This window comes from Tinamus guttatus, unplaced genomic scaffold (assembly GCF_059628265.1).
Source record: "Tinamus guttatus ecotype Peru unplaced genomic scaffold, ASM5962826v1 Tinamus_guttatus_pri_ptg000383l, whole genome shotgun sequence".
NCBI classification, from domain to species: Eukaryota; Metazoa; Chordata; class Aves; order Tinamiformes; family Tinamidae; genus Tinamus; species Tinamus guttatus.
In genome coordinates this window covers 7019964-7092052 of record NW_028288917.1, presented here as the reverse complement: position 1 = coordinate 7092052, position 72089 = coordinate 7019964, and the positions used below count along the sequence as shown (strand labels likewise).

General features: G+C 38.2%; 1 protein-coding gene across 1 annotated transcript; it reads right to left on the bottom strand.

The window, feature by feature from the left end:
- Positions 1–16596: 16596 nt before the first annotated feature.
- On the bottom strand, positions 16597–58630 carry SACK1B (scaffolding CK1 anchoring protein B). The gene is made up of 4 exons (XM_010222407.2): positions 58179–58630; positions 28910–29074; positions 22163–22287; positions 16597–18958 (listed from the first exon to the last, which is right to left on the bottom strand). Exons 1-4 carry the CDS (start codon positions 58620–58622, stop codon positions 16597–16599), a joined length of 3096 nt encoding a protein of 1031 aa, XP_010220709.2. The 5' UTR covers positions 58623–58630.
- Between the last annotated feature and the right edge of the window lie 13459 nt (positions 58631–72089).

The window sequence follows — 72089 nt, the reverse complement described above, 5'->3', positions numbered from 1 at the left end:
GCTTAGAAATTTTAATTGCCGAAATTAGTACTTGAATTGGCTGGAATTCCAATAAGATGTGGAAAACATTTCAGAGCATCTAAGTCTAAATGTAAATTAATCTCTTTTAACTGAAGTGTCAATAACTTGTTTAATTAAAGACCCATGTACTATCTGAGAGGGGAAAAGGATTATCTTGGGTAGTGCTGGCACAATGGTTTTCATTTCCAACAAACAATAGCAGTGTAAACTTCAAATATCCAGTTATTGTTTGATTATCCTCATTTTGTTTCCTTTGTGATTGACTATATGAGTTTTTTGGGTGGGAGAAGGAGTCTGCAACTATTTTGTGAGCATCTTTGATATTCTGTGGAGCAACAGTAGTTCACAGATCTCAGGCTAAATAACACTGAAAAACAGAATCTATTAAAATAAGGTACCTGCACAAAATTTATACTCACAGAGATGCCTTACACAGAAGTGTTCTGCAGAAGATAAAAGTAATAAAATATACACTGAAGCTTGCACATTAAACCCAATGGTCACCATAAATAAATAGCATGCTTTCTGTCAGTATTCTGTCTTGGAAAGACAGATTGCCATGTGAGATGGATAGTGAAAGTTTCACAATCACCAGTAGATACCACCCTGGGCTTCACGCAGGTATGGAAGGTTTCCCGCTCTCCTACTCTGTAGAGGCCGTTATGCTACTGGTGTCACATGCTGTGGACATGCCTGAATTCAGGGTTGCAAGGAGGAGGTCAGGTTCACTAGACTGGGCTGCTGCACTTCCAGCTTCAGCAGATACCAGGCTGCTGGAGTGCCACGTGGCAGATATAGTCACAGTGCCCCTTGGCACAGTGAAAACAGAGATACGGTGGCAGAAGACAGGCCCAAGCTCAGGCAAGAAGGTGGGAAGGGAGCTCCTTTAGCCCTCTTGATAAATTAGGACCACATGATACCTGGTGTGAGGGGACTTCATGAGGTTCCTCATGCTCAGGACAGGGTCAGTTATGGGGTCAGACCAGATTGCTCAGGACTTCCTGGCAGGTCCTGAAAACCATCAAGGATGGGGCAACCTGCTCCACTGCTTGGCCACCCTCAAGGGAATTTTCCTTATGTCCAATCAGAACCACTCTGATTTCAGTTTATCATCCTTGTCTCTTGTCTTCATAAATTCACACATATTGCTGCACACATACCAATTAACTACTGCAATGTAAAATAGAGCTGGTTTGGTACTAACAATCAGTTTACATCTTTCTGCTTCATTCAGGATGCAATATATCCCTAATCTGTCCCACAGAGTAACTATATGTGAGCTGGGAAAGAAACATATTTTCCTCTTCTGATTACTTTTTGAGATTAAGAAGAAAAAAGAATCAGTTCAAAATTAATGAGGAAAAGAGAAATATTTGTAGTAAAATAAAATTCAAAATAATATCTGAGAAGTCATTTAGGTCGATTAACATTTAGGTAAAACCACAGTCAATGTTCGAGAGTCAATGTTTGACTGTCGTTTACATTTTCAGTTTTGTGGATGTGCTCTTATCTGAAAAGAAATATTCTTTTTGAAAAGGATGAGCTGGAATTTCTACTTCTGGGATGACCAACTGAAGTAGTCAGCAGGTTTTGGAATATTTTTCTCTGAACCTTCTCATGTTGAATAAATTGTGAAATATTTTGCCCTAGAAAAAGGAAAAAGCTTTCATTTCAGGGCACTGGTATTTCCTTTCATAAATTTTTCAGCTAAAAATTCTGAAAAACTACAGTTTGTACAGTGCACATTCAGTCCAGTTATCTTAAGAAGCACTTATGCGAGAATGTCGTAGTAAATATATAGCTGCTTACACTTTCAGAGAGGGAGCTGCATAAGGTAGATTGTTGGACAAATAAATGATGAAAACAGCCAAAACAAAAAAAAAAAAAGGGGAGCGGGGGGAGGAGGGCAAAACCAGGCTGATTCAGAGTATTTCGGGTCCTATATGGTAAAAGTACTTCAAAGAGTATTATTATCAGAGAGGTGCTCAGCACTTCATGAAAATCTCTCTCTCTTAAAAGTGTTTTTCACTGTTGCCTTAAAATATTTCCCAAAAGTTTTGTTGTTTTGGAGAACCTTGAGTATAATACATTGGTTGGATCTACAACCAAAAAAAAAAAATGTAAGTAAGAATAATAAGGAAATAAAGAAATAAGCTTCAGATTTCTGAGCGTGGAACCCTTGGTCACACTTTTCCTTGCTAACTCAGCTCTTGGCGAGGGTACATCCTTGCACAGGCAAACTTAGCCTCTGGCTCAGAGCAGGTATTTCAATTGCTTGTTCAGTGACTGCAGACACTCCCTTAGCAGGGCTAAACAAAACCCTCCCTAAAACAGTTAAGGTTTGGCAGCTTTGGGCAGAGTCTCAGTATATATTTTACCTTTCTCATGCAGCTGCCAATGGGGAGACAATCTGCTGCTTTCAGGGGGCTGGGCATTTCCAGGCTCTATCGAGTTTGGGCCTACCTGAGAGCTGTTTGATAGAAGAATATCCCACTATCTGGGACCAGTGAAAAAATATGAGACTGACTCATACAGAGTCATAAAGAAGGCAAAATCCTTCCCTGAAAACCTGGTCTGCAAGAAGTGGATGTATCTTTCACCATCCTTTCTGGATGAGTTGTCCAGGAGCCCCTCCTCATCCTGCTTACTTCCATGGGAAGCATGAGCAATCTGCCTTCTTTCTGCACTATTGCATTTGCTGTGCTCTTTTCGTGCTATCAGGAGATACATGTCCCTCTAACATTTGTCACTCTGTTTTTCAGTCTTGCAAGAAAATTAATTAAAAAAAAATCAAACACCAGACTGGAACTAATCCTACAAGTATTAAGCAGAGTTACATAAAAATAAACAAACAAAAATTATCTCCTTTATTGCTATGATAAATTACTTAAAGCAAAACTAAACATGCTAATTCAAGAGCACTGTTGAAACTAATACAAGGATCATTGAATGAGTCATGTAGAAAACTTCTTAGTAGAAACTTCAGAAAGCCAAAGTTGTTCATAGCTGTACTGCTGCAAGTGCAATTAAGAGAACTCTACATGGCACAGTCATTCCCTTCTTCTTCACAAGCCTGTAAAGTTAGACCCATTCTATTGAAATAAACTTCTTGTAAGTTATGGAAATTGTAAAGACAAATATTTAAGCTGGATTTGCTTCTCTCTTGAAGGTCATAATGCCTATAACTAAGAAAATATAAAAGTAGATCATTAAAGGGAAATAAAGACTTCTTACCAGATAGACTGCAAGAAATAAAACTGCAGCAGTTTGTTGTAAAAAGAGCTCAGAAAACATATTGTAACTTGCTTAGGCCAAAATGCAGAAAGGTACATGAAAGTTGGATTTTTATGGCTGTTGTTTAATTCTTCTTCGCTTTCTTATGCAGTAGGATTTCTGTGCACAGGGAAGAGCAAAATGGACCAGAAACTTGATAATAGAAGTCCCACCCATTTTATTCATGTTACTCTGTATTAACATATGAGTTTCAAGGCTCAAATCCCATCTTGGTTTCTATCTGACTGGGAAGACACCAGAGTGGAGTCAGCTGACAGTATTATAGTTTCTGAGCACTTAAATTCTGTCCTTGGTCACTGCTACAGGGACCCAAAGCTGACCACCAGAGAACAAGTTGTACCTTCTCTCAACATGATGCCCTCCAAGCATCTCAGTCAGACGTTCCTGTGGTCTCTATGTGCTCTCATGCATTCCCACAGGATAAAGGCTTGCCGAAGTCGAGGGGAACTGGCAGCCCCCACTGACACTGAGTAGTCGTGTAGCAAAGGATTCACCAGATAAGGAGAAGATAGACAAACCTGTGCTCTGGTCTTTACAACCAGTTCTGCTTCTTTATTTTAGCCTAAATGGCACTTGGGAGATGGAGAAGTGCAGTTGCAAGACTTGTTTAGAAACCAGGTCTCCACTGGTTGCATAAGAAACCTGTGGAAGAACTGCTGAATCTTAATTTTCCATGTGCTCGTCCAGTCCTTCATTTTAAAACACTGCCCATCCAGAAAATCAGGACTTGGAACTGCCCTCTTTTGAGTATAAATCAGCATGGAAATTGCCTCAGTGTTATTTAGATGTAGCAGCTGTATGCTCTAGTATTAGCTGTAGGTAATGAATACATCAGTAACAGGGCTTTACAGGAGGCAGAATCCATTCACTCACACTACTTTTATTTTATGAATCATCTGTAGTTTTTAATCTATAAAAGGAATATGCATCATGTCCATGGAAAAAAAGATGTTTGAAAGAGCATGTCATGAGGTTCATATTTTCTATACCCTTTCTTCTGATTATCTTCCTTTTATGCTGACATCATTGTCATACTGAAAGTAAATTAATTATATGTTTCTTCATATAATTGATTACTAGCTAAAGTAAACCTCAAAGAAAGCTCTGTTCTTAATTTTGGAGGTCAGTAAAGAAACATCCAAAAAGAGATGCTTATTAATGTGCTTTTAATTCTTACTACCTGTCAGGTCTAATATATAAATATTAGTATTTATTATTTATATAATGGGTATTTGAAGTATAAGTTGAAGTATAAATATATGTAAATAGCATTATACATAGATAATTAGTTATCTTCTGAAGCCTACTATCAAGCCAACCATCAGAACCAAATTTTAGAAACCGTGGCTGGCCTACACGCCAGCCTTGTCACCTCTTCTATGGTTGGGTCTCTACTGCCAACAGAAAGGAAGAGCCTGAACAAGCATTGGACTATTTCACTTTAGATATTACAGCAATCTCATTATTAATGGCAAAGTTGAGTACATCTTGACTATTTCTCTGACATACCATTATGATTCTTGGTGGTCACTCTGGTGATGTGCCATTCCCATAAATGGATGGGTAGCAGTGTGGTGAGAGGGAATTTCTTTCAGCAAATGAGGCAAAACTGAAGATTTGGTCATTTATCTTGACTGTGTGCATGAAATTTTCATCAGAGCGCGCAACACTGTGAATGAGCCTTGTTTGAGACTTCCCAGAGGTCTTTGCATGAATGGAGCTAATAAATTACTCTACTGATAAGTCCAGATTCCGATTTTTTATGGTCACGTGTTGCTTTGAGTTGCCAATTGGTAGAGTGACAAATGGCACCCTCCTTCCCAACTCCTCTCCTTCCCTCAACAGTCTGCTCTGGTGCAAAAGGAACTTCAAAAATAGAATTGACTAGGTGAAAGACTATAGGCCTATGCACATAAAAAAATAAAAGGAGCAATTAGGGGAGGATATTGAGTTTTGAGGAGAAGACCTGCCCAAAGACCATTTGGCCAGGAACAACCCGTCCAGCTGTGGAGAAGCACAAAAAATGCCAACTGACCTTTTCCTCTGACACTGCTCATTGGGTAGGTTGAGCATCATCCAGCACCGCACCTGCCTTACCCGAGTGGAGTTCTGCAGAGCCACACTCAGCTGTTTGCCTGCATAAGCACCAGATGATTGAAGCTTTTTAAGTTTTCTGAGATTTGAGTTTTAAGACTAATGAAGCAGGTAATCATGGTGCTCAGAATGAAATTCTGGCCTATACTTTGCAGTGTTTTTAGTTGTCAACTTATTTGGCTTCTTCAAAGCGTTGCAGATTTGGTTTGCTGCTGACAGTGAGTTAAAATATGCCAATGAACACTTGGATGCCTCGGGCGGAAGAGTAGACTAATATCTCTTTTCTATCCTCCGATTTTTTTTCCCTTTTAATTAAGAGATTAATAGATGTGTGTTTGAGTATTATGATATAAATACTTTGACTCATATTTTTTCTCACATCAAAACATTTCTAAACAGTTCAAGGGCGGAATTGTTCTTGTTTCCGAGGTAATAGGAAAAAAAGTATTTAATTACTTGTTAAAGAACACAGTAACATATGCTGCATGAAATCCTTGTTGATATGTGAGCTAGCTAAAGTTGCAAGGTCAGGTCTTTTGTGTTTCTTTCTTATAAGTTTGGAGCCCAAGGCAATTGTGTCAATTAAGGGAGTTATTTAAAATTTGGGGGAAGAGGATTTATTCCTTAATAAAAGCTGTTTCATCTTAGGGGAAAAGTGAGATTTATTTAGAAAAAAAAAAAAAGAAAGAAAGAAAAGAAAAGAAACTAATGGATTATTCCAATTCTAATTTGATCTATAGCTAATTAATTTACTAGCCAGATATTCTAGGATTTGTCATCTGGAGAGCTCAGATGTGCTGTTCTTTTGAAAATAAACTCTATAAATAGTCAGTGGTGTGGCCAAAATCTGCTATTTGTGATTCTTGAGGGAGCAGCCCACTCTGAAGTACAGGCAGCAGGACTCCAGCATGCAACCCGGGAAATTTGCTCAAAGAGGGAATCTCTTCCAAAAACCATACAAGTAATTTTCAGACTTCACAGGTTTTTAAACTATTTATCTATCTTCCTTAAAAATCATTAAGAGTTAAGTATGTTGAACCTTTTCAAAATGTCATGCTTGCTTGCAAAAAAAGAAGGATCCAAGATCCCATTTTTTTCTGCTCATACAAGCAGATCTGTGCCACTCTACATAAGTGGATACCCCAATGAAATGTTCACTTTTTCTTGATGAGGTAGTGCTTGCTCAAAGAAATGCAAATAAAGTAAATGTTTAGTAAATTTACAACAATCAACTTAGTTAACTGTTAATCTCTCACAATTAATATTGTTATAAATAATTAATCTGAGAATAATTCCAATGAATTATTGGATTGTGAACTGAATAAAATTTTGCTTGTTTACCTAAAAAATAAATATTTTCCCTACGGAGAAATTTCTCTCTTTAAACTGTAGAACACTTCTGAACATGAGTGTTGTCTCTGGAGCTTATCAACCTCAAAAAAAAAAATAGTATATATATGTGTGTATGTGAGAGAGAAAGACATTGAAATTGATGCAAACATAGCCTATGTGTTGAATATTAGCTCAGTAGTAGGTGATATTCCTCACAAAAATATATGAATGAAATGAATATATTCATATATGAATATATATGACAAATGGGGGAGTTAAACACAAGTCTCTGGGAAGTGAACAAGATGACCAGTGTAATAAGTGTAACCTGAACACGTAAGTTTTCAACAGAGAAGTTAAACTAACATACAGCCCAGAGGCCCCCGCAGGAGAAGTCATGTGAGCACTGAAGGAGCCACAAAAGTGCCCCCTTTTTACTTTTGTAAAATTTTCACTGATTTTCGCTCCCTTGTCATGCCTGTCGATCTCCTGAAGACTCAATATTAGCATGTTCAGTTCTTCATTTTGGAAGTTTTGTTGCTTCAAGTCTGCACCACACATATGATAAAATGGTAAGGAAAAATAAGTTTAGAGACCTGGATTGCAAAACGTGCATTATTGAAATCTGTCAAGGGAGGCACTCATTTCTTTTTATATTTTATTTCTAAGATTCATGAATTGTGATACTTTCTCTGCACGGTCATTTAAAGCATCAAAGCACAATTGCCTTGTCCTTTGGACAATGACAGAGATGCTTCACTAGGAGTTATTTGACACCCCCAAAAGTATGTGTTCAGTCATATTTCTCCAGAATATTCCCCCAACCACCAGAAATTTGCAGAAATCATGTGATTCAGAGTTAAGTTTAGTGAAACAATTATAAAACTGAGGTTTACTTATTTGTCAAATAATCAATGGCAAATGTCCTCCTAAAGCCTGTTTATGTGAGGTGTGAAAACCAAATCTGCTAGCCAAATCCAACCAAATGAGCTTTCTGATCTTCTCACTTTTTTTTTTTCACTCGAACTCTTTGTGTTTTTCCCCAGTTTCTTTGCCCTGCGGAGAATAGGAGGGAGCAAGGTTGTTTGTGTGATAAGCTCAGGACGTATTGTGGAAGAAGTGTTTGTGGAAGAATTGTTTGAAAGTAGGAACTGAGAGGAAAACTAGGGCCTAACAGAAGTTTTGGCATTACAGAGGCCTGCTTGGGGTGATACACAGTTGCCACTTCCAGGATGGCTGGTACACACGGACTCTGCTCCTCCATGCTTCCCTGGGCAGCACAACCTGCCCTCCTCGCAGCTGCAAAGGGGAGTAATGGAGGATGGAGCGGAGTGAAGACACCACGGCCAAATTCTGTTGCACTCCCTGTACTGGGCCGCTGATAAGCCACACAGTGGCTGTCTAATGGGAGATATACGATAACAAGTCCGGTGCTGAGCCAGCAAAGGTGGCAAATCACTCCTTTCAGATGAACTTTGCTTGAACTTTGCTCATTATAATGTGAAAACCACACCTCCATCCCAAAAGTTACCCACCCCTCACCGAGCATCCGCTCTAGATTTTCGGTTGACTGTACCTTTAAATGAAAGCGAGAAACTTTTTCACCAATCAATAACACTAACAATCAGTAACATTGACTCTAGTCACTCAAGCTCCACCTGAATGTAAAGGAAAGTATAAAAGGTGAACCAAGGATGAAAAGGTGGGGGGAAGAAACCATCGTAACTCCTGGGTCAGTTGACAGCCTGAGCCCCCTTCCCTCCCCTCGCGCTGGGATGCTGCCTGAGGAGACTAAGGAGTGAGAGGGAAGAATCCATCATAAATTCTGGATCAGTCGATGGGCTAATCCCCCTTTCCTCCCCTTGTGTCGGGATGCCGCCTGAGGAGACTCGAGACTGAGAGCCCTCTCCCATCTTCTGAGATGAGTGGCGATTGCACATTTGTACATCAGAGCTAGCTAAAAACCCCACGCTCTAGTAGAGAATTTCCTGTACTGACACCCGAAACCTGCTTCGTGAATGTTGCATTTGAATAAATCATACTGTTTGTGAACTCAGCTACTTGTTTGGGGGGAGGCAATCGGACCTACAGTTGACGGACTGTTCGTGAATCCGATACTGCCAGAGTCGAGCTTATAGTTGATCACACTATTTGGGAACTCAATTCGCTCCTAGGAAGGCGATTGGACCTACAGTCCACGGACTGTTAGTGAATCCGATACTGCCAGGGTCGAGCTTATAGTTGATCACACTATTTGGGAACTCGATTCGCTCCTAGGAAGGCGATCGGACCTACGGTCCACAAATTGTTTGTGAATCCAGTATTGATTTGATATCTCCTTCCCCTCCACCACCACCACTAGGTTTTCAAACCGCAACATTTCACAAAACGGACATATCTGCCTCTCCAGAGCTTATATTGATTGCTGTATGGCTTTTAATTAGGGAAAACCTTCAGGAGGAGCTTGAATGCAGCCAAACTCCAGGCCTCGGGAACCTTGGTGACTCCCCCTTTCAGAGTCCTTGGTGTTGTGTGAATGAAGACCTCATCAAGGCCAACTCATAGCAGCTCATCTCACGGTGGCAGTTCCCAGGATATTTTTTGGTTTTGAAATATTAACTACCTACTGACATTGATGACACAATATCCTAAATGTCACTAGTTTGGGATAAAACAGCTGTGTGTCACAAACATAGTGTTAAAGCTTGTCATTTCTGATACAAATAGGAAATCTATTTATTATATACAGAGATCTGCACTATCAAAACTAGCAATTTTAGAGGCATTTAAGCAAGATTTTCAGGTAGTGCCTGCTTGCTCTTCTGCTGAACAAGATCAGGGAATAGGCTCACTCAGTGCAGCAGTGTTGCCTTGGGCTCGCAGCAGGGAGATGGAGCACCAGATTGGCATCCTGGAGATCCAGGTAGCTCCACAAAAAATGTAATTCTAATTACTCTGATTTTCAACAACACATTTAGTCAAAAATTGACACATTTTTGGTACAGAATGGTATGCAAGTGCTTCACCCTCAGAAATTCCCAGCTAATGTGGTCACCAGTCTGTCTTCATTTGACTATGGGCCTGGCTTCCAGTTCAGCTGATATTCCTAGAAGATTGAAGTGTTGGGGTTTTCTAGTTTGGGCTGTGGTTGAGGTTTTCTAGTGCTTACTTAGCGAAGCTCAAAATGCTGCAGACAAAGTTGCTGGCAGGGGAAATTTAGGTTGGACATAAATGAAAGCAATTGAGGAAGGCAAGGAGAAGAGATGGGAATTATCATGTATTCTTTTATGTGGTAGCCAAGAAAAGGCTTGAGGTCAATTAACTGAGGTGAATTTTACTTATATTTCTATATGAGTGGCAGCTTCTACATAAGAGTTTCAGGACCATGCATTGAGGTATATGCATGTGTGTCTGCATAAACACCTTCATAACCCCAGCCATCAAAGTCTTCATTTGTGGCAGCAGAAAAGCTGCCTCATTGTTTCATAATCTTGTCCTGCTCTTTTTTCCCCTCCTATTGTACTCTCAACTTTCTTGAACATGAATATGTCTAAATATAGACCGTAAGCTGTTCAGGAAAGATTCCTGTGTTTCCTACTTGCTTTTTAAAAGAACTGACCACATTCTTGGGATTCAAAATCAATTCCTCAGTAGCTGTTCAGTAATAATACACACTCGCACACAGAGTAGTTGCTAGTTATCTGAAGCCAGTTCCTGTAAACCCTGTGCTGGAAGTAATTTTTTTCAGGAGCACTTAAAAGGCTCAGATTTGCTCTGTAGGCAAACATTTTTGTTTCATATAAATGAGAAGCAGAAAATGAAGGTGCAGATTGACGTGGTCTTGTTGATACCTGTGCTTTTTTCCAGAAATTTTACATTAAAGTGATGTCAGCTCTGCTCCTTTATCTGTTGGTTGGATGGTTTCTTGATACTGTGCATGGCACAGTTAAAGATGTTACAGGTCTTCAAAGAATGATGCATCCACTTGCATACATGTGACCTAAACTAACAAAATGCTACTCAACAGAGTTGATGCCAGCATTTTTTAAAACATATTCCACACTTTGAAATGCAGAATGTTACTAATAATGCAAGGTAGTGAAAGCAAGAACACAGAAATGAGCTGAGCTTTAAAAGAAATATTTTATTTGGTAAAAAATAGAATAAATTATTTGAAGGCAATTTTTGGTTTGTGTTTGTACATACGCAGTACATCCATGACATAGCTACTATGTAAACCAGGAATTCCATCTGAGAAAACGATTTATATATTAGGTAACAATTTTAAATGAAGTCTGAGCAGTCTTATACATCTGTCAGTATCAAAACCAACTTAATAGATATCCTTTCTCTTTTTTTCTCCAGCAGTTTTAAAATTCCAATTTTTTTTCTCCTTTGGAGACAGTAATACCTATTCTGACTCTTGTGTGTTTGTAACATGCCTTGTGTTTCTTTTGCATTAACTGGATTACTGTTTCTCAGGTGTTTTTAACCAAAGACGATATACTCTATATTTTATTTTATTTTATTTTATTTTATGTTTTGTTATTTTATTTTATTTTATTTTTTCAAATTGGGGTCCACTTCTGCAGTGTTGGCTTTATCTTCTGATTTTTCTTTCTTCCTTCGCTGTATATGGAAATGGGTGCAAATGTTTTGCTATTTTGTCTAGCTGATTTTTTTCTTTTCAGTTATCTGAACTCACTGTCATTCTGAACTCACTTTTATGCCACCTTCTGAAATCTGATGGATAGACAGGAACCTGGCACTGAGGGTCTAGACCCTAAAATCAGAACGATATTTTTACACCAGCTTCGGAAAGATTTGGATGAAATTGTCTGCTACACTGCGTCAAAATCAAACATGGTCCAAAGATGACAACAATATCATATATTTAACACTTTCCCAAAAGATGCCTGTTGGTTCTTGCAAGACTTGCTGAGATTTTTTTTTCTTCTTTTTACACCAAAACCTAACAGAGCACATAAATGTATGCATGGCATTATGCATTAACTTCGTTCTGGGACTGCCTCGTTTAAAGGTGTGTGTTTAATGCTTCACTGGATCAGTTGTTCAGGGCTTAAGTGAAGACCCAGCAAGCTGCAGATGATCACTCTGAATTCTGAGCACATTCGTTGCTAAATGAGACAAGAGCAGACACTGTACATCAGCCACGTGGGAGTCCTGTGCACGAATGTTAGTAAATGAGTTACATTCATTCCTTAAGCACAATAAAATCTTTCCACTGGTGCTTAGTGTTTAAGATATTTCTACTTGGACTGTCATAAATTCTGCGAGCTTCAGAAGCACAAGAATAATTTTTTCATCTATATTTGCATCCTACCAAAATAAATAACACTGCCAAAATAAAAATGTATCATGGGCCTCTTATCAGGAATGTTCATTGTTCCTCTGAAAATCTTTTGCATGTATCCATCGCATTTTAGCTGTGCCAACACACAGCTGTGGGAGAAAATACATCGTCTTCACAGCTTCTCCCAGTCATTTCCAGTCATTCCTATTAAGCTAGATACTCTTCCAGGAATACGCGAAAATATCTTCAAAGTATGTGAAGAACTGATTTTGTGATATAGAACCCTAAATCCTACTGGCTTCTCAGAAATAAGACTTGGCCATGTATTCAAGTGTGGCAATACATTAAAATTGTTTCTAAATACTGACTTTGCGGGGACAGCTCCAATGAAAGAAGTGATTGGGCAAAACTTAACTAGTCAAATACTTAACTAGTCAATGTCACTGAAGGAGAAATCCTGGCAAGCAGCTTTGATTAGAGCAAATCCCCTCCATTATATACTAGCCAAGAGTGAAGTTTTTCTTCCATCTTATTTCTTGAAATGGGATTCAGGTCTGAAAACATGACTCTTTGGGGTCATGCCAAGATGTGAAGAACTTATGTGAAGGCTCAACTGCAACCCTTAGCTTTGAGTTAAAAACTGAAAAAAAAAATCACTCTTTTGAAAGGTACAAATCTGTAAGTACCTGTATGAAATAGAGGATGAAATGGCAATACGGCCTTTTGTCCAGCGCCGCCTGCTCTCTTCTCATGGGGGTGCTAATGGGAGATGTGCTTGTGCACAGGAAGGCAAAATCTGAGCAACAACCAGTGAGTGACTACAGCTTTTTGTTGTTCTTGTCATTGGGGAATACATTACAGTAAGTAATGGTCTCTGAAGATTACTTGCAAAGCTGCAAAGCTACATGTTAGTTGTACAGTTTATTCCAGGTAAGGGCAAGGAAAAAGAATGCTATGGACGAACACAGATAGAATTTATCATATAGCCTCATGGAGCTGTTTAAAAATTTATTTTTACGTAGTCTCACAACAGATTTTGATATTATTTTTCATGTGACACCTTTTATAAGTGATGATATTTCCTGATACATTTTAGAAAGCTTAAAAATGGTAGAACATTTTTTTTCTTTTTTCTGAGCAATTTTACCTCTTCAGCTATTAATGGACAAATGTCTATCTCTTGATAAGATTAGTCTTATTTTTTTTGCTCTCAAGATTTGTAACAAATAATAACATCCTCATGTATTTGCTGGAAGTTTAATTCATCTTAATTTTTGATCTCTCTTTACATCCAGTTCATATTTGTTAACATGAATAAAGAGTGCAGTTCTTTAGGCAATTTCATTAAACAAGGATAATAACATTTTGCAATCTAGAGAGATGGTAAAACCTTTATTATAAGGCAGGAGCAGTGAAGCAATTTTTTTACTGGGCGTTAGGATTGTACATGGGATGGTTTGTTTACAGTGTGACTGCAATGCATGCCGTATGAGGGGTCTGCATCTACTGAGGCTGCCAGCAAGCATGGATGTCTGATCTATTACAGTGCTACTAGAGCTCTCTTTAATGTGGAAATTACACACAATTTTTTATGAATTTCGCAAGTTGCAAACCATTTGGCCAAATGACTGCCATGCACAGTAACAGCTCTTGCTTCACAGCCTTACAAAACTGGGAGTTGCACTGGGCGTGCCTGGACCAAAACTAACGTGCAATGCATAAAGCACGCTTATATGGCTAATGAAACAAAATGCATCTCCTTAGGAAAAGGAGGGCCATTGAGAAAAGCCTTGGGAAAAGGCAATGCAAAAACCAGAAATTATATTTTTTCCTTCAAAAATTTGCATATCCATTTCTTGTTCAAGGTGAAAATACAGGCATCTATTCATTTTTCTATTTCTCCTTTTTGCCCTGTTAAATAACTGAATTCTCCATACAGATATGAGGCAAGTCAGACATGAATGGAAAAACTTTTTACCCACCATTGACAAAAAAATCTGAAGGAAATGTGGTACAGCTGCCCTGTGGAGCTCCCTGCTATGCTCCCTGCCTCTGCAGAAGTATCTGTAGTCCTACACATATTCCCTGGAATTGGAGCCTCACGCTCCTTGGGCAGCATCCAGCCTTGCAACATTCCTAAAATAGTAGTGCCAGTACATTAGGGGCCTGATCCAACTTGAATTGAGGTCAGTGGAGGTCTTTTGTATTCTTTTTAGTTAATGTTGGATCAGTCCTTAATGCAGCAAGATGCTTATGCGGAGTCTCTGAGGAAATAATCTGAAAAAAAAAACCCTTCAGTTCTAGTGTAATTAATATTTTATATTATTCATCTATTATTTATATTTATATTACTCAGTCTATAAGTGGGCTCTTCACTGAAGCCTCTTCATCTTCAGGGTATAAATAGAAAATAAGACTACACAATCTATAAACACATGAGGCTTTGTAAATTAAATAATTTGTTTTCTCAGGACTCTCTAAGTAGAAATAAGTTGATCAAAAATAGTAAAATACTTCCAGACTGTATCCAGATGGATTTCTTAACTTTACTACAAAATTAAAAGAACTGTCACTTCAAAATTTGCCAGGAGGCTCTTGTCTTCCCCTTCTCATTTTCTTCTCAAACATAGTACTACCTGCAAGTCTCTATCAGAGCTCCTATAACTATGAGGGAAATCTAAACATCCTCCTAAACTTATCTATCTACACCATTTTTAGCACCATTTTTAGCACCATTTTTTTTTTTTGCATTTTTAGCATCTTATCTTCCTCTGTTGTTCTGTTAATTCTTGAAGAATTGCTTGATTCTTGACGAAGTGCTTGAAAAATAAAGCCAGGACCTTTACGTGGGGACTCCACCACAGAAGGCTGTAGGACCTTTCAGATCAAAGACTAAAGTGTAATCTTAGAACATGCTCCTGGAAAAACTTTAGCTTTATAAGCTTTCTGCAAGCAAGTTCCCCCAATTTCTGTATTTCTTGTGCTGAAAAATTCACAGTGCTGCCTAAGTCCTAGTGATGGTGAGCTGCCTGGTGCCTGCTGCAGGTGTAACCCCCAATCAGTTTTACTAACAAGGCACTTTTCACTCCCTCATTTGAGGGGCTTAATTCTTAGTGTTTGCTCACAACGCATGCCTAACTACCTATAAAAGGTATGAGCCAGAGTTTCTCGAATCTCAGCTGGATGTCTTGGCTAATTACTACTGACGAACAGTTGCAGCCACGCTGCCGTCAAAACACATCACTCTGGCTGTACTTTTCCGTAAGAACTAAGCTGGCATACACTTAGTATCAGGGGAATTTCTGTGACTGGAAGGCTTGGATGAACACAGATGGATCCCTTTGGACAGCAATTAGGTGTCCAAAAACCTTTGCTAAAATTGTACACTTGCTCTTGCCTTTCACGGATACTTTCTGTGGCCTAGGAGAGGTGTCTCGCTGTTGGATGTGGTGAGTTTTATGAATCTCATAGATAGCTAATTGCTCCTGGCTTTGCAGCTACTATCTTGACGCAAGGCACCAGGAAACAAGCAATTCAAACATTGCAGCGTTGAGCTGACATTCCCATGCTATGCCTAGGCTTAAGCGCTTGCAAGCTTTATAAAAAAATTACATTATTGAAGTCAGTTACAAATATATCTGCCAACATTTAAAAAAGGCCGTAAAAACTTACCTGAGAAATGGAAGTCCATAGACATTTTTTTTTTGCAAACACCAAATTGAAAATTGTAACAGAAGATATTTTCTAGAGCATATTACAGAATATTGACATGTTATACAAATGTAATTAACCAGTTGAAATCTAAACTAGTTGTAGCTTCTTTTTAAGGCATCTTTTTTATTTTTTTTAACTTCCATCCTGGTTTAAAATCATAAAAAAGTCTGTGAAAGCTCAGATTAAGGTCACTTTAAGATCTGTTTTACCAAACACTTCAGAAAAATACCAAATTATGTGGAAAAACTAATAAAGTATGTGAGATTCATCTGTGGCCCAAGTAATTTGATAGATGCTCTTCAGTAACAAGATATTTGTAACAAGATAAAGCCTAAAATAAGCTTTTCAAGATGAGTTTAAAGGCTAAATGGCAAGTAATGCATTAACATTTGCATTTATCATTTTAAAGAATACATAAATGCTGAAAAGATACAAGCTTCTATTCCTAGTGCTATCCTAATTTCATAGGGAAAATCTTTGGAAAAGTATTATTTGAACTTTAAAAACATGCTTCATCTTCGTTTTACACTTAATCTTACAATACACTAGTACATAGTTTCTTCACAAGGCAAATGTATAAAATTAATCTTACAGTATAAACATTATAAACAACTCCCATATCTTATGGACAAAGAACTTCTGTTATGACTTAAGTATAATAATTCTAGAATAATTATGTAAAAATATATACATTCATTCCAATGTCCCAGCCCCTGAAGAAACCTAAGTAAACTCTACAAAAGTTGCCCCTCAGTCTTATCCAGTTAGGAATGCACAGCTTTGCTACTCTTGCTGAATTTCAGACAGTCCCCAAACAAGAAAAAAAATTACTTATTTTTGTGTAGAAAGTTCCCAAATTTTTGCATAAAACCTCTGAGTTTATTTTCATTAGGTTGCAGTGGATGGTAAGTAGTTGAGTTGTAGGCGACCATGTGATTACTCCTGCCATAATTGTTCCCTAATGGTTTGCCTTTGATATCTGAGAGATGTGAACTGCTATTTACTGCATTTCCAGCAGATGGGCTGGCACTTTCAATTTTGCAGAATGGCTCAAAGCGACTATAAACACGCCTTTCACTCAAACGAGGTCTTAGCTCCTCTTGGCGTTTTGAGCTTGCCAGCTGAGGTGTCACTGAACTTGCTCTTTGTAGACTAGGAAGGGGCGGTGCAGTCTCAGGAGGAGAATTCATTGCAGTTTCCTTTACATCCTGATACTGAATTTGTTCTGTGTTAAATCTCGGGGTAGATGCATCTCCTGCAGTTTCTATGAACTTACTTTCAAGGGGGCACAGGACAGGACACTTTTTGTTGCATTCGTCAGATGGAGGTTTTGGTGGTTTTGGTGACTTCAGAGACTTTGGAGATTTTGTTGGGCTACTCGTGACATCTTCTTTACTTCTGTGCAAGCTACCTTGAGAATTTGATGATGTATTTCTCTTTCTCCTTGGGGAAGAATCTGTCTTATTCTCCGAAATCTTTGGCTTTTGATTCTCCCCTTCAGATACCAAAGTGTCAGAACTACTGCACATTTTGTAAAAGGCCGGGGCTTTGTTTTTTGACAAATTTTCCTTCTTATCCGGTGTGAGATTAAGAAGTGACCGCAATTTCTGGGACCCTTTCTTTAGAAAACTTGGGGAATTCTTAGTTTCTTTCTTTGATGTGCAGTCCTTGCTTGCCTCCTCTTTGCTGGTTTCAGCTAGAGCAGCCATAGAAATTGCCTTGGTAGCAGTTGGATTCTTCAGCTCTTCTCTGGGATGCTTCTCCTCCTGTGGCAAGTGGTTGGTCACACTGTGAAAACTTTTAGAGCTCTTCAGTAAGTCTTCTGGAAGTTTTGGACTAATTGGTTGTTTAAGCCTTTGCCTATTCAGTGTGCTGTAAACATAACTGGATGACTGTTTGTTGGTACCTGGGTCTAATATAGACTTTGAATTAAACATGGGAAAACTTCTTCTTTTCAGTATATTTTCATTTTGAAAGTTCTTCAAATTTTCTGCATGTTTGTCTGAACACAGTGTTGTGTACAAGTAGACAGGCGAGTCCCCTGTTGCATTTGAATTTACACTAGGTTTTGTGCTATCCTCAGCATGAATTCTGTGATTTACTGGTGCATCTGATTTAAGCGGGACATTTGAGCTAAGCTCTTCTAAAATACTACCTGTTCCATTTTCCACACTTGGGGCATGATTCGATGTCCCTTTAGGTGTTGCACTTCCTTCTGAGCCAATTATAGTTGAATTTGAAGAGCTTGCACAGCTGCTTACTTCCTGCTGTTCGGGTAGAGTTGGCTGAAATACCAGTGATGATCTTAATCGAGAATGAGAATAAAGGGCATGAGCTTTAATATTTTCAGCTGTGTCATAGCCCTCGTATCTGTCACCCAAAGCTGAGCCATTGGACTCTGCTGGATAATCTGATTGATCATTTAAGTATGACTTAATTCGCCAGTTACGTAGGAATGATTTTGTCGTGTGCTCAAGGGTCGGCATCCTCTGCTGCAGATGGCGGATATGATTATCTGTTCCATTAAAAGATCTCCGTACAATTGAATTCCTTTCTGCAAGATTTATCTTTGGTCGTGAAAACTGATCAGCAAAACTTTGCTGCGGTGCATTGTAGTTATTTGCATATCCTCCTCGTAATGAAGATACAATACTAAGGCTATCAGATGGCATTTTCCAAGTATTTGACAGATTATTGCCTCTATTCATAGCTCTGTTGAGCAATAGGTAAGGAGTTCTTTCTGGCTTCTCTCCAGCATAGCTATGTCTCTTCCAGTGCTCATTTTTTTCACTAGGTTGATACTGCTGGATTGGATTTTGCACATTAAAACCTGGATGAAATGACTGTTTATTATAAGCTTGATTTCTCAAGCCATATTTATCAATTTCATTTATTGCATATCTTACACGAGTTTTCAAGTAAACAGGATCCAGCTTGTGAACCTGGTCTTGCCTGCCAAAAAGGTTCCTTTGGCTAGAAACTGAAGCCAAGGAAGACACTGAGTGCTGGTATGTGTCATTATCCCAAAGTGTCCTACGACTGTTTACCCGCACTATTTCAGGGGCAAATGCACTAGGAACAGAAGAACGGGCATACAGTGTCCTGAACTCTTCATCAAAGGACTCAACCAGCTGTCCTGTGATAACTTGAACCATGCTGAGGTTGGTTTTTTCAAATGACCACATAAAGCTGAAAAAAAGAATAAATCACCATTAGAAACAGTTCTTCTGAACTCATGCATTATACTGTTTCCTCTTGATAAGAAACCTTTCCCCTCAAACTTGGATTTTGCAGACATACTTTTTAAATAAATAAATAACTCTGGGTATGATTCATGCAACTTGTATTTGGGAGGTCTAATCTAATGCCACTTGAACTCAGTAGGCGGCTTTCCACTGACTTCAGTGAGAGCAGGAATGGGTGTGCAACTACATAATTGCCCTTATAAGCACTAGATATTGCAAAAAGTATTCACAAATGTGGAACACTGGATTACAACTGCCAAAGGTAAAAAATTATCTCTAGAATGAGAGAAACCAGATTAGAAACATTAGATTAGACCTACTGCATTCAAACCTGAGTCAGAGAATGCTATTGTGTGGTTATGTAGAATGTATTTGGAATAATATGCAGAATTGTTTCCCCAGTTGTGAATAAAATTATTTTAAAATATATTTTCAAAAAGATGTAACCTAGAAATGTGATAAAAAGACCACATTTTCTACTATGCACACCAGACTGGGCATTAACGTTTCTTTTAAGAGTAATGTGCAATGTTCGGATGAACTAGGTTTTCCTCTTTTCTACTGTACCCAGAATAGCTGAAGACATGCAAAAAAAGTGAAGAAAATCCTCAGTGGAGAAAGCAGTTTTATAGCTACTTCACAGCTGTAAAAAGAGATAAAATACACTAACATGTACATTAAGAAAGTCTCAACAAGCCTGAAGTCATGGTGCTACAAACATGTAATCTGTAAAGCAGTTTTGTTATACTGCTTTCATGTCAAAAAATAGGTGGAAGAAAAATTAAAATTTACTTTATTTGCCTTTACCTTCAGGATGTTCTGTTTTGTTGTATTCATGTATAAATACTACCAATTTTGTTCTCTTAATTTTGTATCTTTCAAGAAGTAAAAGTATACTGAGATTAAATTAAATCATTACACACAAGTTTTTTTCTGTTTATTTTCATTACATTACTTATTAGGAATAGTATGTTTTGTAGTATTTTTCATTAAAAAATCTTAACTTTAAATAGAATTCTGAGAGCAAGAATTCAGAAAGACTCACCTTCCTGATAAAAATCACTAGATTCTTTTACCAATCAATCAAGCTTAATTTCTGCAGAAATTGATAATCGCAGCCCACACAACACAAGGTCTTGATGAAGTGTTATTTTTCAGAATGAAATGAGAAAAACAATCACATTCTCTCAAACTCTAACACTGTCTGTGGATGTCAAAGCTTTCAGACTCTCTCTGGACTCTTTTACAATGATTCATTTATAAACTTGTCACCTACCCCACTACACATTAGTCTGAATTTGGGGCTGGCTGCATCTCAGAGAAAATAAACAACTAGATTGTTAAAAGCATACAGTACTGGAAATCTGTGAAAGTCAATGGCTATGGATCTGACACCCAGGCACCAGGCTGGTGAAAATAATTCAGTCATCAAAGAAGAGAGAGGTAGCTTGAGAAGAAGGAAAATATCTAATAATGTGTGAAACAAAATTGTGCCTGCTTTAACTCATTTTCATCTCCAACTCTGCAAAGCTCTGCAGCCTATGCTCTGCATACATATACTGCAAAAGAAGGTGGAGAACATAATAAGGGAATTTAGCCAATTACAAATACAGGTTACTTCAACTTGGACAATTTGAGTTTGAAAATGATATATGACAGGGCGCCATATAATCACGCAGAACCACAGAATGGTTGAGGTTGGAAGGGACCTTTAGAGATCATCTAGTCCAACCCTCCTGCTCAAGCAGGGACACCTAGAGCACGTGGCAAAGGGTGGTATCCAGGTGGGTTTGGATGATCTCCAGAGCAGGAGACTCCACAGCCTCTCTGGGCAGCCTGTTCCAGGGCTCTGGCATCCTCACATTAAAAAAATTCTTCCTCATATGGAAATGAAACTTCCTGTGTTTCAGCTTGTACCCATTACCCCTTGTCCTATCACTGACACCACTGAGATAAGTTTGACCCATCGTCTTTACATTCTCCCCTCAGGTATTTGTACATGTTGGTAAATCCCTTCCTCTTTTCTCTAGGCTAAAAGGCCCAGCTTGCTTAGTCTTTCCTCATAAGATAGATGCTCCAGTCCCTTATTCATCTTTGTCACTCTATGCTGGACCCTCTCTAGAAGCTCAATGTACATGTACTGGGCAGCCCAGAACTGCACCCAATGCTCCAGGTGTGGCCTCACCAGCGCTGGGTAGAGGAGCAGGATCACCTCCCTCAAACTGCTGGCAACACTCCTCCTGATGCAGGCCAGGATCCCTTTAGCCTCTTGGCCATGAGGACACATTGCTGACTCATGGTTAACTTGTTGTCCACCAGGACTCCCAAATCCCTCTCTGCAGAGCTGCTTTCCAGCAGGTCAATCCCTCATCTGTACTGGTGCCTGGGGTTATTCCTCCCCAGGTGCAGGACCCTGCCCTTGTCCTTGTTGAACCTCATGAGGTTCCTCTCTGCCCAACTCTCCAGCCTGTCTAGGTCTCTCTGAATGGCAGCACAGCCCTCGGGAGTGTCGGCCACTCCTCCCAGTTTGGTATTGTCCGCAAATTTGCTCAGGGTGCACTCTGTGCCCTCGTCCAAGATGAACAAGTTGAACAACACTGAGCCAGGTACTGACCCCTGTGGGACACCACTGGCCACAGGCCTCCAACTAGACTTCTGAGCTCTACCATTCAGTCAGTTTTCAATCCACCATACTGTCCAAATCCACCTCACTGTTCAAAGTGACATATAGAAAACATACAATGTTAGTGTTAGAAGATTATTGCAAGGAGGAATTATCAAAGAGAGCTTATGAAATATTTTTGTTAGCCTTTTTTTGAATGGATGTTAAACAAAATTATTTCAAACATTGCAGGACAAATAAGATTTTTTTTCTCTTTATCTTTATTTATCAAGTCTTCAGCTGAAGTAAAAGCTATATCCTTTAGTTCTCATGTGTGAAAAACTGAGAGGACCTCAAATTTTGGCTTTGTGTGAGATTAGCTATCAGAAATATTCATGACAATACTTATTAAATTAAGAAAAAAAAACAAATTTGCTGAGAGCTTACCAGAAGAAGTTTTAGAAACAGAAAAAAAACACTTTGCAATAAGCAGACATATACTGAGATGACCGGTGTTATATTGTGCAACTCTGTACTTGATCTTACCTGTAAGAACCATATATGACTTTCTTACAGTCAACAAGAAGAAATTTTTGTTCCATTTTTCCATGGAATTTTGCTCCTGATTTAGAATAGTAATCCTGTCCTTTTACTGTACGCACCCTCATATTCTGAAAAAGACAATTGAAATACTTTAATTGGTATACTATATTCTACATTTAGTATTGTAGGGTTTAAAAGTCTATATGTACGGTAGGAGAAGAGGTATATTATTGCATATAAGTAAATTGTGCTGAGCAGTAAACTCTGATCAAACTTGCCCCCTTGGGCAAAAAGTCAAGCCCTTGCTTTGTCCTTGAGTGTGCAAGACTGACCATTCCTAGAAATGAGGTTCTGGCACAAAAGAGAGAGAGGCCACTCAGAGCCTCTATTGCTGAAGGAAATTCTCATGCACTTACCTAAAACATAAGAAATTCTAAAGAGAAGCTGTAGAATTTGTAATGATAACTGTATCATTACACTGGTCCATTACAATTTAGTGAACTGTATTTGATTCCAAAAAGGAAATTCAAAATATTAGAAAAAAACTCCATAAAATGAAAGCATCATTCCAAATAATACATACTTTCAAAATCACTATATAGCCTATGGTTTTGATCTCTATCTTGAAACAAACCTTAAAACAAAGAACCTTATAACTTCCCCGGAGATAATTTGCAATGACTAGAGTTACCTATAAGAGGTGCTCAGCTGGCAAATTATGATCTGACTCAGTCTATTTAAGCTCCTTACATTTGCTGCATTAGATGAGTTTTTACCTAGCGCTTTTGTCAAGCAGAGTTTGAACAAAAAATGCAATTTAATTAAAATGTATGAAGACAGCATTTAAAATTTATTGTTAACCATCATTCTTTTTATTATTAAAATTGTTTAAAATATTTCTGTTAGTGATTTCAATGTCTTATAAATATGCTAGAAACATTAGATAGAAAGTTTGCTATTCTTAGTTTTGCATAACAAATTCATTAAATAAAATAAACACTATCTATTAGAGCTATCAGGTTTTAAAAAGTATGTGGGCTCAGAAAAAGTGCAGGTGGGTAGTCAGATGTGTTTTAGAAAAAAAAGAAGAAAGAGCAGAATAAAACAACCCATTTTGCATTATTGCATGGAAAGTCAATATTAGGTAGGTATCAGTTTGCATCTTTAACTGCTAACCACCCTTGGCAATCTACTAGTGTGCCCTTTAGGTTTTCTCCATTTGTTTTTTTTTTTAATTTTGGACCTTGAAAACGAAAGAAATTTTTCTTACTTTTCCAAGTGCTGTTTTTCTTGAACTTTGAATGAATTAGTCCTGCAAAGAAAATTTGTTTCTCTACCAGCTAACTGCAAATAAAGTAATTACATGAAGAACTTTTCTTTAAAACTGTAAATAGTGTGGAAAAGAAGCAATTACTTTTTAAAAAATACACTGGAATTTACCCCATTCTAAAGATTATTGACATATTAAAAATTTATTTAATATAAACTAAAATGCTATCAGTTAGTTTCAACTAATTCAACATTTGAATTTACTTCAAAGATTAAAAGTGTTTTCCCCATTTCTGTTTATAATTTAATTATATTTTACTGTCATATTTAACTATATTTATATTTATATCACTTAAAACTTGAAGAGGGGTTACTTGAGATTCAGCTTTTATATTTTCAAATAACGGTAGAAGATTATAATTGGCCTAAAGTCATTTCAGTGGAATACATCAAATCTTACTGAGACTGATACTGGACAGAACATCACTCGAGAATCTGGAATGCTCTCAGCACAATCACAGCTAATGGTTTGCAAATTACCATGCACATATAAAAAAGCTTTGCCTCAGGTGATCATAATTTAAAATATAATTTCAAGTAGGCATATCTGAAAAAGGAATACAATTTACATTAAATTGCTGGATTTTTTTTGGGGGGAGGGGAATCTTAGTCATTCTTAGTCATTCAAGGAAAAATTTTTTAACAGTGAGGGTGACAGAGCACTGGAACAGGCTGCCCAGAGAGGTTGTGGAGTCTCCTTCTCTGGAGATCTTCAAAACCCGCTTGGATGCAGTCCTGTGCCACGTGCTCTAGGTGACCCTGCGTGTGCAGGGGGGTTGGACTAGATGACCTCTAGAGGTCCCTTCCAACCTTAAGCATTCTGTGATTCTATGATTCTATGATTCTGCTTCCTCTGCTCTCCTGGGTTTTGCCTTTTTTACCTATCCTTTTCTTCTTCAGCATTATTCCTCCTGCAGCTTTTCTGTTGTGCTTCCTTAATCCTATCAATCAGCTCTTTCCCTGTCGAGCTCTGTCATTCTACTAAAAGACTGGAACATGACATTACAAAACCACATGCCACAGAATATGCTCACTTTCTTTCCATAATAAATCCTTTTTCTCCACAGCTCAGATGGTATTTTTTACCTTACTCAAACTGTCTGATGAGATTTCAGCAATAAGCACCCTGAATAATTTATCAAAATACAGACAATATTTTGAGGATATAAAAGTACAGTGGGTTGATTTGGAAATTTGGAGATAGCATTATAGCTATGCATGGAACTGCCAGCTCCATTTTGTCTGAAATGCTGGGCTTCATCTTCCTGCTTGATTTTATCCTCAAGCTACAAGACTCCTATACTAACAGTGCTACCAGTAGCATGTCACTGATTACTATGTCATGCAGCTCTGTTGGTTAAAGCAATGGAATGGTGATGAATTTTCAGAGCAGTATCTTGGCAAACTGGAAAACAACAAATGTACATATTAAGCAGGAATAACCTGACAGGACACACCACAGCACATGAGATCAGCTGTACCTAGTCAAACTGAAAATCTGTGTAGTCCTCTCACCTCTTTTTGTTAGTGACAATTAGTGGGTATATACAGAAGCATAAATTAAATGAGAATTTGATATATTAGGAGGCTTGTGAAGGCAGACACAGCATCTTATGTCTCCTCCAAATACGAGTCGTAGGAGACTCAAGGACTGTTCGTGTTCCTGAGGTGTCTGGATGGCCAAACTGCAATTTAAGGATGGCCATGAGGGTTATAAAATTGAATGTCATCCAAATGATATATGGGAGACAAGCTCTAATTTCTCTCTTTATGTGTGACAGCACCTGTCTCCTCCTATAGAGAACTACAGGAGCATCATTTAATATTTGGAAGTATCATTCGACATTCAGCAATTATTTTCATCAGTAAGAAATCTCCAAGCGATACATAAGTACAATGAAAATACAGGTTTCAAGCAATTCAATTCAGCACTTCATTTTTCTAGAGTCTGTTTTTATCACTATTCAATTACACACCCTATACTTGCTGTCAAGAACATGCACAAAGAAGAAAATGGATGTCTAACTAATATTTAGCATAATAGCTTTAAAGAAGAAGATCACATTTCTCATATTGTTCATCATTACCAGCATTATTTATTATCATGGGCCTCTCCTCTTAGTAGGAGGTAATGTTCACTGCTGGAATGATAAGTAGGTTTCGAGCTAACTCCTGTTTTGACTTAGAATCCAATTCAATGACCACTAATGGCAAATTCTCAATGACTTCACTAGGGTCATGGCCTTAGTACTCAAGTTTTCTCAGAGATATGACAAATAGGCTGTGTGAGCCCATTTAATAACTAAATCTGGCCAATACTTGGAAGCACTGGAGAACTATTTTTGATATTGACAACATTGTGAGAAATAATGGACTGGATTTGACTCTCAAGAGTACATTAACAGCTCCTACTATGCATCTGAAAATGCCTATCTGGGAGCAGACTTCACAAAACAAATTGAGCTCCTCCAGTTCTTTAAAAATACTGACATAAATGGTTTCTACTTACTTTCAGTATTCTCCAACAGTGATATGATTCTTCTATATTGGTAAAGAGGTTAATAGGTTTCTGGCGGAGCATGGAGCCTCTGCCACCTGACTCACCTTTCATCTAACAAAATATGATGATCTGACATCTGCTGAGGAACTGGGTTGAACTCCTTGGCATTAAACAACACTAGAATTTCCTACATTGGTTCACTGTTTCTAATCCAAAATTAAGTTACTAAATTAAACATTCTGGTGGTACACAAAACTGTCTCAGTTTTATATTTTGCAGTGCAAACTTATGACATAGTTTCCGGCAGTGGCAGAAATAAAGAACTTTGGGAAAAAAAATACTGTTACAGCTTTTGAAAAAAATCATCTGAAAAAAAGTCAGGATCTGCAATGACTCTTTGTTTATCTTTCTATGCAAAGGAATTTCTGACCGTGAGCAGGAAGTCTGACTGGCAAGAAAGGTAATCAAAGGACATTTGGATAGATAGGGAAGAGAAAGGGAAATACATTAATTAATGGGAAAAATGTAGCACAGCTAGGAAATAACCAATGAAATCTAAACTGGGGAAAGAAAAATAGGAAAATATAGTGAAGATTTCTTAATCTTATTTGTGATATGCTGGTGATATTAAGGTGAACATTAAGTAAAAAACATTTGACATGAAGAAATGTTTCAAAGGGCTTGCAAAAACATCCTTTAAGCCCTTCCAGCTTCTATACGGAATCCATACAATAACTAGTAGCTATAATTATAATGCACTGTGTATAATTTTTTTGGTTATATCTGTTAATAAAGTGAGAAACATGCCCTGATAGGCACTTAGGCTACAGATAATTATTTTTATGCAGTTAGAGTTATGAATAAATTCTTTTTTTCATACAGAAGACAACTGAATCATATATCTGGATTCAAAAATCCAATCTCTTTCATCGCTGCATTATCTCACTTTTTTATCAATTTAAAGGAAGGGAAAAAGAGACACAGAAGTCCTTGATTAATACAGAACAGCCTTATGGAAACTCCTCAGGCAGGAGTGTATGGCATGATGAATGTCTACCATACTTGTGCTGGGCTGAACCATATTGTGTCAGAGAATGGCAAGAACACCCTGATGGTGCTGCTTGTCAAAGACAAGAAATACTGTCATACACCTCTGTCGTCTTCTTGCTTTCACTGAGTGGAAGTGTGCCACAAGCCAAAAGCACAGAAAAATTATGGTGATCTGTTTTTGTGAATTCTGATCCAACAAGAATAAGAGAAAGGGTTGAATGTTTCTCCAAAGCATCTCCAATGTATTGACTGTTCTCTCATAGTTACCATATGTTTCTCTACATTCTGAAGAAAGGCAGTGATTGGTCAACCTCTGTTCTCCCAGTGAGACCCAGTGGGAAAATTCCATGAGTAGCCCATCAACACAAAGAACTAAAACCATGACACACAACAGGATTACTGTTTTGCTCTTTGGCACATATTTTTCATTTTTCTGATGTACTTCATCATAGTCTAGGTAAACCCTTTGAAGCATGATTTTATTTTATTTTATTTTATTTTTATGGTCATCTTAGATATCTCTAGAAGTGCACCTAATTCATTTTATTTGGGGAAGATAAAACTGAAGTCATAAAAAGACATACAGCATTTTTGGGAGCTTCTGTGGCATAATTAACCCAAATAACTAGCAAATGATGGCATCTCAGGTGGCATCCAGGGGGAACTATTGCCAAATAGGACTTTGTGAAGGCCATCGCTACCAGTTTTTACAGACCTGTAATGTAGCTGTGACATTTTCTTTTCAAAAGTTGCCATAGTTCTGCATATTAGGCCACCAGAGGGCAATCCCACACACTCATATGCAAGGAAGAAGCATGGAAATTGGTGTGGTCAAACTTTTAAGAGCATAAGCCAACACGCCAGCCAAAAAAAAATTGCAAAATACAGGTTTATTTGGATATTCTAAAAAAAAAAGCTCTCTATATGCTCACAAACACACTTCCTATCTGATTTTTGAACTGGGTTCTTAAAATCAAAATGCTAAGAAGAGCTTTTATAACATTCTTGCTGGGAACAAACATGCCCTAACCAGTTAGAGAAACAAGGAATCGTGAATGGAGCTATTCTAAACTTCAAACACAGAAGTGCTTTGACCTTTGCAAAGAAAACTGTGAAAATATCCTAGGAACATTTTCAATAGTCTTCCATGCTGCCTTCAATACAGTAAACCTAGAAGTGTTTATGAAATATTTATATCAGGTCAGTGCCGTATACGGTTTGGACTGTGCTCTCTATTAAGGTGGTACAGAATGGCTAGTGGAAAATGTAAACATTAGCACTCTCCTTTATCTTTCTCACTGCAGAAAATCACACATTGCACTTATAAAAGTAAGGGTAATCATACTATATACTCTCTATATAAGGCAAATATATAACAACATGGATTTTCAGGAAAATACTTCTAAGATAAAACATAAACTAAAGTATTTTCATATATAATTACTTTTATATGAAAGGGTCATAAAATGAAGTAAATCATTTTGTTTTTCTGAGAAATTTACACAATCTTTATGATTCTATTTGCAAGCTGATTTAAGAGAATAACAAACAAGAAACTAAGTTTTTCAAAGTTGTAGGATGCCTAAATAGATATAAGTGAAAATAATTTTCTAAATAATATGCGAGAAATTCTGCAATTCTAACAAATTTGTGACACAATTCATATGTGACACATATGAAAAAGATTAAAATCTTTCTAAAGAGAACAACACTTGTATAGAAGATTTTGCTGTGGGCTTACCTATTTTCAGTTTGGAGTTATCTTGGAAAAGCAGTATTTGATAATCACTTTTTAAATAATAATGCCTGTTTAGTGGGTTGCAGAGGAATGAGTAGTGAACGTGCATGCACTCTAAAACAGGAAGCCTTACCCTGAGTCTCTGAACTTGACAGCCTTGTTTCTCTGCCATTTTCAGAAAGTGACTGAAGTTTGACTCATCCAGCAGGAGATACACTGCAATCCCTCTGGCAGATGCTTCTACAATTTCTCTAAAGATATCCACATCTGTAAACATATCCATAACTATGGCAACGACCTGCATGAAAAAGAAAAGACACATTTACTGCATTGTATAAATGCGTAAATAACATTCTTCTCTGAAGTTTGTACCACATAGCTCACACGCTAATATTTTAGTTCTAATATCTTCCATGTGGCACAACTTAACCCTGGAGGCTTCTCAAGACCATTGGATCTTCTTTTTGTAAGGCCAGCTGATGACATGCACGACATTATTCACGTGCATCAAAGTTTGGCAAGAGGTTGTTTTGTGGGGGTGTATGAGGATGGGTGGTACTTGAGAAAAAGGGAGGTCAGTGGGAGAAAAGAAATGGGGAAATGGAGCAACACTAATACTCTGAGAGAAAAAATGCAACCATCATAATATAAAGCTGCAGTGTGAGTCCAGAAATGAAAATCTGAACACATTTATTGTACAAAGTGTTGGTTCATCTTAATCTAAATACTCTTCAGGGTTTTCATCCTCAATTATGAAGACACAAGAGATTGAAGGAATCAAAGAGGAGATGTTGGAAGAACTGGAGAAGTAAATGAGGATTCTAGGATTCATGCTAATTCAACACACACATTTGGATGAAACTTCTTTAGCTGGTAAGATTTTGGTTAGGGAGATCAGAGAGTGCTTAACACCGAGCATCGATACTTCTCAATATGCAATTACTGGAATTGAATTACATTCAATTACTAAAATAATGTAGGTATTTCTGACTGTAAAAAAAAAAAAGCTATGTACACCTAATGGTATTTTGGAGACAACAGGCTTTTAATTCATCATTAGCAATTTGGGATAAAATATACTGAAGTGTCAGAGGAAATAACACATGAACAGGTGTCTGTGCAACTTCAAAAGATAATATTCTTATTCATTAGATTCCTCATAAAAAGTTTTAATGAGGCATCTTTGATGTGACATGCTCTATGATGCTCATACAAATTCAAATCAAATGATGCCTTTCACAGGTATCAGGGCAGGCTCGACAATAACCTTGCTTTACCATTCTCACCATGTTTTAAACTCTCCGTACCTCAATTGTAACATTGTAATTGTTAAGTTACAATCACTAATTTTCACCTAGAATTGAAATATTTGTCTCATTCACAAAATTAAGTAAATGATATTGCACACACCAAAAGTTATGTCTCCAGTCAGTCATCTGAATCCTGCCTGCTTAGAACTAAAAGACTCACTCATTTATTGTCAAATGTGCACTTATTACACTGGAAACATTAATGCTTTCCAGAGAGCTGACCTACATGGAAAAGAATAAAAGTAAATCAATTTCATTATGAAAGGTAAAAAGATAATGGTTTTCACAACTCCTGAAGCATTAAAAATTAGAAGACTTGGTTTTTACCGTAGCATGTCACCTGTAAGTAGAAGGAATATTTGCAAATTTATCAAGTGAAGAGGAATTGAATAACATGAAATCATTTGTCTTTCAAAAATCATAGATAATATACCATCCGTACTACATCATTCATTTTAATGACTTTTTGAAAATAAAATTGAATGTGATTCTTAAAAGTGCAAATTATTTCTGAACCGAAATTTGAAAGGAAAGACTTATAAATACACAAGTTTATTCTGACTGTAAGAATATTATCCTTCCCTAAGCTCCTTCTGCTTGATCTTCTTTCTGAAATAGGCAAAGTTAACTGAACATGGCAACACTATTTATTTATCTGTTTTGTTTCACTTATGTCTGACCAGAAATCTGCCAAAACAGATCAAGCAAAAAGATCAAAGAAGCAGTTCTATGCTCAGATAATTGTTTTGTTTTGTTTCACTATGTATTTGCAGCCTCTCCTTCCAAACTCCCTAACTTCTTAACCTTTCCTTTTCTCTAGACCTTTTAGAAACCGTGGCTCATTGTATCCATAAAAATTGTTGCTCATTAGATATCCATAAAAATGTAAGAGGAATAGATTCATTCACTTGGAATAGATTCATCATTCACATACATTGATGTCAATATATGAAATATTCAAAGTCACCAATACAGCCTTCAAAATCTCTTCTGACATTCTCCTATAGCAGGAATCTAATAATCTGATACGTTAATTTGTTTGTAGGATTTGTGGTTACGAAGTCTAATACACTGGAAGTAAACCTTCAGAAGACTGCGTTAACTAACTATATATTAACAGAGATGGAATGGAAGGAAAAAAGAATAAGCAATACAATTAAAAAAAAAACAAATCTGACTATAATGGAGATATCTGTCTTTGACGTATCTGCTTTTACAAAGAAAGGAAAACACAAATGAATGAACATGCAAGTAGGCCAGTAAGTTGATGGCATGAGAGTGCTGCATGTGTACAACTATCAAATATAATGACTGTTGCTGAAGATATACCAAGAGAATGAACAGGGTACTCCTCTCTGTCTTCTCTGCTAGAACTAATCTTAAACCAGTTATCTTGGAAATTTTGTAGTGATTTCTACAAGATGCCAAACCACTGTTGCAAGAAAAAGGCATGTTTCACTCCCAGACTTTCAACAGACATTACATCCTGTTAGCTAAACCTTGCACTAGCTGAAAAATCCTCACAGATCTAAGGAAGTGCAGCCAAAGCCATAAACATGATCTGACCACTGACTGTTCATCCATTTTTCCATCCCCTGCAGACTGAAGGTTGGCCATGAAGGAAGCCCTCATTAAGCCTGCTCTGTCATTCCTAGCAACACTTGGTATATCTAGTCAACACAAACATAATTAAGCTCAATTGCTGGAGGAACAAGATTGCCAAATTGAACAATGTATATGATACACAGTGATAAGAGATAACAGTCCTAAAGATGAGGTCATTTCTGTAAACTGACTTGCATAACTCCAACTGGATGTTTGCTTATCAATCGTAGACTTTAATATAGAGTGGATTCCTCAACTGTCATAGAATATTCTGACTTTGAAAGGTATTGGTCTTCCCTTAGTTTTTAATTCTTGGGTACTTTTAGGTACTTTTACCCATACACTTGCTTACTTTTCAGCAGAGCGGAGTACTGAGCTTGGGGAAAGAAAGCCAGTAAGGAAATGAGGATTCCAAGACCTGTTAAATTAAGGGGACCAACTCTAGGCAGTTCCTCTAAAGTTAGTATTCTGTAATGTTGCATACCTTGACTAGAGCCCTAACTAGCAACAGCAATAGGATTAGTTACTCACAGCTGTTTGGAATAAAAGTTTTCACTGTGGTGTTTCACATCTGGTTTTTGAAATTGCAGAGCTTATTCCTGCCCTGGTAATTATAAGAAGAAGCTATGTAACTGTGAAAAATAGTGAGGAAGAGGGAACTGATAGAATCAAAAGTGCACAGAAGAGGTCAGAAATTTGCGTATTCTACAAATTCTGATTTTTATGGGCTGGAGACACTGTGGTGGAGAAAAGCAAAACAATCCAGTGCCTTATGCTTGACATAGCAAGTATCTATGCTTTCCTAGCATATACAAAGTCCACCCAACAGTGCAAGGGAAACTGAATGGGTGCCCCAATTCCCAGCTGAACAGCACCTGAATTCCTAGAGAACTTTCCAAACCTTGAGAAACTGCTTATCATCATTAGTGAAAATGGCCCTCAGGAAGAGAAAAGCAATTGGCAGCTTCAGAGGGACCTTACAGTAGCCACCGGTGCCTACAGGGAGAGTGTGAAGGAGACAGAGCCTGTCCTCTCCACAGATATATGTGGTAGGAGGACAAGAGACATCAGGCACAGAGAGATACAAGAGAATTGCAGGTACAGCATATAGGGAAATAGCTTTTCCCAACAAGGTCAGCCAAGCAGTGGAACCAGTTACCCAGAGAGGTTGTACAGTCTCCATCCTTGGAGGGTGTCAACCCTCAACTGGATAAAGACCTGAACAACCTTGTATGACCCCACAGCTGAACCTGGTTTGACCATGAGGTTGGACTGGAGACCTCTCAAGGTCTCTTCCACCCTGACCAAGCCTGTGATTTAGTGATTACCATCACTGACAAAATCCAAGCAAGTCTTGCCATGCTTGATAATTGTTATCCGCCTAGCTGCAAGGTATAAAGCAAATACATTTACGACTGTAAGTACAGAATAATGAGGAGAAAAGGATTTTTTTTTTGATGAGAAAAATCACTGGACTATTAATTCAAAATCAACCCTTCTAACAGGGGTGTGTTGAAAGTACAGATTAACTGAAAGACATTCTACTGCTGGTGTCCCACAAGTCTTTCTGTATTCCACTGACAGATTCATTGCCTCAGTATTTTCACGCCTTTCACAGAAAAAAAAAAAAAAAGAGGAATCCTCTAATTCAGTAGCTTCCTTCCGTTGGGCTTCACTAGAGCTCTTCTGGAACACCACCATCTTCCCTCACCCCAAAACCAAAGAAGAGCTGTGTTTCAGATAGAAACACAACTCCATTTTCTGAGGCTTTCTCCCATGCCTTTTGTACATGAAATTCCTTTCTGGTTCTCTGTTTTAGGGGGAATTTCCTTGCGATGCTGGATTGCTTTGGATGAGCTTGGCCTATTTCAGAGTGTAGGCAGGCCATGGCTATTGCACTATGCTGCAGAAGTGAGATATGGACACCTTACTGCTAGTAAGAAGAGCAGCCAGCACATGGACTGGATGTACCTTACAAGAAAAAGAGACACAGAAGTTTTGCGATCAGTGCAGGCAGCTTTTCCAAAAGTCAGTTGTATGAAACCTCTCTTAGAAACACATTTTTTAAAGTTATTTTAGGCTGTTTTTTAAAGTTGGGGGTGTAGAAGACAGATCGAGCTAATGGCTACCATAACTAAGATTAACAGCAACCTAATAAATCATCTGATATCCAGGGGTGTATTTTGTGGCAAAATTACTTACCGCTGCTCACCTCAGAGTGCTAAAAGATGATGGTTCATTAATTTCATATTAATACTCAAAATTAAACACAACTCTGAACTGTTTTCCAAAAATACATCCTCCGATTGCAAAAAGCACTTAGAAACCATTGCAAATTGCACCTGAATGTCTCAAGTCACCCTGCGTCTGGTTGACCTGCTAAGGTCCTGCACAGCAAATCTAGCAGAATAGACATCTTGAGATGAAATGCCAAAAAGCAATAACACAGAGGAGACCTACTCTGCAAATAGGAGCCCATATACAGTAACAAGAACAGTAATCAAACATCTGTGTGTGGTCATGTCTCCCACAGTTACTGTAATGTAATGGAGCACAGATGATTTACACTCCAGAAACTTATCATTAACATTATCAAATATTATCACCTATCACCAATATTATTACCATTACTTTACTAATCACCAGTACTTTGCTATCACCAGTACTTTACTAATATTCTTTCATTATTACATTCTTTAAAAGCAATTTAATCAACCGCAGGGTAAAGTCTGGCGCTTCACTCTAACGGACAGCTAATACAACCTCAGATCAACCTCAGCATGGATTCATCACGGAAAAATCATGTCTGACAAACCTAAAAGCCAAAGTGACCGGCTGGATGGCCAATGGGAGAGCTGCGGATGTTGTCTACCTCAACTTCAGCAAGCTTTTCAACAAAGTCTCCTGTAATATCCTCATAGGAAAGCTTGGACCGGAGGAGTGGACAGTGAAGTGCATTGAGGACTGACTGGATGGCAGAGCCCAAAGGGTCATGATAAATGAGGCTGAGTCTGCTTGGAGGCCTGTGGCCAGTGGTGTCCCACAGGGGACAATACTGTGCCCGGTGCTCTTCAACTTGTTCTTCAGTGACTTGGACAAGGGCACAGAGCGCACCCTCAGCAAGTTTGCAGATGACACTAAACTGGGAGGAGTGGCTGACACTCCCGAGGGCTGTGCTGCCATTCAGAGAGACCTAGACAGGTTGGAGAGTTGAGCAGAGAGGAACTTCATGAGGTTCAACAAGGACAAGGGCAGGGTCCTGCACCTGGGGAGGGATAAGGCATCAGTACAGATTAGGGGTTGACCTGCTGGAAAGCAGCTCTGCAGAGAGGGATTTGGGAGTCCTGGTGGACCACAGGTTAACCATGAGTCAGCAATGTGCCCTCGTGGCCAAGAAGGCCAATGGGATCCTGGCCTGCATCAGGAGGAGTGTTGCCAGCAGGTTGAGGGAGGTGATCCTGCCCCTCTACTCAGCTCTGATGAGGCCGCAGCTGGAGCACTGGATACAGTTCTGGGCTCCCCAGTACAAGGAGGACATTGAGCTTCTAGAGAGGGTCCAGCAGAAAGCCATGGAGATGATTAAGAGACTGGAACATTTTTCATATGAGGAAAGACTAGGTGACATGGGCCTGTTTAGTCTGGAGAAAAGAAGGCTGAGAGGAGATTTGATCAACCTGTTCAAATACCTGCGGGGTAACTGTAGGGGGGATGGGGCCAGGCTCTTCTCCGTGGTGGCCAGTGACAGGACGAGGGGCAATGGGTGCAAATTGAAACACAGGAAGTTCCACCTCCATTATGAGGAAGAACTTCTTTACTAGGAGGGTAACAGAGCACTGGAATAGGCTGCCCAGAGAGGGTGTGGAGTCTCCTTCTCTGGAGATCTTCCAAACCCGCCTGGATGCCACCCTGTGCCATGTGCTCTAGGTGACCCTGCGTGTGCAGGGCGTTGGACTAGATGATCTCTAGAGTTCCATTCCAACCCTAAGCATTCTGAGATTCTGTGATTCTGTCAAGCTGCGCTATCGGCCAGCCTCTGATAACTGCTATCACTATCTTCTTTTCCTCCTACTGCTCGAAAATAATGTTAGCACTCTCAATTTTGAAGATATGCAAAGCAAACACCTCAGAATTGAACACATTTTCTGAATACCAAGACATGATAAACATATCATGTCGCAGACCTCCTATACAATACGAGCATTTTAAGGTGAAAACTAAATTTAAATGGAATAAAAAATAGCTTGGAACATGCATATTGGCCTCTCCAATACTGAACTTCTTGTCTCTGTATGTTAGATATACTCAGCAACAATGAGAATCTGTCAGATTAAAAACATCCAGAAAAGAATCACTGGCCAGAAAACAGAAAGTAAACTTCTAATACAATATGGAAAGTCCATGCAAAGTATTCTTAGAAAATTATTAACATAGGTAACCACATAGAGTAACATATAAATACTGTAACTGTGTACCCACATGGTAAAGACTAATCCGTAGGCCCATAAGATACTTTACTGTTCAAGAAAGATGCAAGAAAGATATGTGTTGGGGTGACTCTCTGGCAAAAAAAAAAAAAGTAATGAGAAAAATATTCTCTGATATTAGCAGTAAAGAATGCTATGGCAGTGGTAACAGCAGCTCCCAGAAAGGGCATGATTTTTAATTTTGAAATACAGTGGGAAGATTCAGTCTTTAGAACACACCTTCTTCTGACCACTGACATTTGTGTCGTTTGCTCAGCTGGGCAGCATTTGTGCAGCTTCTCGGGTCTCTGAATAACAGATCAGATCAGTGGAGCTCTTCTACAAACGAAACTAAAAATAATGCAAAAGAAACATTCTCTGAAATGCAAATAAGATTGTTTTCCCTGCAAAGTGAAGTTACAATACCCTTCTGCATTGCCTTTAAGAAAGTTATTGCAGGCTGAACTACAATGCTAGGTGAATACAGTGTACTTACTTTCTTAAAATGATACCTTCAGTGATATCACTTCAAATACATGCAAATAATTTTACAGGTGAATATTTTGCAAAGCATATGGGTGTGATCCACATTAACTCTAACTGCAGTCTGTATCTATGGGTTTGGCCTTTATTATTCTGGCTGAAGGATTTAGTAAGAGGTGAACTCAGGCTGAGCAGACTGAACTAAAGGCACCGGGAGAGCCTCTCTCCGCACGGCAGAGGTGCGAATTCCTCTGCAGCTTCCTTTCCCGGAGCTCCAGCAAGTCACAGGAGGGGATATTCTGGGAGGGGAATTTCCAAGAAGCATAAATATCCTAACCTTTGGAGGAAAGCAAAGAGCTAAGGCACCGTGCAAAGAACCAGCTGCTGCTCAGAGATGCACACACCACAGGCCAGAAAAGATTTTCCTAAATCTGTACAGAATGGCCAAGCATCAGTAAAACAAAATCCTGCACAGTGTTTAATTTTAACCCTTTCTGCTTAGTGCTCCCATAGATAACTAAATCACTTCTGGTATTTAGAAAGCAGCTGTTTTCTGTCACTGTGATTAGCCACAGGCAGAAGTCCTACACTTAACAGAGCACACAAATATTTGGCTTTACTATGGGAATGTGTTTGGGAGCTCCCGCCACCCTTTCACCTCTTGCCATCGATGTAGCTGCTCTATCAGATCCCATCCGCAGGCCCGTGTGTGCTGCAGCTGATTTGGAAGCACAATTTTAATATCTATATTTAGCTCTTCAGAAAGTTCCTATTCCATTACTGTTTTGGGAAGCTGCCAACGTTTTCCTAAGGAAAGCAAACAAAAAGGAAATGCCAGGATTTTCTGACAGCCTACAACTCAGCTGTACCATAATGGAAATCCATGAGAAAAATAAAAGGTACTTCTTTAGCCTCTGGCTTTCTTTATGATGAATTTCAAAGACTTGCTCCTTAGTTAGAAATAACTTTTTATTTAAAAAAGTATTAAGAGCTCTAACATGTGGGTTCTTACCGGATCCCCTTAATATTTAGGGAATGTTCAGTCTATTTGAATTAATATTATAATGTTTTACTCTTTATTTTAAATTTGTTTGTAAGTGGAGGTACTCATTTATACAAGTGTGCATTACTTAATGACTACCTAAAAACAAACAATGCACAATCACGTGATAAGCCTTAATTATTTTTTTTAAGTGCCAGCAGTAATGAAAGCTCACTTTGTGCTAAGCTCTTAATAATTTTTACTGTTTGATCTGCCATGCAGCATTGAAAATGTCATCTGAGAACATCAGAGACCAGTCTCACTTTTGAGACCTCTTCTGAATAATCAGAGCACTCCTAAGAGCAACAGAAGCTCCAGGCTACCTTGTACCTGGTCAAGGGAAGTCTTCATTTTACTAATGCACTTTTAAGAACTCTTTCAATACTTTGCACTACGAAAAGCTGCCATACTTTAACATATACAACTAAGCACATGGAAAAAAGACACTTTAACCTATGTAAAAAAATGTAAATGATATAAACATTAAAAAAATTCTCCATTCAAATTGTTCCTGCTTACAAATATTCACTATGCCAAGGTTTGCCACTTTGTCTTTCCACTGCTCCATTCAGTTTCTTCAAAAATCTTCGGAGACCCGATCTGTCAACACTACATCCCACTTGCTGAGAGACTGCATATTTAAAAAATCTAGACAATATATATAAAACTACAATACTAATGAACATTTGTAGGCTGTAAAGTCTGAACTATATAAACAAGCAAAATATCCTTAAAATAGACAATTTAGCCAGCATTTGTTATACAGACATTTGGAAATGTTGAAAGATTATCTTCTCTTAGTTAAAGGTAGCTTTATAAGTAGAAAAGATGATTTAGACCCACTTTTCTAGACTGTGGAAAATAAATTTGTTCCTATTTTGCTTATGTGAGAGCTGTGCACTGTTCATCTTTGAGATTTTAACAGTCAGCATTGTTTCTGAAATGAAATAGGAAGGGCTGAATATCTAACACTCATATTTTATTAATAAACAACATAATTTAAATTATCATCTACAGGATTCAATATATTATATGCTGCTAGTATATTTAGAATAGAGTTTTAAAAAATAGTTAAGGAATAACTATAATATTTGGCTGTATAATACTAGCTGAAATCCCTCATTGCTACTCAGAGGAATGACTCTCTACAGGGACAATGAATATTTGAGAAACGAATCAAAGAAGACAGATAAGGGATTAGAGGCAGAGATGGACAAAGTATTTCCAACTGTAGACTCTAGAAATATGATGGCAGATGAAATCAAGTGTTTTAAGAAAAATACATTTTGTTATTGTTTTTAAGGGCAGGACACAAACTTGTTTTGATACAGTTACCTACAGTTAAAAAAAAAAAAGTGCTATATCTTAACCACAATTCACAGAGAAGTACTAGTGAAGGTCTATCACACATTTTTAGTATATGGAATATTAAAACACAGTGTTACAGGGGACTTTTAAGCCATGTGCCTGGCAGTCCATGAGCCATATAGCAGGAGGCCCATGCAGTGAGTAACAGAACTTTGCTGGAAATTCTACATATTAAAGTTGATTATGTTCGAGCATAAAAGGCCCCGCATCCAGAGGAAAACAACTCTCTTTTGGACCTTGGTGCCCAATTAAAAATATATATTTAATTGCTGCATTTCTAATTAGTGGAAGCCTATAGACCAGTAAGCATGACCTGATTATACTCAATATTGAGAAACAAGTACTAATTATATAATTAATTGTTGGAGCTCAATCCTCTGTAGACACACACAACTTGCTTTTCAAAAGAATAAATTTCTTAATCCTGAGCAACACTGCTGTTGAAACTGAGAGAAAAATATAAGAGAAAAAAAAAGTGAAGAAAAATATCAGTAGATCAGGCTGTATTTAAATGCTCAGAGAACCACAGTCAAGACCTAGAACTAGTTCTGGCGAAAAACCTCTCCTAGTTCATGGCATAATGCAAAATAGCAAATAATACCAAAGTGGAAAAGTTGTCCTGAAAAGATATTTCTGTTGGCATTTGGGAACAAGCAGGATGGAATCCTTATCTCAGAAGATTAATAAGGAACAGTCCTGCCCATTAGCAAGATTTTTGACAACATCTGCTAGAGACAAGTATTTAAAAATCAGCAGATCTGGACAGTTTGCACCTAAGGCAGATAAGGAATTCCCAGTTCTGCTGTTGTGCATTTTGAATAAAACTTTTGAGAATCGGGAAAATCCCACAAACACAAACTAGCACTTAATGCTCAATATACAGAAACAGCACAATGACCATGAACCATGAATGGAAAACTGACGAAAAATTTGATAAATACAGAAATAAAGAAAGGGTAAATCATATATTTAGGAAAGGATAAGAAGAAAAAAGTTTATTTCAAAAATGCTTATATTGACAGTACACATGCAAGAATGGGTAATGAACAGGTGTTTAAGCCAATTGTGTTTATCACACAAATAGCAACAATTTTAAAATAAAACCACTTTGTATTGCACATTTTGCAACAGTATCTTTTTGATATTCGCCACAAAGCTTTTACCTTTTGCTATACTATTAACTTCACTGTAACCTCAAGCCCTATAGATTTACCTAATTTTGTTTAGGAGATCAATTCAGTCAATATGGGTAGTGTACACCAGAATAAACATCATCCAGGCTGATTAGAACTAGTGGTTACATGTTAGCTATGGGTCAATAAGAAGGAAAGCCAATGATCCACCTATATAAATGGAATGGGATAGGAACAAAATAAAGGTTTAACACAGGATTTAACTGTGACAAATTCTCTATTGGCTATATATGTATATATATATCACGCAGATTTCACCTTTAAAATTTTTCCAGTTCATTTTCCAGTTCTAGGCAGTTGCTAAATGTGAAATATAAAATGCATAATGCCATGCCTGCACAAATACCCACAGCAATATCTATGTTGCTAACAAAAGCAACAGTAACGAAGGCTGATCAGAACACGTATTACAGACGGTATATGTCTGTATAGCACATAATTACCTCTGAACACTAGGCAAACCACAAAGCTTGCCAGGTAATTTTGACTATTTATTTTTCTAATGTGATATCACTTGAGCAGAGGTCTCCTCTGTTTTGCTTTAGGAATCCCAACTGATATTAGGTAGAAATGGATTACACCACCTGCTTATAAAGCAACTACAGTTAATTTTGCAATATATTGTTAATGATGGTGAGCTAGAAGGCTGCATCTTAATTTCACCTACTTTAAAGACTTGATGTGAAATTAATTAATTAATTAATGACTGCAAATCATGTTGAGATCCTTGGGTGAAATTCTTCTCCCCGGCATGTGATATAATTTGTTACAGATCAGATGAAAAGGGAAAAATAATTGTGCACCTCTCTAAAAGCATCAGCAGACTGTCCTAAAGATGATTGATGTGGTTAATAAGTAGTTATGTGCAGCTTTTCAAAAGAAAAATCAATTTTAAAATTTTATGCTCATTATCATATGGAGAAAGATGCTTGAAATAGTAGAGAAGTAATTAAAAAATGCTCAACTCCCCAACAAAGCAAACAGAAATGAAGCAGATGATAAGAAATTCTAGAATTCGTGTAGACCCCAGTGGAATGGATAATGAATTGGAGATAAATAAGGTACTAAAAAAATTTAATTCTTGAATCAAGTGCAGTAATTAATAAAGAGGATGAATAAAGGAATTAGAATTAAATTTCCTCCTAGCTAAAGGAGTTATAATTTTAGTACTACTATTTTTTCAATATTTTATTTTAAATATATTTTAAATTGTGAAACCTTCTAAGAGTTTTTTAAAGGAAATATGATCATTCTTGTCCAAAAGTGATTTTACAGAGAGGGAGAAACAAAAGAAAAGACTAAAAACAAGATTTGTTTTGTTTTGTTTTGTTTAATCAAAAAAAGAAAAACATTTCTTACACTGACAGGTTTTTGCTGATCTGATCTTTTGGTGTCAATGATGTGAGCTGAATTTTGACTTACCATCTTTGTCAGACCACAGCATAAGAGTGATCTTGATGACACCTATTTTCTGTACATACCACTAGCCTGATCTTTCACTGATCTACACTCAGCTCCTCAGCAAGGCCACAGCAGAAATATTATTTCATTATTTCCAATTTGAGACTACAATTATGAAAATCATTGGAAAGATAATTTGGTCTTCATGATAAAGCCAGATTGGATAATCACTGTGTTTCATCTTTGATATCTATTAGTCTACTCATTTAAATGTAGATGTTTATTTTTAGTGTTTAAAAGTGCATTCACTGTATTCACAGTCCTTCCTTAAATCAAAGTCCTACGCCATTTCCTGGACAAAGCTAGGGAAGAAGAGAGGTACAGCCAAATGTTGGGACAGAGTTCTGGGATTCAGCCTCTCCTGTTCAGCCAACAGCTGGCATTGGGATTTCATACTAATGGTTTGCTCTCATTTTTCTTATTCTCACAGGAGTAATATAGAACATTCAATCATGAATAAATAAAATTAATAAAACCATTATTAAAATAAATGAGTTCTTGGTGTGCAAGTAGGAGAACCCTTCCTACTCTGTTGAGCTAGCACCCAACATGTTAAGTAAATGAGGTTTTATTAATGTATAAAAAAGAAACATGCTATCTCAAGTCTTCCATCATACAACTGTATATGAGATCATTCCCCCTTCTATAAAATATTCCTCCTGACATGCATTATATGTGTGTTACACTCCCTCACTTGCACAATGGTAACTAGAGATTCATAATCCTGAAGCTTGCTGAACACGAGAAAAAAAAAATATAAACTTCCATCAGGGCAAAGGAGTGACGGAGACTCCTTTTACTTGTTTTGCCATCAACAAGAGAACCGATCTCCAAATTCTAAGGACTTAAGGCAGAAACACCACTGAGCATGCTATGCATGGACTTACATTAACCCATTTTGCTGGAAAATTTCCACTTGAAAATGCACTAAATATGCTAATACCATGGAATGGTATTTTACTTGTGTTGCTTGAAATGAAGATGGAGGTGAGAACCTGTGATACCTCTGTGGTGGAGAGGTGAAAACTGTAATCCAAGAACATTTTGGAAAATAACTGCCTTTTGATGCAGTAACTTTCAGTTATACACTTGTTCTTCTCAGATTTTAGGAAAATCTCCTCTTGAGTAACTGGCCCATTCCAAATTCATGGCAATAGAAGTCTCCATACTAGACTGTTATGCATTCTCTATACGCATACCTTCCTAAAAATATGCGCTCTATAGTTCAGTGTGGAGCTGCACTATATGAAATATATGAAATATGAAAAATCTAGTATTAGCCTATTTCAAATTAAAAAAAAAATCAAAACATTTCCTATTAGTGAATTTTAACCATTTCACCATTTTGTATTGGTGAAAAGTGTGGACTCGTTATTTTTTGCACTGGTGCAAGAATAGAATTGCTTTTATCCTCTTTGTTTTGCTCAGTTAAAAAGACATATAGCTTTGGGTGTTCTTTAGAGTCTTTCCTTCGAAATTGTCTCTGGCACATCTGCTAGAGTGCCTGAGGTATAGTTGTTAGGAAAGAATTCCATAAAAAATACAATATATGTTATCTTAATTGACCCGGAAACAGTTTTTGCAATGAACAAGCTGTCAAGTATGCAGCAGTGAGACTTTCATGGATAACTGAGAATTCACTAGTAGGCGGGCTAAATCAGAAACAGCATTCTGAACTAACAAGAAAATTATTTTCTTGTTTCAGCTGCATGGAAAGAGTATAATAAAAAATAAAGAGTGAAAAATGAACAGACCACATAGGACACTATGCTCCATATACCATGTAGATATGGTTGAAGTATTTCTGCTTGAGCAGGCTACAGCAAACTCACCAACAATCTCTTGGACAAGAACAAACAGAAATGGTTGAGGCTAAATATAAAGTTTTTAACTGATAGAAGCACTTAAGAAGGTGGATTCTCCTTTAAGAGTTTGATACTGGATTCACTGTCCCTAGTTCATGAGTATTTCAGAATACTTATTCATCTTCACAAATCACTCTGAGACTTGGAAATCTAATATTCAGATTTTATAGAGGAGAACTCTAAGCACTTAGTTTTTGTGGGATTAAAGAATATAAACAACTTTGAGAAACTAAGGCAAAGTCACTTGCAGAGATAAATAGGAAGTCTGTGGACTACGAGAAATTCATATGCAAATCTTCCAAGTCCTAGACCAATGCTTTGAATCACAGGACTTTTGTATTCTGCAACAAAAAAAGGATACAAGATTAACATTTCCATTTTTTTTTAAGGATGGAAAAGGTTGTTGAATCCATACAAATGCATGGAACTAAAAAAATGTGAATTGCTTTTTAAAAAACTTTAGGTAGTTCTAGAGGTTATTAGCATAGAAATATATTTTCTTAATGGATTGCTGTTATGTATGGCCCTTCAAATCACTCATAGTATAACTAAAAGAATGAAAGCTTATTGAAGTCTGTTTTTAGATTCCTACTTTACTTCTTGGCTATAAAAGGTTAAGAAACTTTACCAGAAAAATATGCAGATCTCTAAACTCTACTTAAAATGACTTGCAATAACAGTTAAACACATATACAGAGCTTTTCATATGTAAATCGCAAGCCATTTCATAAATGTGGGAATAACATTATTACATCTATTTTTATCTGGGAAACTGAGCACATATAAGGGTGTGTGTGCCTGTCACACCTCTGTTCTGTGCAGAGGCGTCTGAGTCAGCCCATCGCTAACTAGTTTAGTTACAGGAAGCAGGACTGGAAGCGCTCTAGTCATGCAAACGCGAAGCTCTGGCCAGGTGAAGACACCCTGCTGCTCGTGAAGCTCTTCACTGCAGTTCACTGTGCCACAATAACACATAGAGGCGAGTGGTCTGTGTCCACAGGGAGGCTTGGCACCCCAAAGCCTTCAGATCTATGCTGAGAGAGGAGATGCTCACGTAGGCGCAGTCTCTGCCTGGCACATGGACTCCTTTGAGCAAATTACGTAAAACTGAGAAAAGCAGAATCATCAAGAAGAGAAAAGAATCTAATTCACAAGTAATTATGACTTGGGCACACAGAAGTACTGACTCTAAGACTTGCATACAAATGTTCAAGGTTAAATTTATTCTTAGCATCAGCTCTTGGAAGATGCAATAGTTTAAGGCTTGTGTTATGCAGGAGGTCAGATTTCATTACCTAATGGCCCCTTCTGGCATCAAAATCTGTGAATTAGGTTTATCAAACTCGGCTGATTTTGCAGTCTGAAAATGACTAGAAAGATTAATAGGGAGGGCCCTGCAATCTGATACCAAGCTTTGAGATTTTTAAAGAAAGAACTATTGACTGCAGGCTCATGTTTATTCAACTGTGTTCCAAAATAGCTTCCAATAGAGTCAATTATTAATTACAAATGAAAATAAAAGCAATGATAGATCAGTGGAAAGCACTTATAAGTACAATACAAACAGCAACATACAAACCAGAAGTAAATAAGAACGATTTTAACCTTATTTAAAAAATCACAGGCAATAAAATAAGAGATTCACAATTTGCCTTACAGGGCGAACAGTGACTTCATGATCAGCCCAAAACTAAAGCTTTCTCAGTGAGATTTTGATGGGAATGAATTTTCAACGCTGAGAGTCTTTGCTGAATATGTTTTCGAAAACTCATTCTCTTCAAAATCCCAGGAACGGTTGCTTGAAAACAGAAAGAAAGAGAGAGAGAAAGAAAGAGAGAGAGAGAAAGAGAGAGAGAGAGAGAAAGAAAGAGAGAGAAAGAAAGGAGAGAGAGAGAGAGAAAGAAAGGAGGGAAGGAGGGAAGGAGGGAAGGAGGGAAGGAGGGAAGGAGGGAAGGAAGGAAGGAAGGAAGGAAGGAAGGAAGGAAGGAAGGAAGGAAGGAAGGAAGGAAGGAAGGAAGGAAGGAAGGAAGGAAGGAAGGAAGGAAGGAAGGAAGGAAGGAAGGAAGGAAGGAAGGAAGGAAAACTAAACTGTACTTTGAATTCTGAAATACTATAGAACATGCGTCTACCTGAAAAAATAAAACACTTGGAATTTTTTTGTTATAATTTTTAACAAATTTGAGAAAAGAAAGAGAAACACAGTATAGATTATTAATATTAAAATTCTTCCTGAACAACCTGTTGACCTTCAAGATCCAGCCACGACTTTGAAATGAACTAAACATGTCCTAAGTGTCCTAAGCGAAATGCCATGCTCATTTTTCATAATACATAAAAACAGTTAAATATGTTAGTAATAACCATGAAAGAATTTTCTCATATATCATATTCAGTGTTCTGCATTTCAGCCCATGTGCTGCAATATTTATTTTGGTTGCTGCTGATATAGAAAGATTTTCAATTAAATTCCAAACCATGTATATATGTGCTCATACTTATAAATATCATATAAAGTGTTTACACACATCATTTGAATATTATTTAATGTTTCTTTTTTCCCTTTTCCACTATTTTCCCTACTGGGAAGTAGTCATAGCGACACAATTAACTAAGCAGTTTGATTTATTACTGTTATGGACTAAAATTCCATCCAGAGCCACAGATAAAGAAATTAAAGACAAAACCGAAGAGATCAGAGTCGACTACTTGCACTGCAATTGCTGTAAATATAATTTATTAGTAATAACTATTCAAAAGGTAAATCTATCATGATATGAAAATGTAATTCTTTTTACTGTAGTTCAGTACTACAGAATTTAAAGACTCTCATTAACAAAAATTATTATACTCGATTCTTTTTAATTCATATATCACAATACTTTATATTTCTGAAATTCTCCATACTAGAGAAACAACTCAAAACTTCATAACAGTGATTTCTTCTGTAATTTCAAAATTACAGGATAATATTTACCATAATAGTCTATAATAACTCTAGGAATAGGCATCACTAAAAAGTTTTTGTATATTTTTGTATATTTTTTTACTGCAGCATGTTCTCTTTTCCCTAAATTTTAAGGTCAAGAGTGGTCAAAAAGTCTGCAAAAAAACAGATCTACTGAGCAAAGATAAATTATTTGGAAAACAAGATCCATTTCTTTTTGCCTCCTACTTTGAACTTCACAGATTCCCCTATGTGAAAATAAGGACTAAGTTTCCTTTTCATTTATAAAACTAGAACCTCTTAAAATTTTACAAATACAGTTATGTTAGGAACTAGAAATTAACTTATTAAATGGAAAGACTTTTTTTAAAAAAAACTTTGTATCTCAGGAGGGACTATATTTTATAATTAAACATAGCAAGTTACCTTCTCAGTATGAACACATGTCCCACCACAGAATATGATAGACCATGAAATTCTGATCCTCAAATATTTTGAAACACCAGTAACAAAATTTAAAACTAAGTATGCCTTTGTTTAATGCCTATACTCGAGCATTTCTCGAGTATTCTTTTTTTTTAATTTATGAATATCCAACATTAAAAAGAATCATGAAGTATTTTGAGTTATTCTATCAAAATAGCTAGATTTCCAGTGTTCACATCTTACTTTTTCTTCTTTCATTGTTTTTTGCTTGCGTGCCAGCAAGCATGAAAAAGCATATGTCACTGTTTCTCATAGAAATTTTGCAATCTTTTCAAAAGTCGCAGAGTACAGATTGGGAAACTTCTCTGTGGAGTTGTCCTTGCAATATATGTAAGAGAAGCAAGCCTGCATAATGTGGCAGAAGATGATCAAGCCTCTATTGCAAGCAGAATTTTATGTTGAGAAAAAATTGAAAATAATCTTTTAAACTTCAATTATTGCAAAGTAAAACAAACAGCAAATAAAACATGCCTTTTGGATTCAGAACATACATCTCCTCTAATATTTAATTTACTAGATCTACAGATAAATAGTCAGGAATCTTCCAAGGACAGAGATTTGACTAACTGCTTAGGTGTAGTAGCACTGTTTTGATGTGATATTTCTCACTGGGAAGACGCTGGATGGTGGAAAAACTCAAACAGGCAGTGTGGGCTTGCTGACTTCCACCCTCCAAGGCATGGACGTTTCTTTACTCATATGTGAGGCAGCTTCCATCCCTAATGTCCATCCCTGGAACTGCATTCAAGAAAGATGTGAAAAGCACTGCCAGGAGACAATGTGCGCTCACCTTGGACTGAGGTGCAGGATGAGAGGAAAAGCAACACAGCGGAGAGATGACTGCTTGCTAGGAGAAGGTGGAGAGCAGGGAGGGGAAGGAGAGAGAACTACGAACAGAAATACAAGCTTCCTATCACGCTGCACAGGCTGTCTAGGACAGGAGAAGAGATGCCTCTGCATATTGCAGAACCTAGGAACAAAGTTTCTGTCTTACACCCCTTTCAGACTGGTTCCTACATGACGTAGGACGGAGCACTGCATTTCTCTTGGGCTGTTGACACTGTACATGACACTGTAACTCAAGCATTTCAAAGCCACCAGTTTTGGTCCCTGCGTGCTGGCTCCAGAGTCTTCTGTTCTCACAGGAGGTTTAAGTAGTGTTTAGTCATTGCACTGGCTTCTAATGAGAAGCTTCCCAGCAACTGAAAGGCCTAGAAATGATCTCTGTTCCTCTGACAGGCTTTTTGCTAGATTCCAAGCCTCAGAAATATGCAAGACACACATCTCTCCCATCCTTTTCATGTCCTCAGAAAGCACATCAAGACATGACTTTGCAAGGCTCTGAAGTTTATACAGGAGAGTTTCCTGGGCTCTCGAGAGCACTTTGCAAAGACACACTAAGTCTTTTGAATGTCAAGGGCCGGAATGAAGCCCTTGCTCAAGACAGAATTCCTAGAACAGGAGGTTGTAATGTTATATCTCAGCACTTGAGATCAATGCAGCAACCCCATCATTATATTTAACTTATGCAGAAGAAATCAAATCATCTGATTAGTACAATTTCTGGACTGTTATCATAATTCAATTAGATTAGAATTAGATTAGAATGCATGAACAAAATAAATAATGATGTTACTACAAAAATACAGCATTGCTTAATTTCAGTCAACTACTTAAAAAGTCAGTCTGGTGGTTGTATAGCACCAAGACATGAAATAAAAGGATAGCACATAAATAAGGAATAGAAGAATTGGTCATAATTCCCAATTTCATCTTTCTGCATAGTTTTCTCATTTCTGCTGTATTTCCTTTGAGGAATATAATATAGTTTCTTTGGTACGTACTAAAGTGCCCCTCTGTAGACTCATAAAAATTTATAGTACTGGAAGAGACGGATCCATAGGTGGCTGATATTTTTAGCCCTCACAGAAGACAGGTTGTGGACTTCCATCAAATCGTCAGTGGGTAGACTAATATACTGTCTATTATTAAAAAAAAAGCAGAAACTCTTTGCAGTGACTTTTCAGGCAATTATTGTGTGCCTGTGCAAAGCTACCTTTAGGCACTGCCAAGAAGCTATCAGAGCAGTAGATAGTTTCAGATATTATTATGCTTTATCACGCCGGATGTAGAGCTGGCCGCTTTGACAGGTAGCACCCCCAGGCAACCAGGTTTGCTGGCTGAGGCCGTCACCGCTGCTCTGTGACACCTCTGACCAGGGATACAGTGAATCCTAGGGTGCAGAAGGGCATCTGTCCTTTGGTGGCCACGCTCCTGTTTCGGGATGAAGGCGCAGCAGAGAAGCAGTGGGCACCTGCTCTGCAGCATTCGCTATTTCACCTTCTCCTTATTTTAATGCATTGAGCATGAAATGCTTAGCTGGAAAAGGTGAACGGCCATGCCTTCTGTGGGCTGATGCCTCCCGAATGCACCTGGAGCTGGCAATGCTAAGATAGGACTTTGCCTCGTGCCTTCAAGGATCCTGCAGTGTATTGAGCTGAAGTGCCACCTGCCTGCCTCAGTGTGCCTGAAGCTCCTGGAAACAGCAGGAAAACAAGGCTGAGGTTTCCTAGCTGCCATGTGAGCCGAGGGCACAGCCGTACAGCCACCAGAGCCCGGTGCTGCTGCCCAAGCCTGGCTGATGGTTGTCAAAGCCGGTATCCCAGCGGTCTTTTCATGCGACATACAACCTTTCTGCAACCTTGCTGCAGAAAACCTAAATAAAAGATGCAGCAGAAAGGTTTCCAGAGGCAGCAGTGGACCCCCGGGTGCAGAGGTCATCGGCCATTCTGGTTTTGATGATTCTGGTCAGTTCTCTCACATCTTAGATCTTCAGAGCAGTGAGTGCAAGCGCTGCCAGCACAGAGACAGCAGAGGTTAAGATAATCTGCCCTTACTTACAGTGCCAGAATACCTTGGGTATATCTTGAAGATACACCCTCTTTATCTGAAGATAAGGAAGGATTTTATGCTTTCACAAATATTTTTGAAAAGTAAGCACAGCAAAGCTGTAGGCATGCACTAATGCAAACATTTGTGCAGAAACACAGATGTTTCACAGTAGTTAGTTTTTATAACTATAAAATTAAATGCATGAGTAAGTTCATATATCAACTAAAGCCACAGAAACAAGAAAACACATACTTGAAACCTAGCCTCTGCTTTCTGGGAGTACCGCTTGCTATTGGATATTGCTCTCAAGCTTTTGGTTTATAGATGCATTTCTTTTGAACTGGTGATATGGATTAATTTAATGTCCTTGTGGCTCAGGATTCTCATATGTAAAATTGGAAACATTATGGTCATGTTCTTTGATAGCTATGGATAAAGGAGAGTACATATACTCTGAATCTACTGTTTATGCTGTAGTAATGGTGTTTGGTAGCTGGCACGACTCAGGAAGACTAAGATGTGAGTAAACTGTGTGTCATACAGACACATAGCAAAACATAGTGAGGTTTACAGCCTACGAAAACAACTGCATGGGATGTTGGAAAGCATCTTAAACAAAGGTAAAGAAAGAACAGATGGCTAGTTTGGTTGCTCCCACCTTTATATTTATGGTTAGATAACATTAGTGCAAATTCAACTGGTTTACTGATCAGTGGACTCTATGACTGAAAAATCATTAACATCAATGCTTAAGCAAGCGATAGCCAAGTCTTGAAGTTATTTATTTTGAATGGCTCTACTGACATGAGTCACTTTATGGAAGTCAGCAGAACCTACTATATTGTAGCAAGTTCAATTCTATCAATATCATGGTGTTGTTTTGACAAGCAGCATGTCCTTCCCCTCTAAGGTAAATAGATTTGGGTGAGATTTTTAAGCGCAAAGCCCTCTGATGTCCCAACTGAAAGCATGCTGAGAACATTTTTGAAAATATTTACTTTAACTTTTATTGTACAGAACAGCACCTCTTTACTAGTAAATGATTATAGACATGCTTTACTTTAATAGCTGCCTAAAAGGCAAATTCTGATCGCACTGGAATCAATGGCAAAGTCGGCACTTCTTTCAAAGAGGGAAATTCTGAAGTGTACTTTGACTCCTATATCACCTGCCCTGAGTACTTACAGTATGCTTGGGAAAATGACAGAGCTTCAAGCAAATCATTCTGAAATAATTTTAAGTTGAAGTAGATACTTGTAGTTGCATCTGATATAATAGAAAACTTAATATAAGTAACTCTAGGGTTTTCAATCCCACTCCTTCCAAACAGAAGAACGGGAGACTTTGAACTGGCAGCTCTCCTTACATTTTTGTGCTTCAAGGCAGGTTTGGTCCACTTTGTTTCCCATATAGTTTCTGTTATATTGCATTATGCAAACACTGTTGCAGTGAGGCAAGATATCTTCTATCAGGCTCTATTCTTTTTAAATTCTATCTATCTTATGCAGTATAATACTCTATTTTCCAAATTCTAATGCATAGCAAATGAAATTAAAATTTAAAATTGCCCCAAATGGGCTCCCATTTTTCAGAGCATCACTGGCTATACTGGAAAGCTATCACAGATCATAAAGCAGTGCTAAAGCTGTAAGAGATCAAAAAAAGTCCTATGGCATTAATAAATGTGAAGTGATTAAGCCTACAGTTCTTCAGGCAAAATTACTCCCTGACTGGAAAAAAAAAAAAAAAAAAAAAAAAAAAAACAGATCTCTTGAGGATAGGAATTCAGAAGAACAAAAATAGCACTTCAACTTTATCAATCTTCTTTTACCAAGCAAGAAAAGGGAGGAAAAAAGAAAAGAACTCAGTGGACTGAGCACCAAAAGAAATATTCTGCCTCGGCAAATAATTTTAAATCAACAGGTTCATATTAAAACTATGTTTTTACTTATAATCATTTCAGCATATTTCATTACAAAGTTTCTATTGAACATAACAAAAGACATTTTCAATGAACTGAAGGTGAAAAAAGCCTAAATGACTTTTTAATAGCACTGTTTTGTTTGACTGACAAAGATTTATGTTAAAGAGAGAAAAACTTTTAATGAGAAAATACTGCTAGAAAGAATACAGATTTGTTTACTTCTTGTATATGTGAACTGGGCAAGTATAATAAAGAAATACACCTTACTACCTGTAAAACCTGGTCTTTAATTTTTTTCCTGTTTTTAAAACTATCATAGATATGGACTATCTTGATAACACATTTGCCCAGTTTTGACATGAAAATGGCAATTCTTATGCCTTAATTCATGGTATATTTTACTATAAAACACAGCTACCAAATATTGCTGAGAATCTTGCAAAGCTTTGACCTGATGCAAACCCGTGAGTTAAAAAACACACCAAGACTTTACATAATTTTCTCAAAGATTCCCACTCCCCCTTCTAGCCCTAGCTTCTATCTGCTTTTCAGTTTTAGATCCCAACAACCTAATAGGAAAAAAGAATAAAATAAACAGGACAAAATTTGAATGTGGAGTGTGGAACGTCTGTTGTATAAGAAATTTGCTTAAGTCCAAAGAATATCTGACCAAGTCCTGCCAAATTAGAAGGGAGTCAAACATTTGCTGTCAGTCACATGTTTTCACATCCTTTCCTCTTACCAAAACTCTCATATAAGTAAGTCACAAATTTTAGCAATATTAAAATGATTTCATACTGCCACTTAAACAACCATTTCCCCATACTTTTATTTTAAGTATATCTTTGTAATTAAATCACTGAACCTTGCTCCTCTGAATTCCAAATGGTCACATAAAAGAACAAAAGTACTTGTGAATTTGCCCCATTAATGCCTGTTTTCTTTGGGTACTGTATACATTTATCATCATGACTGCTCTGTCACTTCTGGGGAAAGCAGTCGAAGGAGACAGGCGAGTGAAATAGTGCAAGGACTCAAAAGGCAAATCCAAGCAGATAAAATACCTGAAATAATTACTTGCTGTGAGAGACATTGAGTTAGACATTAACAAACAAGACAAATGCCCTCGACCCATGCATGACACATGCCCGATGTGATTAGAAAAGCTGGGACAGGACCTCACTGTCTCTAATACATCTATCAAAACCTTACAATTATGTTTCACCTGGAAACTACACATGACTGGCATGATGGTTTTTAAATAATAGGAAGCCATTCAATAGCACTAGAAGTGCATGATGAATTCTCCTTTCAATATGCTTAATTCATAGCAGCTGAAGCAAAAAGCACCTGCTGAAATCCTTCCATAGCAGAACATTTTAGCAGACAGAATGCCAACTATGTAGCCTCAACTCACATGCGAGTCATCTCTAGTTGATAATAGAGTCTTTCTAAGTGTTGGTCTCATCTTAAAAAAGGATATCCACTGTTTATCAGGCACTCTACATACAATATATAGAACTTTTGAGTAGGAAGATTGTTTCATCTACCTGTTATCTTTCCCTGAATTCAGCAGATTTCTCTAGCTGAATGTCTATGAGCAATAAACTGTGCCCCTTCCCTCCCCATCTGCTTGGACTGCTGCAATTAATGAGCTAAGACAAGCATTGCCTCAAGCACAGTTCATTATCATTGTTCTGGGCTTCCTTTGAATTGTATTTAAAGTAGTTGGCAAAGCGTATTGTTGAGAGAGTGAAAAAAGATTGCTCAACAATCTTCCACACCCCATATTCTACAAGTTTCTTTCTCTACAGAAACTTCTCTCTTCACATAGGCCTCCGGAAAACCAGATTTTCCTACATGCTAGAATATGGCATTACTAGGTAACGGCCACTGTACTGATGCCCACAGCCAAAGGAGGAGAACAACAGTGAATATTTTTTTTCTGTAACACAAAACATCTCACTTCTCCCTGAAACAACACAAAGCAAACAAAATGATAAATCTAAATACCAGAAAATATTTTTTGCTTATTATATAATCATAAACTGAATTAACTGTGTCTCTTTATTCAACTCCAGTGTTATAGCAGACAGCATAGGAATCATGCTCTCTTTTTGAACACAGTTGTCTCCCACAAGAATCAAAGAAAAGTTCTTTTAAGGCCTACGTCCAACAGGTCCATTAAGATATAATAGCCACCTCTTTAAAGTGCAACTTTTTTTTGTTTTTTTAGGGGTCCAACTTTTGCTCTCTTTCTTCATGTTAAAAAACTTAATCATGTGAGTGCTTCAGTGAAAACAAAAGCCTTTTATGTTTAATTTCTACTTAGACTTCTAAACAGATAAGTTTCCTTTTGAAAGTGTCCAAAACTATCATCGATTTTAGTAATCCAAGCTTAAGAATTCTGGTCTGTTTGAAAGAAATTAAATCAGTGAAAAGTACTGCATATTTGCCATGTAGTGGGTAACTTAATATAATCCATCATAAATCCCCAAAGCACGGCAGGGAAGTCTGAGTGTTTTCTCGCCTGTGCTGGAAAACAGTAATCCTTTGGCTGACTGAACAACAGGTTTCTTTAAAAGACAGGCTTGAATTCTCTGCAGGAAGAGCTGATCCTTATTGGATATCAATCCAAAAGACTCAGAGCTATATGTTCTCTCTAGAACTATGTAGGAATGTCTTGGTGGTGGAGAGGAATGCAGCTAACAAAGCAAGAGAAAAACCCACTGCCAGAAGGGCACTTTGGTGCTCTGCTCTGTCCCTTTCCTATTGCCTCCTGGTGTTGGTGTCACCTGAGCAGGTACTACAAGATATTTCTTGCAGACTCACACAACCCTCCTAGCTGACAGTTTTAAGGCAACTATTGTGAGAAGTCATACAGGGAAAGGACACCTTTACGTTACTTTGCAGGAGAAGAAGGAAGGACCTGACACAGACCAGCAACCATCTCGATACTATTTCCCAGATGAATAATCATCTCAGAAAAAACTGCTAAACACTATCAGTTGTGGTTCAGACAGTGCAGCTGGGATGAGTCAAGCTGTAGAAGCACCTCAAGCTTCAGAGAAGCTGGAAATCTGCCAATGCTTGAAGGTAAAATCCTCAAAAACACACAAGAAGCAAAGCTACTGGCTTGTTCATAAGAGACTGCCCATATTTAAGGTCAGAGAGACCTTGCAGGGTTTCCTTCCCAGGATGGTTATATCAGCATCTAAGAAAGGCTCGTCGCTCCCCAGTTGACACAGTCACGTCAAAAGCCTTCTCGTGTGAATGCAGGTTGTGTTGACACAGGAAGGCAGTTGTCGAGCTGCACCATTGGGAGATGCAGTCTGGCTATACCATCTGCAAACCCACGCTGTTGGCACAGGACCTAAGGCACTCTGACAGCCCTGTGACCACATACCAATCCAGAAGTGCTGCAGCATAGACTGCAACATCATCATCCATGTACGATGCAGTTCCTCTACCCCAGTGAATCTTCAGAAAGGGCATCCAAACATGGATTCCTCTTCAGCAAAATCTCTACTTCTTAAAATGGCTGCCTTGGCTTCTGTGATTTTAATACCACTGACCCTTTTCTGATAGAAAAACTTCATTATTATATTAAATGCATTTATAATGAAGGTGATGTGTACATTTTTTTCCATAGGTTATGCAACTAAGAAATGTAAGTGGTAAGAGTTTCGCCTGACATTTTTTCCCACCCACTGTTTTTACTCTGATGTAGTGGAGCAAACAATTGATTTTTCTCCTTTAGTCAGGAAAAAACACTGTCAGACAGCAACTTGCCTAATGCTGTTTACAACACATTTCCTTAAGGTCAAAATTAACATACATAATAATATTTTTAAGGAGTGATGCATCAAGCGTGAAAGAGGTCAAGAGGGAGTCCACAAATAAGGTCATCTTACATATCTCCAGATATTTAAAAGAATCCAAATTTCAACTGACTCAGTCTCATTCATGAATTTTTGGACTAGTTTCTATACTTTGAAGAGCTTCTTCACTGGGTGAATCAGTGGAGAAACTTATATTCCTTGAACTGCCCTTGTGGGATTGTGTGGGTTTCTTTCTCTGCTCTTTAGGTAACCTAGGGAAAACAGCCTCTGAACTCAGGTACTCTCATTTGGTGGACTCCTGTATATTAGTTTGGAGCTTAAAGATAGCTGGTATCTCCTGCCTCCAAAACTCTGCCTCCAAAACTCTGTGTATTCATTCACAGAAGTTTGCTAAAATTCCCATAGAGCTCCCATAGAGCTGTGCACTTTGCTGAAGAACTTGTTTATTCTTCACTTTTTTTTTCCCGTGTCTAATTTTTTTTCCGTTTCCTTTGACAATCCTCCTATGACCACATGCTTGCACTACTACATAACAAAGAACCCTGTTTAATATAACTATATATTTATGAGTAGCTTAGGATAAGTAAGTAAATTAGCCTGTTTACAGCATGTTTGCCTGCCTGTGTGTTGTTTTACCTTACTTTACCTTACCTATAGATCCTTTAAACTTTTCTGTGCATGTCACCAGAATTTGCAGACAGAATTGCTATTTCCTGGAGCAACCAGACCACATCACCGTATGCTTGTTGTTCTTGTGGTTGTACAGATCAACTAAACAAACCTTTGAACTGTCACATCATAGCTCATTTGGACAGTGACACATAGGTAACATTTTCTTATTTAACATGGAAGTGCTATAGCATATTCAAGAACTCTTTTTTTTTCCCCAGAAGAAGTAATTTTATCTAACTTTTCTACATATTAACATCTAAGTATAACATAACTTTTCTACATATTTAGAAAATACATGCGTCCTAAAAGGGTGTTTGATGAGACAGCACCCTGTGTGTGGAAGAGGATTTGGAAAGGGCCTGGATTGCGAGCAGACACACAGCTAGACAGCAAACACATGAATTTTGCCTGGAAAGAGTATTTCTTCATGGTACTCCAAGATCTTATAACAAAACTGATCTAGCCATGGCAACACAGATATCTTTGTTAGCTTTTATCCCCACAAGGGTGATATGTTCATAACTCAGGAGTTCCAGATAAAAAAGGATCAGGGAATATGTTGGCCATATCTTATTAGATATAAAACCAGAAGACACCAATTAAATCCCATCTCATTCTGAAAGGGCTAGCAGGGAAAAAGAGTAATTTTCCCCTTCTTGGCTATAAGAGCATACAGTAGATGCCCGGTAGAAACGACACGATAAAGACCTAGTGATATCCCTATTTAAAACTCATTCTCTGGTTTTAAAGCTAGCACCAAGCCACAAGGAGCCTGGGAGGAGGAAGAAAGGATATAGGGAGGAAGATTTTGGAGAAGGTACCGGAAAGACAGAGCAGAGCGTGCCTCTGTCCCTGGAACACTTCTTTTTGTACCGTCACCTATGTTTTTTTCAATAAGGAGAAAGCTTAAAGCACAGATCATTCTCTTTCTTTGGGAGGAAGGCATGACAAGCAAAGACATACCTCCTAGCAATACTCCTGAGACCTTGTAACCTCTGCTTAAGGGCGTAATATAGCTCTGGCTCAGAGAACTGTATACTGATATAATTACTTTTTTCCTAACTTGATTCTACAGTGAAACAGGAATTTTGTATGTGCAACACTGAGTTACCTCAGTATAAGTGTGGTTTGCCTTAGGAAACTCAAAATCTAAGTAAGTTGTCAATTTCCCCTGAGTAGAGATACATTCAGAGAAGTGTCCACTTTTCTCATAAATTAGACACTAGCCAGCAGTGCAGATAAAGTAAGCAATCAAAATTTGCTTCGGTGTCTCTCAAATCTATTTCCACGCTTCTTCTCAGTTCTCTTTAGTGCTTTCCTGCCTATTTTCTGCAAGGTCAGCTGACATGCAAAATCACAAAAACTGAGAATCCCTTAAGGTGCATGATTCCAGTGTACATCAAGACTCTATTTTCTTATAACAACAGGCTAGCATACCAAAGCCATGCATGTATATTTCCACTGACACAGGAGAGAAACCTTAGGGCATATCCTTAAGTTAGACAGAATTATACTACTTGCGGTGTACGCAGCTGAGGTCAAAGAAAAGGTATGCTGGTTGCCTCCAAATTTCTCATGGACTGGTCAGCATTGTAGTAAAATGGTAACATGTTTCATTAAGCCTTTTAATTAATCTCTGATCCCTAGTAAATAAGGTTAATAACATTGTTGCCAATGATAGCAAAGAAACTGAGATGAGCCCAGGAGAACCTTTTAGTTTAACTTGCCAGCAGCCAGATTTTTTTTTTCTTTTTTTCTTTTCTTTTTTCTCCTGCCAGTGGGGGGAAAAATGTCTCTGTAAAACAACAATTTGATTACTATTGTTATTTTTAAAAGTATTTTTCATGTTTACCTTTCTTGCATCTCGTATCATCTTCCGTACAGTCTCCTTTATTGTATATGGCTGTGCTCGGGGTGGATGAAAAAGCAGATCAATGTTTGTGCCACCAGAAATTCCAGGCATCAGATAAGGCCAACCTAAGTCAAGATTTGGAGCTTCCACATCTGATTCAATAGGCCAGTAGGTTCCCGAGGAAGAAGTGTCATCAATGGCATGGTTAGAGGAATAAACTGTGTTTTGGGGAAGTTTATGAACATTGTTCAAAATATAATCAATTTCCTCATCTGCTAGGAACTCTGAGCATCTCTCTTTGGAAAGAAATTCTTTGTACGCTTCTACGCCTCCTTCAATTAAAGCATCAATAGCTATTCGATACCATTCCTTGTAATGAGGTTCAATGTAGTTGTCTGATCTGCATTCATCGTGTAAGGATGAGAGCAAAGATGAAGTTTCCATTTTCACGTATACTTTGTATAAAGTCTTTTAAACTTCCATTCATGAGATGATGAAATGTACCTGTAAGAAGAGAAAAAAAAAGAAAGTGATCAGAATATTTGTAGCAATCTATGAAACACAAATATTATTCCAAGTAGTTTTTCAAGTAATATTACTGTACGTTTTGTTAGCACCATCCAGCTAATTCAAAATGTTTTGAAAATGCTTAGGGACTTATCTTCTCACATGAATATTAAGGAGTTACTTAAACAACCTCTTCTACATGAGGCAAAACTAAAAACATAGGAGACTAAGTGATTTAGCAAAGTTCCTATATTAAAAGCTGACAATATAATGAACACCTCTACCACTAACGCCAATACACACCCTATGAATATTTCAGAATACTACTGTAGACTGTATTTCAAAACTCTCTTTATGGTAACTGTCAGAAAAATATTAAGAGAAACATTACACAAACCAATTTTATTTCCTATTTTTAAATGCAATCAGCTTTCTGTCAAACACATACCCTCCTTTTGGCTTTGAAACCACAGTTTTTCAGACCCTTCTTATCTGTCTGTTCTCCCATGCTGATCTAATCCACTTGTTGCTCACAAACAGGACCGGCCTATCTCATTTCAGTGAGTTATGAGGAACTCCAGAAAGATTTCTCCTCCCACATCTGGGATCAAACTCTGAATCAGCAATCTGATGTCTAGTTTCCACCCTGCTCCCTCCTTTTGCCAAAAGGAGCGGCTGCTTTAATCTTACCCTTTTGTTCAAAACATTAATAATAAAAAAGGTGTTTGCTGCTGATTTATAAATTCATTATGACTATATTTTATTTCATGCAACAGACACTGACAGGGAGGGCTCCTGCCTTATCATCTTGGGATTTAAGGTACGCAGAGGACAAGCGGCCACCGTTCCAACCCTATGTCTGTGAAGCTCTACAGAGCTGCAGAAACTCTACAGTCTGCCTAAAACCTGAACCTTAAATGAACTTCTGCACTGTACAGTTGCGAGGTAAGCCAGAAGAAAAAAGGGGAATTTTCATGAGAATAGCACAAACATGGCCATGTAAAGTAGAAAGATGAAACATAGCTGCACTGTTTCATCTTTAACAGCTAAAACATAAAGCCTATGTCATAAAGGAGCTTAGAGAAGGTTAGCAGAAGTAGGAAAAACAGGCAACAAGGGCAGAGTAATTATGCTAAGTATATACAAAGCATTGTTTGAAAGTTAACATTAGGTTTCCTTACAAGCCCAATGAATAGTATAGCAGCATGATAGTGAGCAGTAGTCGTACGGAGTTCTGATTTTATTTATTGGCATATAAATATAGCATGATTTTCCCTTCATATGAAGATCCTTCAGATATCTTTGCAACCAGTGCACTTTCATTCCAATCTCTTGGGAATAGTCTAAATCTTCTTGAAATGAAACCTAAAACAGCTGCTTTAACTCAAAGGAATGAAAATCAAATTCTCCACATACTACTTATACTCTAAAATCCAATCAAATGTACAACTAAACCAAGATTTCTGAGGAGCTTGGGAAGTCTGAGGTTAAAAAAGGATGAAGAAAGAAAAAGCCAGATCTGAGGCTGGCATCAGCATGTCATATGAAATAATTCCATTTGAATCCTGTCTGTCAGCCAAGTAGCAGGATAGATCTTCCCAGATAGGAATGCTTTCGAGCCTGAGGGAAAGGAGTGTTTCTGGCTGCTTCCAGAGTAGCTCTTTGTGGTGAACTGGAAAGCAGCAAGTGAAAGGGATCTGATTGCTCTCCATTGATTGAGAATTGCATATATCCCTGTGACAGATATTGTATTGTATGCTGCCATAAAAAGTAGGAAAGAAAATATGTTGTAAAATAGGCACGGTAGCACTTATGTGCACACTTTGTTCAGGCACAAATGGCAACACATGGTGTAATGCACTGGAGAGCCTGGCACATGGTGCAGGCACAACCTGGCAGCTGAAAAGTCGAACGCTCATAATACTGTGAAATTAAAGCTTACGAATAATTGTCTCATGAGAACCAATCATCAGGAACAACTTTTCAAGAAACTGGAGATGAAGCATAGAAAACTACCAAGAGTGAAAAATGCAGAGTTACTCAGCTGAGTTGTCCTAACACTAATATAGGTTACTTAACTAAAAACCTTATATATCTCTGCCATAGGACTTTCCAGGACTACCATCGCTCTAAGCCTGGCAAGAAAACAATCAGTCTTATTATGACGTTAATAGCTGAATCTTGATTCTACTAAGACAAACGGAAGATTTTTCTGAAATTATTACTTTGGCAAGTATATGCGCCTAGAATAAAAATTTTGTCATTTCTTGCATATATATGTAGTTGAGAAAGACAGACATTTATTTCCAAAGCTTGTCTAGATGTCTTTTTGTTTTCCTCTCTCTTTCCAAAGGGAACAAGACTGTAATTAATAAGTTGTGCAATATAAAATATTGAATGTGACAAACAAATGAAACGCAAAAAATGAGGTGTGCGTGTCTGTATGCATGCACACTGGTTCATATATTTCTTTTGCTCTTTTGGTTTGCTTTTTGTAGTAATATAGCATATTGTTTGACTTTTTACTGAAGACAATGAATTAATTATGGCATGAGTAAAATGCAGTTACTTATGCTCAGACACATGCCAAAAGCAGGATATATGTATAATATAATCTTAGAAAGGTGATACTTCTACATTAGTACAGCCTCTTCCAAATAAGACAGGTTATTTTACACAGAATATCTATGATGTTGATTTTTGAGTTATGACTGCTGCTTTTATAGCAATACACATTTATTAAAGAAAATGTTACATTTGTCAGCACAGAAAAAAATCACAGGACAGCTGAAAAGAAAGCATTTCAGTTCAGCTTTTGAGGATTAAGGACATCAGAATGTAATACTGATTGAAATGATGAGAAGAAACAAAAGAAAACTCTCAAAGTAAAATTATGGCTCCAGGTATATTTGACAAAAGCTCTAGATGTCTTGAAAGTGGTATTTTCCTTCTTGGAAAATAAGAAATGTTTTATAGGATGGTCTATGGCACCGATATAATTTTTGATGATTTGTTTGACATTTTTGACTTCTGCACACTCAACCCTTCGAAGATAGGGATTTACTCTGCTTAGATAAACAATTTATTGCTAATAATAAAGAGTAAGGCAGAATCCAGCCCATCCTGGGATGTTTCTGGCAGCCTGACTAAACCCATATTCCCACCTCTGTAGGTATTATCTACATCCTACCAGACTTCACATACATGATTTTGTATTTTACCAGTACCAGGAAATCTGGTATCCTTCTTCTGAGAAGTAACCTTAACTGTTAATTCCAGTCCTTTCTATGTATTCTTTGGGGGTGCACATAATGTCCCATGTATTGGCCATCTTCTTGATAGGCCCAGAAACTAATCAGTCAAAACTTTTTCACAAACTACCAAACGGGCTTCAACTGAATGAACAGGAAATTTACACTCCAGAGCAGCTTCTAGAAATGAATCTTTTGTTCAAGAAAGCAAAATCTGAATCCTGCACTGATGTGGCCTTCTTGTCCTTTTATTAACAATATTCTCTAATCTTTTCAATGCTTTTGCCACCAACCCAGCAAGAAGAAAGCTTTTGCTGTGAAAGAATAGTCAGTACATGTTTTGTGTGAAAAGATACACCAGTTGCTTCCACAAAAACAACAGATGACAAATAACCCACTGAAGAAAATGATACAACACAGTGGCTCCAGAAACACCATCCTCCAGGACAGACCTAAAGAAAAGCAATTTCCCCACCTTACTTTTGCTTCCAAAATCTAACATATTATTCTGGAGAACCTCAGGCTTGCATGGCTGGACCGTGGAAAGGCCCTGGCCATGCTGATCTCCTTGAGTTGATGCCCTTATTTCCTTTCCAAAGAAAATGCAATTGCTTTTTCAATTTCTGCAAAAAGTTTCAATCTTGCCATGCTCCTAAAGGGAGATTGAACCCCTATGAGCAGCTTGTCACTGTGCTCACTCCTCCATAGGCTGCGGGTGCATTTGGGGGTATCCACCTGAGCACCTCCAGCCCTCCTTCTCCTTGGGAGCGATCCCACTGCCTAAGGGCCTGCTCCAACCGGTCTCCAGCAGAATAAACAAGCATTTTATGACAGCTGCTTTCTATCAATCACTGAGTTACAACATTGTATCAGCAACAAATAATAATTACTAACATTAAGCAGCAGTAGGTAATTATTTCATTATTACTCTCGTATTTTCATGCAGATGCAAAAGGTGCAAAATTCGGAGGAGAAATAACCCCATAAAAGAGTAAGTGTTCCTGCTGCCTTTTAACATTACTTGCTTCTTTGTTTGTTTGTTTGTTTGAGTCCAGAAAGTTAACTTTCCCGGCCAAACAAACCAACCCACACCATTCCATCCAAGCCCTCCGCGGGGGCCGCCACGTGCTTCGCGAGCAGTGCGTGGGTCCCCTACGCCCTGGCCGGAATCAGGGTCGATGTTGGGATCGAGGTTGGTGTCGGGATCGGGGTCAGAACCGGGGGCGAGCGCAACCCTATGCGCCGCTGCAGCTCCTGGCCGTGGGGCCCCGCGGTGCCGGCGCTGGCCCGGGGGTCCCGGGGCTCGAGCCCATGGGGGGCTCCGCGGCCCCGGCCCCGCCGCCCGGCCGTCGCGGTGCCCGCGCTCCTGTTTCAAACGCGGCGCCAGCGGCAGCGGGAGCGGGAGCGCAGCGAGCCCAGGGCGGGGAGGGGGGGTGCCCAACCCGGCCCCCTGCCCGGACCCCCAGCGCGGCCCCCGAGGCCCGTCGGGGCGGCCCGCGGATCCCCACTCACTGCGGCGCGGCGGGGACGCCCCGGCGGCGGCTGCGAGGCGGGCGGCGGCGAGTCACGTCGGAGCAGGGCGCATCGCAGGTATTTCCCGTCGCTCTCCGGCGCGGTGGGTGTGGAAACCAGTTACAACATGTCAGGACGGTGTCGCACCAAGCCCGCCGCGGCAGCGGGGCAAGAACTTGCCCGCGCTGCGGAAGCCCGGCCCGCCCGCGCGGTGGATGCCGCTCCCCCCGGGCCCGGGGCTCCCGCGATCCGCAGCCGCGCTGGGAGCACCACGCACGAGGCGCGGAGATTGTGGCCGAGTGCCTGGTGTGTGGCGGGGGAAGCCTAAAACACCACCCAGCCCCTTCAGGAGAGGGTCTTCTCGGGGGAGACGTTTAGACTCGGGCTGCTGCAAAGAGCAACTTCCCGTGGAGGCAGCAATTCCAGCCTGTGCCTAAGCATTTAAGTTATTGAGGTGATCCCTGTTTCAGAGTTTGCATTAAATTACTTTTCTGTCTCCAGCCTCTGCGTGGGTTAGAGCAGTGGACCTGGAGGCAGAGACCCGCACACTCCATAAGCCCCAGTACATCTTCCTGCAGCCTGGGATGCACCAGCATGGCCCACGTGGGCTCGGGAATGTGCAAGTCTTCCCCAAAGGGCTTTTCCAAAACATTAGCATGTTTTCCAAGGGAGCAGGGAACACCCAAGAGATCAATGTGCTGCGTGTGTGCATGGTTGAAGGACATCAAGTCTTTTTTAAAACTCTGTTTGTTTGTGTGTTTATGGTTGGTTTAAAGTAATGACAGCAGATAAAAACCTCTTTATAGGCTGTGTTCTTATGTTCTAGAAAGTGTCCTGGTGGTGGTACATGTGCAGGAAGGTCATTCACCGGCAGCTTAAGGCCACCCGGTGTCACCCTGCAATGGTGCTTTATCTGGAACAAGACATCCTGCCTGGCTTTAAACACAACCTTTCTTCCCACCATCACCGCCCTGTTGTAAATGCAGGGTATGCAGCCATATGCCCAAAGTTAAGCACAGCCCCGCTGTGATTTTTGCGTGACAGCTCTCCAAGAAAAAAGACATCCAATAGCTACACAGGAACATAGGTGTATAAAAGTATATGCTGGTGTCTACTTGGCAGAGTCTGCTGACTAGTGGATTCAGGCAATGGGATGTGCAAGAAGATACAAGCGGTGTCAGGATATGTGTGGACTGCTGCTTACGGACACAGGATCACCTGGATGAAATGACTAAACTCTTCTTAGTTGCATTGGAAAAAATGAATTTCCATCTACTCTTGGTGAAAAATAAAGGGGAGGAACTGCTTTAAAAACAAACACAAACTTTTAAAATATACTTACTATGTGGTAGCTAGCTAATGCAAAGTGCTTTATATCCCATGAAAATGTGTGGTCGGGAAGGAGAGTATGGTTTTGTGGAAACTTGCCCATAAAGAGGTGCAGCCATGCAAATTTTTAAAAGGGCAGATCTATTTTGTAAGGTTCTTTTAGGAAGGGTAGGAAGGCAAAGAGCAGATCACAAACACACTTCTCACTCTAACTGAATTGCTTAGACTTAAATTTACAAGTATTATTGGAACTTCCTATTAGAGAAATCATTATAAACACAAAGCAGTAACAACACCAGTAATAGCTTTATGTATAAGGAAATCCGTCTTAACAACAACAACAAATATATATATATAAAGCTATCTATATATACACATTTGCCACATTATTATAGGTAGAAGGAATGTTGTTTTCCAATGCCTCAGCAGTGACTGACTTAGGGTATTTCTCTTGTATTACAGATCTAAGCAGCGCTGACATACACAAACACAATAAACAATATAGGGTAAAACTGCAACAATAATATCAATAATAACAATAAGGCATTGCTATTGCCGTTGCTGCTGAGGAGAACTGCATCCACTCTAAAGAGATTATGCTAACTTTAATGGGTAAATAGCATGATGAGAAAAGGCGTGAGGAAACCTAAACGTCTTTGCATAGAAGACACAAAAAAAGAGAGGACTGATAGAGATTCTTCCAAACCACTGGGGAGTCTGCCCGAAATTATGGACTGAAACCCTTTAGTATATGTACAAGACCAGACATTGCATTCTACTCAGCTAGGAAAACGTGTTCTGTAAAGCAGCTAGCCACAGACAAATGTTAAAATAAAGAACTTTATTCAGAGCGTGCTGACAGTGGTCAGCTGACAGTAGTAGGGGCAGACAGTATCAGCAAGCTCAATACATAGTAAGAGAAATTCGTGACCACTGGGTTTAAAAATGGATACTTAAAACAGAGGCTAAAATGAGTAGGTGGGGGATATACCCTTTGACATCCTTAATTGTACCTTTGCGAATGCTGCAGAAACCTACAGTGAATAGGCTGCGGAACGCAACCGCTTCCGCCTGCCAAAACGTCCTCTCTTCTTGCCACTCGCAGAAACAGCACCCAGTGAAGCATCCTATTCCTTGGCCTCCAAACTACAGCGAGTTTCAGTTTTTGACAGGGCTTGTTCATGGGATAAACAGTGGGCTGAGAAAAGAAACAACTTTTTATATTTTATATCACCATGTTGAGAATATTATGAGAATGAACGCAGTGATCTAGGGACTCTGACAAAGGTGTTGAGGGATGATCATCTCTGTGACTTCCACCAGTTTCCGGGTGTTAGTGCTGACAGTGATTTTTTAGGGATGAAATTCCTTTGCCATGCCCTGGTCTGTCTGAATGCAGCAGAAAATAAAAGATTGTCATCACAAATACAATAATATCAGTCCATAAGACTGATATGAATAATTATTAATAACAAATATTTACATGAATGATACTTATATTCCCAGTGCATATATAATAGGATTTATTTTCAATTTACCAAGGACAACTTTGATTTGGAAGCAGTAGATGTTTATACAATTCATGACATTTATGTGTTGAGCTTTATTAGATTTTAAACAGTTGAAAGAATACAGTTCTGAAGATTTATAAGATTTGCAAATCAAAAACTGTCTGATCGAAAGCATTAGCGCAGAGACTTTGAACAGTAATCTTAGAGGAAATGTGCTATTCCAGATGAATATAAAGATAACTTTTATACAAAACTTGATTAGTGCTGATACAATCCTATTTCACTAGCAGAGAGGAAAAAACTATGAAGAAGGGCAGAGATAATATGGAGAACCATATTATCCTACTCTCAGTACATTTCTATCAATCATCTCTATCTCAGTAGATATCCTACTCTCAGTACATTTTTTTTTCAAAATAAATAATAATAATCACAATAAATAATCAATAGTGCTGTACTTCATTTTGTTCTGTACTATTAGACCACTAAAGTCTAATTAGTTTGGAGGTAACAAAAATGCATTATTGAGTCAGTTGAAACAGCTTTGAATGTCCAAATACTGATTATTTTAACAATCATCCCAGCTGCTTCTATCAAGAAATGCCCGATCTTTGAAACATAAAGAATTAAGGTCTTTCATAATGGAGGACTAAAATAGATTTCCTCATCCATATATAATGGTATGCATGCGTTTATACACATTATATTTTACATTTTTGTCAAAGGTTAGATCCTGTATCATAACTTTGCGCAAAACTAACTGAAACAATTACAAGAAACTCAACTACAGAAAGAACCTGTGGGTTTGCTTTCAGGAATTTATGATAAGAGATGAGTAAAATAATGCAAATCATACTATTTTTAAAGCACAAGTAAATAAATAAAAATCCATCGGGCTTTTTTTTCTACTCCCAAAATTCATAGCTTAGAGACAGGGTAAAGAGCAGGGTGAGAGGGATCATGAAAGGTGCAAACCAGCATGAACTAGGGTTGCTCAACTGGGGAGCTGGAGGTGCCTGAGAAGTTTGATATGCTTCCTCACATCACATCTATTTGAGCTTTAAAACAGGGGTGATTACAGAGAAGGAAACTCCGCTGAGGTTCTGCTCTACTAGGAAGACACAAGAAGTTACAAATCGGTGGAGGATGACAAAATACTCTTCATGTACTTGCTCTGTTCCTCCCCATTTCCATTGGCCTTTTCTTTAGTCATTGAGGAGGAAGACATAGGGTTAGGTGGACATTTGGTCTAGCTTAGTATAACTGTTCTTGTATTCTTTGAAAGAATGCTCTGGCCAATGAATAAAAAATGGGGAGCAGTACAATTTCCTTAGTTCAGATTAACTTTTCTTTGCAGAGCTCTAGGAGGCAGCTTCCCTTGATCTTCCTAAAGCCTCCTAGGCCAAAAATATGCACTTAAACAGGTGTTGCTGTGCCCATATCCCTGAGTGACTAGCAGCAGATAGCCCCATCTCTGTTTCCTCCTCCCCTGGTTAATGCTTTTTTTTTAGTAATACGAACAGGCATCTTCTTAATGCATTAATGAACTGTGACTGAAAATCTGGCATTATTAGCCCATGGCTAGAAACCCAGAACAAGTGCACTGGGTTTATGTAGACACTTTCTGTGTTGTTGTAAGCATGCTGTAGTCAAGAAGTGATTTCACAAGTAAGTTCCTGTCTTGTTTCTGACTGAGAAGAAAGGTGAAATTCATGGAAAAAAATTGAGCTAGAGAAAATAAATTGCTGCTCCACTTGCTCATGGTTTATTTTCTAAGCTGTAACCAATTTGACAGGCCTGCATTTGCAATGTAACAGCCCACTTTTGGCCTGGTATTTAGCTCGGTGCTTGGAGGTGAGGCTGGCAAAAGGATTAAAAGACTTCATCTCCTTCAGATGTAAGAAGTGCCTAAAGCTAGTTTTCCTCCCAGTGCTGATTACACTGACTTGGAGCCTGGGATGTAAACTTAGTGATTACTAAAATGCTTGTTGTCCTAATAAGGTTTGTAAGCCCAAGACCATCTTTCTTAAAACCTTTTTATAATGCTAAAATTTGGGGATGGAATAAAGGTTTCAGAGTCCATTTAGGAGGTCTTTAACCATCAGTAGAAATACAGGGATAAGCGAAAATAAACTTCCCAGGGAGGTTTATCTATCTCAAATGATCAAATATAAGAGTCTCAGCAGCGCGGAAAGGTGTACTAATCCTCAAAGATAGCAACAGCACTGCAAGTCTGAACACAGGTGCTAGACATGACAGGCTTTCCTTTTCCTGTGTGGATTTGTGAACTGTCAAGCAGGTTCTAGTCAAGAAAGTTATAATCAATGATATAAGCTGTTAAAAAGTTCTGAAAATGTTCCATACTCGAGGACATTTTTTTTTTTTTTTTGTCCAGAAAAACACAAGTGAGCCGTGATTAGGGATTGTTTATTAGTTGAATGATACAAAGCAGGCACTGGTGTTCATACATGTGGATTTGGGGTTTTATGATAAGTAGGAAGTTTCTTGTGCAGTTAGTAAAACAAACATTGTTTGCTGCACTTATTACCCTGTCTTTGGAATTATTGTAGAAACAGTGTTATTGTGACCATGCTAAAGTAAGGATGAATATCATAAAGTGCCTTAAGTTGAGATAATGTCTTCCATCATACCAGCTAATACTGTTGAGGAAAGTAAACAAGTTTAGGGACACTCAGGCTTCTTCAGATCTGAAACAGAAGCAGCAAACTTCAAATCCAAATACGAGTTGTGAATAACTGCTCTGAGTTCAATTAAAGGCGTATCAAGTCCAGAGAGAATGAACATACAATTTGTACCTGATTCAACATCAGGCCCCTGATGGTGTCTGTTAGGTAGTGTTTAGATTTAAAAATTTGGACAAGTAGGTAGTCTTCCATTATATCCTATGACCTTTCCACAGCCTGGATTACTAGAAAAAAGTTTCCATCCTCACACTCACATTATCCTCATGCTCAAATCATGCTCTATTAATAAGCAAACCGTTCAACACCTTAAACCCTCCAGGAGGTCTTAAAATATTGCCAGCTCTTTTAGAAGTGTACATGAGTTGAGTATGACCTTTCAAACTTGATTTTTCTATGATACCATGACTTTATACTTATTTACTACATACATAGAATAATAAAGTCCTCCACAAATATTTTCTTAAAAATGATTTTTTTTTACAATTTTTTCACTGTGTGTTAAATTACAGTGCCTAGATTTTAACTGAAGTTATCTGGTGTCAATCAAGAACTTGGTTCCACAAGCTAAAGAATTGTGTATTATTAGCATATAAGAACATTATGGAAGCTACCAGTAGAAAACTGGGCACGGAAAAGGTGGTGGTGTTGACAGTTAATAAGAGAAGCAATGAGAAATATTGAGGAATCATTTGAGATTATGGAATAACCCTATTACCTTATTGTGTTTACTAATATCTTCAGCAACAAAATGGCTACCGATACTTACATTGGCTTTGGCGTTAAAATATCAGGAGGAATAGAAACAGTTTCCTTTTACCTTCAGTCTAACAATGGCGTCTTCAGTTAGCTCACTTTTATACTCTGTTAATGTTCTCAAGTCTTTAAATTGCAAAGCTCAGAAATACAGATTATTTCTAAAAACAAGTTTAGATCTGAAAACACGAGTCTGTGCCATATGTGGACTCCCATGGAAGATAGAGGATTATCACTTGCAAAATTTCAAGTCTAGCAAAACAAGTACTGTGAGGTTTTACTGGTTATTATCAGACTATTTCATTGCAGAAACAAATGTATGTGTCAGGTGTTTACAGAGAGACAAGTTGAAGTGTTTCAATACTTTATTGATAACATTGATATGGTTACTGGACATCAAACCTTGAAATAATTTTCCACTTTGAGCCCTATATGGTCTTTGATGATTAATCTGGAATAAACAAATTCCTGCACAGTATCTTGGACAAAACATGCTCATAAATTCAAACATTGGTGGATTCAGCTGTCTGAAATGGAAGTTGCTAATCTGTGTGATAAAAGTCCAGAGGTGCATTCAAACTATCATTTTGCATTTACATTCTATGAAACACCATGTGCTTCCAATCTGTTTTGATCAAAATGTGTTAGATTAGAATTGGCACTTAAATATTGAGTTATATTCAATTAGTAAATAATAAGGGTGGTTCAGCTCCTAATGGAGAATTCATAGATTTACTTGTCATTTAGTAAAAATGGCTATGTTATGAACAGGGAAATTGGTAGTTGCCCTTGCCAAAAATGTAACTTGATTTAAAAGGAATAATTTATATAGCAAAAAAAAAAAAAAAAAAAAAAAAAGGTAGTTGGAAGGTAAAAAATATCCAACAATTTCAGTCAAGCTGATTCCAGTCAAGTTGCGCTGTAAATGTATGACAAGCTAGGATGAGGCAGAATGTTGTAAAAATGAATGTAAGGCTGCATACAAACTTTCTCAAAATACATGTTTTCCTTTCATTTTTGATCAAAGCTGAATAAACTTTTGAATAAAGTAGACAAAATGACTTTGGCTCTAACGAAGGACTTTGATGACTTGCAGAGGACCTCAGGCAAGTGTTGAAAATTGTTCATCAAATAAGCTCTGCTTAACTGTTATTTAAACTGACACCACAGGGTCTTACTTTTCCATTTTAAAGCTCCCCCATGCCTGTGGCTTTGAGTCTGTGTACGTGCAGATCTTGGCCCCTCTGGGCACCTTCACACCTAGCTCGGATAACTCATCAACATCAAGAAAACTTGAATTCCTCCACTTACATCCCACATGAGACTCAATTCAAAAGGTTTTAGGCGTTTAGGTCATCTCTTGTATCTAGTCCTCACAGCTATATTTCATTCTTTATTTGCTGTCTGATTTGTAGGAAAATGAAGAAAAACTGTTCCATTTTGATTTTTTCAATAAGCTCCAGGTTAGGTCCTTAATAAGCAGTGCAAAACTCAGTGGAGATTTTTGAGGAACAAAACATGCCAGAGAAGACATTCATAAATTATCCTGAGTATGAAAGGCTTCTTCTAGTTCCCTCAGGAGCATACAGTACCGGTGACCTTCTGTGTCATGGGACCAACTGTCCACACCCACAGGAAGTACAGCAAATACAAGATCTTGTGCAGTTGCTATTATATATGTTCTGGTAGCCGGAAGCAATAAAAGTATAATGGAGTGGAAAACAAGTAAACAATAACACTTTGATTTTGGTCACTATGGAGGAGAAATAACCTTGGTGTTGGCAGTTACATTCTACATTTAACTGCCATATCATTAACAGCAGAAATAGCTTCTTGTGAAGGAGGGTCAAAAATGAATCATGGTCTGAATTTCGGGAAACTACTGCCTATGTAAAAAGCAGCACCAAGCAAAACTGATGTGAAAGGGTGAATGAGGAATATCAATAAAAGTCATTGCAGATGTGATAAGAACAAAAGTGTTTCTTGAGGGCAGTTTTATAGGAAAAGACCTAATAACCTTCTGTGTAATCTCCCCTGTTCCCTTACCTGAAAAGCGCATGCAGTTGCTGTTTTAGCACAGCTTCTCAGCAGCACAGTTTGTACAGTTCAAATTTGTTCTTTTTCTTAGCTTATCTTCCTCCAGTTTCCTGATAAAGGCTGATATTTCTTCAAACAAAGTTTTCATTCTGCTTTCCTCTATTGGTTTCTCCATTCTTATTACTAGGTATTCCTCCATATCCTGTGAAAGAACAAAAATGTACATAGTACTGATTGATTTGATAGGATTTCATACTGGCCATTGCAAAAGACCAGCCACAGCCGATACTGATGTGTTTTATGATA

Coding starts and splice junctions, on each gene's coding strand:
- SACK1B (XM_010222407.2), bottom strand. CDS start 58,622: ATGGAAACTTCATCTTTGCTCTCATCCTTACACGATGAATGCAGATCA. Junction 29,075..58,178: donor TGATACGAGATGCAAGAAAG/GTAAACATGAAA, acceptor TTTTTCATGCAG/GTCGTTGCCATAGTTATGGA. Junction 22,288..28,909: donor GTCAAGTTCAGAGACTCAGG/GTAAGGCTTCCT, acceptor TGTCTTTTTCAG/AATATGAGGGTGCGTACAGT.